Source organism: Cynocephalus volans, chromosome 10 (assembly GCF_027409185.1).
Source record: "Cynocephalus volans isolate mCynVol1 chromosome 10, mCynVol1.pri, whole genome shotgun sequence".
In the NCBI taxonomy this organism is placed as follows: domain Eukaryota; kingdom Metazoa; phylum Chordata; class Mammalia; order Dermoptera; family Cynocephalidae; genus Cynocephalus; species Cynocephalus volans.
The window spans coordinates 15,551,068-15,616,087 of NC_084469.1; the positions used below are offsets into that span (position 1 = coordinate 15,551,068).

At 41.9% G+C, this 65,020-nt stretch overlaps 2 protein-coding genes and 1 pseudogene across 2 annotated transcripts; all 3 read left to right on the forward strand.

Moving 5' to 3' along the window:
- Window positions 1-27,728: 27,728 nt before the first annotated feature.
- Window positions 27,729-28,658, forward strand: LOC134387283 (olfactory receptor 4D1). The gene has a single exon (XM_063109769.1). The coding sequence runs from the start codon at window positions 27,729-27,731 to the stop codon at window positions 28,656-28,658; it is 930 nt and encodes a 309-aa protein (XP_062965839.1).
- Window positions 28,659-41,102: 12,444 nt separating this feature from the next.
- LOC134387284 (olfactory receptor 4D1-like) lies at window positions 41,103-41,839 on the forward strand (annotated as a pseudogene).
- Window positions 41,840-53,330: 11,491 nt separating this feature from the next.
- LOC134387285 (olfactory receptor 4D2-like) lies at window positions 53,331-55,040 on the forward strand. The gene is made up of 2 exons (XM_063109770.1): window positions 53,331-54,272; window positions 54,897-55,040. Exons 1-2 carry the CDS (start codon window positions 53,331-53,333, stop codon window positions 55,038-55,040), a joined length of 1,086 nt encoding a protein of 361 aa, XP_062965840.1.
- Window positions 55,041-65,020: the final 9,980 nt, after the last annotated feature.

A 65,020-nucleotide genomic window follows, 5' to 3' on the forward strand; every position in this document is an offset into this window, starting at 1 on the left:
AACGCCCAATATCTCCAAGGTATGCTTGCATATGCAATTTCATTTACTTCTCCCAATCCTACAAGGACCATTTATTTTTTCATTTTGCAGAGGCAGACACTGAATGTTGGAGATTACTAGTAAGTTTTCCAGAGTTACAGAGTCGTTAGGTATGAGAATCAAATTCAGCTCCAATAACTCCACATACAATACTTTTTTCCCTTTTTCAGTGCCTTTCATTACACCTGTTCACTGGGCTTACTTTATTTCTGACTCATTGTAACCCTAATCACACTGCAGTGTACTTATTCCTTTACAGGCTTTTCTTACCCACTAGATGGTGTCCTCTTCAAGGTCAGATGCCAGGCCCTCTGCTGAGTAGCTAGACAGGGTACACATGCATTCTGTTAATCAACTGAATAAATGATGCACTGAACAAACTGAATAAATGCAAGCCTAAAATAAAACGAACAAAACAAAACAACAAAAACAGCTCTACATAGTTGAATCTATGTGTGTTGGACACTGTATAACTGAGGTCTTCAAATTAACTTTCATGTAAAATAAAAAAATTTTTAAAGGACATGTAATAAAAATGTGTTAATTTGGAGCTTGTAAATATCTTATTAAAGCTCATCAGTAACGTTAGAAATTATTTAATTAGACAAACAAGAGATTTTGGTGAGGAAGGAGTATTTTATCATAGACATTATTTACAATTCCTGGTGCACAAGATAGTAAAACTAGACTGACTTTTAGAAAGTTTTGTTATTGTTTTTAAAATATCCACAGTAATGCATCTTTTATCCCTGCACTCGGGGCAGACTACTTTCACCATTCTGTCTTTGGTGAGACAGTGTTTATGTTACCAAGATAATGCAGTTAATATTAATAACTGAGCCACTTACTGTACTTTAATTACATTCCAACTTTTTTATTTCCTGGAGTTAATAACTGCCTCTTTTCAGTTTACATAGTTTTCTATATTCTAATTCATTCTGAAATTTTCCATTAGAACTGAAAGTCTTCTTTGAATTTATGTTCAGTCACACCAAATGTCCATTCCACTTTTCTTTTGATATCAGTCCTCCAGGAGCTCTAAGTCTTCCTGTTACTAACTGGACAGATTGCTTTTCAGGCCTACCTTAGCAAACTAAGCCCAGACCTAGCAAAGGAAGTAAATAATAAAAATTATAGTATAGATAAAAGAAATAGAAAAAAAATAGGGAAAATTAATGAAACCAAAAGTTGGACATATTTGTTTTCCTAGGGTGAAAACTTAGGAATTGCTGAATCATAAGTGAACTTTTAACTTTATAAGAATGCCAGTCTGTTTTCCAGAATGGCAGTATCATTTCATAGTCTAACCAGCAATATCTGAGTGTTCCAGTTGCTCCACATCTTTGTCAGCACTTGGTATTGTCAGTTTTTAAAAATTTTATCCTTTTTAATAGGTGTGTAGTAATATCTCATTGTGATTTAATTTACATTTCCTTAATGGATAATGATGTTGAACATTTTTTCATGTGCTTATTGTCCATCTGTATACTCTCTTTGGTAAAATGTCTGTTTAAATCTTTTGCCTATTTTTAAATTGGATTGTTTCTTTTCTTTGTGGAGTTTTGAAAGTTATGTATGTGCTCCTTATGCAAATCCTTTGTTAGATATATGATTTACAGGTTTTTTTTCTAGTCTGAGATTGTCTTTTCATTTTCAGCAGTGTTTTTCACAGAGCACATTTATTTATTTATTTATTTATTAATATCGTTATTTATTTATTTTTTTTACATTCTATGATGTTGTTGCAGAGCAGTTGGTGGGGAGAGGGAGTGGGGGAAAGGAGAAGGAAATAGGGTGGGAGAAAGAGAAAGGAGGAGGGGCATGGTTGAGGCCTGTGGCACCACCCTCATTCCTGCATGGGAGACCAGGGGGCTTCCAGAGGTGGCTTGGCCATCGATGGGCTGGGTGCAGATATCAGAGGGGTGTGGCTGAAGCCCTCACACCCCCACCGCCCCAGCTTGGGAGCTTGGGGCACTTCCTGCAGCAGCTCAGTGGTCATTGCTGGACTTGTTGCGGTGTCAGGGGGGCTGTGGCCAATACCTGTGGGCCCCCACCACCCCAGGTCAGGAGAGCCCAGGGCACTTCCTGTGGCAGCTTGGTGGTCATCATTGGGCTCTGTTGTGGGTATCAGGGGGGCATGGCTGAGGCCCTCAGACCCCCATCACTCTGGCTTGGGAGAGCCCAGAGCACTTCCTATGGCAGCTGGGTGGTCCTCGCTGGCTGGTTGCTGGTGTCAGTGGTGCATGGCTGAGGCCCTCTGCCTCCCACCCTCAGAACTGGTTGTGGGTGTTAGGAGGCATGGCTGAGGCCCCAGCCCTCCCCACATCCTGGCTTGTTAGCCCAGGTGACTTCCAGTCCTTCTAGGTTTTATAGGTGTTCTTTGGTGATGTGAGACATTTACTAGTTAATATCAAACTTTGTCTCTGGTCTGTGGGTATTTTGTTTTTTCTTTCAGTTCTGTGTTGGATTATTTGCTGTTCCTATCACTTAAATTCTGCACTGGAACTAATTTTTTTTCCTTTGCTTACTTCTAAAATGAGGAAACTTCCTGTGGGGACCAGTACTTGAGCTCTGTGGTTGAGCTAAATTGTTGCGTTGCTGCTGATTCCCTGGGGAAGGCTTTTTGTGCAGCTCAGGTTTTAATGGTTGACTTTATAGGTACTTCCAGATCTCGTGAGATCCAGTACACCTGGGATGTGTAGAAACTCTGGTCTGGGCCTGAGTCTTTTCAACAAACTGCACCCTCTGAGGTTCTATATTCCTGACCAGTCTCCACTGAGTGGTTGTATGCTGATTGGGGGGGCAGATCAGCTGTCCTTGCTGTGCCCCAGTGTTCTCCTGGTGGGCCCATCTCCCCCACCACCTGTGCTCCAAACACTTCTCATGTGCTGGTTCCTTGTGATGATTCACTGGCCTCTCAGTGGCTCCTTTTTTTCAGTTGTTGTGGCTCCTCAGTCCTGTGTGGGTCCATGGGAACCATATTAGTAGTCTTGCTGTCCTGGGGGTCACCAAGGCCCTCTTCTCCCCTGCATCCTCCAAGCAACTTCATCCGAAGGGCACAGCTGCAGCTTTTGCCAGCTCTTGCTCTGTGTGCTCACCAGCTCCAGCCTTGAAGCAGTCAGGGCTCAGAATAGTCAGAGTGGTTCTTTCTTTCCCCCATCATTGCTTCTCCCACCTTCATGAACTCTGTAGGTCTCTCCTCCTCTTCCTCTGATCTCTAGTGGCCTCAGTTTGGCTGTTGTTGCTTTTTAATAGTTGTAAATTGGTTGATTTGTGGGAGAGAGTGATGCTGGGGACCATCTACTCCACCATCTTACTGTAAGCTGAGTTTTAAATCTTGATGAAGTTCAATTTGTCAGTTTTTTTCTTTTGCGGATCATGATTTTGGTGTCATATCCAAAAACTCCTTGCTTAAATTCAGGTCACAAAGTTTTACATTTAGATTTATTATTAATTTAGAATATATTTTTGTATAAGGTGTGAGGTTTAGGTCAATGCTCATCTATTGTATGAATGTCTAATTGTTCCAACATTATTTGTTGAAAATACTACCTTTTTTTCATTGAATTGCTTTTGTACTTTTGTCAAGAACCAGTTGGACATATTTATGGGGGGTTTAATTCTAGATTATTCTATTCCATTGATCTATTTGTCTATCCCTTTACTAATACCATACTGTCTTGATTACTATGGCTTTATATTGTCTTAAAATTAGATAATGTAATTCCTCCAACTTTATTCTTTACAAAATTGTTTTGGCTATTCTAGCTCTTTTGTCTTTCCACATACATTTTAGAATCATTTTGTAAATATTTACCAAAAAACCTGCTGTGGTTTTGACTGAGAGTGCATTGAGTCTATACACCAATTAGGGGATAAATGATATCTTAACAATATTGAATCTTCTGGTCCATGAACATGGTATAACTTCCCATTTATTTAGGTCTTCTTTCATTTTTTTTTGATCAACATTTTGTAGTTTTCAGCATCATACATATCCTGTATGCATTGTGTTAAGTGTGTACCTAAGCTCTCCATTTTTAGAACTCCTTTAAATGTTTTTCTTTACATTTTGGTTTTCAATTGTTTATTGCTAGTATCCTGCTATCTTGCTAAAACCCCTTATTACTTTTAGGAGTATTTTTATAGATTCCTTGGGGATTCCTACATAGACAATCATGTTGTCTGAGAATAGGGATAGTTGGTATATATTTTATTTCTTTTTACTGCCTTTATTCACTGGCGGGGTATCACAGCATGAGGCTGAATAGGAGTGGTGAGACTGGCTATCCTTGTGTTTTAAAATTCTTACAGCTTCTTACACATGGATGCTTAGCCAAGGGTTTTTAGATATGTGAGGAAACCATCTAAGAAAGAAGGCAGTGGGCATTCTTTCATTATTCCCTCACACTTAATTGATGTTTTGGCTGAGGTTAGAATTATAGATCAAAAATAAATTTTCTCCAGAATGTTGAAGATATTTCTTGATTTTCCTCTAGCATCCTGTTTGCTCTTGAGTTGTATGACACTGCTCTGCTTCTTACTCTTTTGTGGGTGGCCTGTCCCTTACCTGTGGAGGCTTTTAAGACCTCATTTTTATTCTTCATGTTTTGAAATTTCGGGATGAAGTGCTTAGTGTGGGTTTTATTTCTTCTGATGATGTTTGGTGGGCCCTTTCAATCTGGAAAAATTCTTTCATTATTTCTTTGATAATTTTTTCACCTCTGTATTTGCCATTCTTTTGGAAATTCCTACTAAAATAATTTCTAAGCCTCTTATATATTCTCTCCAGTTGTTTACCACTTCTTAATTTTTTATTCTACCTTCAGAGGTGATTTCGTCAATTGATCTTCTAACCACTCTGTTGAACTTTTAAGAGTTCTTTTCTGTTCTCTAGTTTTTTCATACAATCCTAATCTTATTTTACAGATATTGTATCATCTTGCCTCTCTCTAAAGATGCTAATTATGCAAACTAGAGTGTTTTTAAAACAAGGTTTCTTATGTTCCCTGCGTTTTTGTTTTCTTCCCATTCATTTCTCTATTTGTTTTGTTTTTGCTTTTTCATGTTGAAAACCTTCCTTAAATGCCTGGGGATTTTCAATTGCCTGTATCCATTAGGAAGATGGTGCTAAAATGTTGAGTAGAACCTTTGTGTATAGGCAGGGCTTTTTTGCTGATGGACTTCACTTTAGGGGATCAAGTGGGAAATCAGTAATTCACTGGAGGATCCCCAAGTGCCAATATGTTGAGACCTATTTTTCTGGGGTTGTTGTTTCTCCAAAGGAAAAAAAATTCTTGGCTTCCTGCCTTTAAGTTAGATGCTAAAGTTTTTCCCTGGGTTAATAAAGGGGAGGAAACTCAGTCCTCTTTTAATCAGTGAAGTTCCCACTTTATGTACTTCTATCATTCACATTACTTGCATTTGAGTTTGTGAACCTAATATTACAAGATCTTTTCTGTACAGGATAGACTGTGCATTACTCTCAAGATTCTGTTGCTTTTGGTCCAATGTGTCCGTTCTTGTCAGATGCTTTACAGCAACATATCAAACACTGCAAGTTTTCTATTCAACAACCATTCCCAGCCCCTTCTCCCTTGCTCTATTCTTACCAAAGTACCTGAAAAATCCAGGTATTTATGTCCCCAGAAATAAATACCATTTAGCAGCTAGGAGTAATCATGTGATAAATCCAGTAAAGATCAGTAAGACAAAAGGGTATTCTCTGGGGAGTTTTGGGGAAAGACTCCTCCATGATTAAAGGCAAGAGATGAGGGAGGAGAAAGAAACTACCCATATATACACGTTTCCTCACTTCCAGCCTTTGAATGAGACGGGGGGAGGACATAGACGATGACTGAAGCCGAGGAACCCATCTCGTTTCATGAGGGAAAGGCCATGGGCATCACGGATTCACTGAACCAGTGTCTTGGTATCACTGAGCTACTGAGTCACAGCTGGTCCATTGGCTTCGATCCTCTGATTTTTCTTAGTTACCTTTTTATGCTCCTCCCTCCTTTTTTAAACCTCCTTTTCTATTTCTCCCCTTCTCTCCTCTCACCACTTCATATCTTTAAAGGGTCTGAAGCTGGGATGGGATGAGTCAGGGACACAGGCAGTTACAGGTCCTTATCGGCCCTCATTAGCTCTTTTCTGAAATGAGACGGGATATGAATAGACAGACGAGCTGCTCCCTCTGTGTCAAGTGTCACCTCTCCCATGTCTCCTCCTCCTTGTTGCCAGGGTGGCTCTTGTCAGCGGGTCATTCTCCTGTGTGATGTCTTCACTGGTTTCTCATGTCCTGTAGGATAAAATGTAATGGGATTAGCCTGATCTCTAGCAGTCGTCGGTCTGCTCGCTGCCTCCTGTCCTCCCTCATCTCCGCCACCTCCCCTGTGCTCCAGCCTTGCCAAGGCACTCAGGCTTTCTGGAGTGTGGGCTGTGCCATTTCCCCTCTGGGCCTCTGTTGTTCCTGCCAGAAACACACCTCTCTCTCCCTCCTTTGCCTAACACACCTGAACTTCCCCTTTGTTCAAAGTCACCTCCCCTGGGAAGCCTTCCCCTCTCTCCCAGGCGTGGCTAGTTGCTCAGCCCTGTAGACTTTAAGCATTCCTCTAGAAGAGCCATTTTCTCTCTTCAGTGCATTTATGTGTTTTGGGGTCTCTGTCCTCAACTAAACTATGAGTTCCTTGAGAGCAGGATGTATGTCTTGTCTTTGTACCCCCAGCATTGAGCATAGGGTTGTACCCAAACATGCTCCTTGCTGCTCTCCTACTCTTCAAGAAATTTTATTTTAAATAATTAATTCAATCTTTAACAAGTTTGCTAAATATCCACCATAGACCAGGTAAGATACACCAAAGCAATAAATTACTTTGTAATCAATTTGTAAAATAGAGAAAGGAAGAAGATAAACCATCCATAATCCCACATTAACACATTTGTTGTGAAGATCTGGGTATTTGCTGCCAGTATTTTTAAGCAGAACAACTTTTAAAGTGGTTCCAGTGAGCCTTATTAGACTCAGCAGCCATAACTCTCTGCTCAGTGTTGCCATTAAAAGTTTGCAGGCCCCAGGAGAGGTGGTCGAGCCAACTTAGACCTCCCTTGGGCTCTGACCTTCCACTGGGGATCTGCAGTGAGTCAGTTTCCAGTGGAGATTCTCAGTAAAGTTAAAAACCTCTTGTTTGAATAATATTTTCTTTCTTTTTTTTTTTTTTTTAAAGATGACCGGTAAGGGGATCTTAACCCTTGACTTGGTGTTGTCAGCACCAAGCTCACCCAGTGAGCTAACCAGCCATCCCTATATGGGATCTGAACCCATGGCCTTGGTGTTATCAGCACCATGCTCTCCCAAGTGAGCCATGGGCCAGCCCTGAATAATATTTTCTATTTTCTAAATTCCTCCATCAGCATTAGCACATTTGATCTCATTAATAATCCTCACTGTGCTCATTGTGCAGATGAGGAAATGGTGGGACTTGTCATGGGGTGATGGAAAGAGCATTGGTGTGATAGTCCTGTGTATAAAACCAGCTATGCCACTGACCAATTGCATGACTTGGAGCAAGTTATGTTATGTCTCCAGGCCTTGTTTCTGCATACATAAAAGTGGAAAGTTGGATTACATGACCTCTTAAGTCTCTGTAGAGCTTCAAAATTCTATGATTTTATGTCCCTCTCAATTTTATATCCCTCTCAATTTTATATCCAATTGAGATCTTTCTTTCATTTTTTGGCAGCTGGCTGGTAAGGGGATATGAATCAATCTGAATCAATTTTATATCCTGCTCAATGTTACATGGCTTGTTTGTGGCAGAACCATGGCAAGAATCTGGGCTTTTTGGCCCCTGGTCCGGTGCTTATCCCATCACACCTCAAATAACCTGTGAACCCTCCATGAGAACTCTTTTCCTCCAGAATAAGTGGATGCTGTGGCTTCTACCTCCTTCCCTCTTGTTCATGGGATACGAAGTCTTGGCTTAAGAGAAAGAATAGGGCAAGAGGGGGCTTGCTGGCATGTGAGAGTGGATGAAAAAACAATCAAGCAAACATGGTTGAAAATTTTGCATTTAAATTCAGGCCATAAGAAAGAATGATTCAGGGTATAAGTGATGAAAATCTTGGGAGAAGTGGCCAAGTCACTTTTTGGACCACTTGTCTTTCAGGGAGGGGGGATAAAACTCTGTCCCGATCCCTTAACCTTGAGTAAAACAGCTCTTAAAAAACAAGATAAAAGTAAGTCTAATTTCATAAGTAGAGACAAACTCTGAAAGATAATGTATGACAAGGAGACAGGAGAGACACCTGACCAAGGGCAGATGTGAAAGCTTTGTGAATCTGTAAAATAGCCTCAAGGATAAAGTTTGAATAAGCTGAGCCTTTGGATAAGGAAAAATAATCCAGGGCAATTGTCCAGGAAAGCTGAGACCACAGAGCTCTTGAGTTCCTGTTAACTGCATTTACACCAGCAATGGGATGATGCTTAAAGCTGAAAAGAGAAGGGTACACACATGTGCATGCACACACACACACACACACACACACACACACACAAACATACACAGGGAAGGGAGACCCTGGAGAGGTGGAAAGGTAGAGTCCAGAACATCTTTGAGGTGAACTTCGACCATGTGTAAACTCAGTCATGATTGTAATCTTTTATCTCTTTGTTTCAGATTGGATCATTTCTACTGATCTATCTTTAAGTTCACTGATTCTTTCCTCTATCACCTCCATTCTTCCATTGAACCTGTTCTGTGAACTTTTAATTTCCATTATTGCACTTTTCAGTTTTAAAATTTCTTTTTTTTTATAGCTTTTATGTCTTTGCTGAGAACTGCTATGTTTCCATATGTTTCAAGAGTGTTTGCTTTTACCTCATAGAGCATAGTTATAATAGCTACTGTTAAGTTGTTCATAATTTCAACATCAGCATCGTGTCAGGGATGGTGTTTGCTGTTTCCTTGCAAGTCGTTGTTTTCCTTTTTTAAAAAATGTTGAATAATTTTGGATTGTATCCTGGAAATATTATATTGTAAGAGTTTGAATCCTGTCTACATTCCCTGGAGCATATTGATTTTGTTTGTTTGTTTGTTTTAGTGGTCAACTAACCTTGTTAAGTCCTAACCTGCCTTGTTTGAGGTGTGGTTCCAATGTTTGTACATTTCAAAGCCTATACAGTGCCATTTGGGTCTGCACTATGTGTGTGCCACTAAGGGCCAGTATGGGACCTGGGTGGTAGTCTATATCATATCTCAGTTCCTAAAACCTTTCATATGTTGCTTCAAGTCAGTTCTATCTATGCACAGAATGAAAAATTCCTTTCACCAGCTGCCTCTTCTCTATGATTTACTCCATAAAGTTTGGTTCCTAGGGCCCACTTTTCCCAGTGTTCTGGCTACAAAGTTGGGTTTTTAGCTTCCCTGTGTTGTCACAAACTTCTCATGACTATGTCTGTCTCAGGGAAAGTGGTAAAAGTAAGGAGAGAGAAAAAATATCATAGGGATACCTCCCCCCACTCTAAGGTCTAAGCCAGTAGTTATGGAAGGAAAAACAAAAATCAGGAAACTAACCACCTTATTGGTTATTATTCAAGTTTTGACTTCTCTCCCCAAACTATCTGCTATTTACTGTCCAGAGTCCTCAGATTTGAATTTTTATTTGTAATGAGTGGGTGAAATGGTTGTGTGTAGTCTTAGAACCCTTAGGTTATAGCTTTGATTTGTTTGGCAGGCATACCTTTCTGGTGTGATCTCATTGCCCTTGTGTCTAGGTTCATTCAGGCTGCTATGAAAATGCCTTAAACTGAGTAACTTATTAAAACATAAATTTATTGCTTGCAGTTCTGGAGGCTGGAAAGTCCAAGACTGTGGCACCAGTGAATTCAGTGTGTGGTGAGAGCTCTTTGTTCATAGGTGGCACCTTCTATGTGTCCTTACATGGCAGAAGGGCAAGAATACTCTCTGGCACTTCTTCTGTAAGGGCATTGCTATGGTTTCAATGTGTGTTCTCCAGGATTCAGGTGTTGTCAATGTGATAATATTAAGAGGTGGGGTCTTTAAGAGGTGGTTAGGCTATGAAGTCTCCTTCATGAATAGAATTAAGCACCCTTATAAAGGAGCTTGATGAAGGGAATTGGTTTTTCTCTTGCCCTTCCACCTTCCACCATGTAAGAATGTGGTAAGAAGGCCCTCAAAAGATTCTGGTGCCTTGATCCTGGACTCCCAGCCTCCAGAACTGTGAGAAATAATTTTCTGTGTGTTTTTTTTCTTTCTTTTCCTTTTCTTCTGCTTCTTCTTTTTTTTTTTTTTTCAAAATTACCCAGCCTCAAGCATTCTCTTATAGCAGCACAAAATGTACTAAGACAGGCATTAATCCCATTCATAAAGGTGGAGCCCTTGAGACCTAATCACCTTCCAAGGGCTTCACCTTCTAATACCATCACCTTGGTGATTAAGTTTCAACATACAAATTTTGGAGGGACAGAAACATTCAGACAATAGCATTTTGGGGTATTATTCTGCTCCCTAGTCTTTCATTCCTTATAACAGCTTTGTATGGGATTTTCCCTTGATATTTTTCTGTGGCTCGTTTTTATGTGAAAGAAGTTTTGCTGAACTTTTAGAAGGGGGCGTGATTCATGTTATCTTCCTCTTCTGTTGTTTTTATGTAGTCTTTAAAAATATGGTGACTTGCTTTCTGAGAATTACTGGCACTGTCCTCCTCATCACTTTTATCTGTACCTTCTATTTGTATCTTCTTTGTCTTGATTGTCCCCATCTCAGTCAATTTTGATAATTCCTCCGAACAGTTTCTCTTCAGTGTCAGATTTGTGCTGGAAGGAGGTGCTGGCTTGACAGTTTTGAGAGTTTCTTTGACTTAAACTGCTCCAGTCCCATCAGTTTTAACTCCAGGTTTCTTGCATTCATTGTCCACTGAATTGGGAAGAACCACTCTCAGTTGCAGCTATTGTTTTTAAATTGGCCCATCATGCTTTCCAGCGAATACTTGTTGGCTATTTTTCATTTTCTTTTTAGGTCCAGGAGGCACCCATTACTTCCCTGCTTCCTTCTTCATACATGTTAACACTGAGTAGGATTTTATGTATGGATTTTCCTCGCTTGCTTATTGGGATCCATGGGGATACCTTGTTATTTAGTTTTATTATAAACATTGCTTATTGTCTTCCAGTTTATGCTACTATAAAAGAATACACAGATTGCATAATTCATAGAGAACAGAGGTTTATTTGGCTCACAGTTCTGGAGGCTGGGAAGTCCAAGAGCATGTTGCCAAAATCTGGTGAGGGTCATCCCATGGTGGAAGACAGAAGGTGGAAGTATGCATGTGAGGCAGAGAAGAAAAGGGGATCAAACTCCCATGATAACTAACCCACTCCTGAGATAATGGCATTACCCTATTCATGAGAGCAGAGACCTCATGACCTAATCACCTCTTAAAGGTTCCACCTCTCAACACTTTTGCATTGGGGATTAAGTTTCCAACACATGAGCTTTGGGAGACACATTCAAAATACAGCACACATGAATTTTAACTTTGCTATCTATTTCTTTGCTGTTTTTTTTCTAGTTTAATTATTTTATTCTAGAGGTTGTGGAATAGATGTTGAGAAAGCTTAAATGGCTTTCCAAAGGTCAAACAGTTGACTTGTAGTAGAGTTGACACTAGTACACATGTCTTCTAAATCTGGTCCAGTGTTTTGGGTTTTGTCGTTCTTGTTGTTAATAAAAATTTCACTGAAATAATTATAGATTGATATGCTGCTGTTGTAAGAAATAATAAAGAGAGATCTTTGTATACTTTGCGCAGTTTCCTCCAGTGGTAACATTTTGTAAAATTGTAGTGTAAGATCACATCCAGTATATTACTGCTTTGCTGTTTTAATATAGGAATTCTGGAATAATAAAAGACTACACTGATGCCACCATTGTGATTTCACCAAAATCGTCCCAGGGAAATTTAATGCAGATGGATCAATAATGAAACAAATCTTAGTAACGTAAGAGAACTTTAAAGATGATAACAGACTTTTATGATATGCAGGAAAAAGAATCAAATCACCCATAAGGACAGCAACAAGACTGGCTTTAGGCTTTTCCATAACAATATTTAATTTTATAAGACAATGAGGCAATATCTCTACAGTCCTCAGGAAAAGAGCATGTTATGATACAGTTATATCCAGACAAACTGCCATTTAAATACAAAGGAAACATTTTCAAACACACAAGAATGTAGAGAATATATTCCCATTTAACTCTTAAAGAAAATACAGGTGACAAACTTCATTCAATCAAAATATAAATGAGAGACAATGATAAAGGTATTAATGATGAGCATGAAACCTATTTACAGTAAATTTAAAGTTAAATGCTTGAGGGAATTATGGTTTCAAAATATAATGTAAATATTAGAAACCACAAAAAAGTGGAAATAGTAACATCATTAGCAAAAGTTGGAAGATAGAAAATAAAATAATAGAAGTAATCTAAGCATGCTAATTTCTTTTTCTTTTTTCATTGTTTAAAGCTGATAAATCAAGTAATAGAAGTATGAGTTTAACTTATATTTTGTAAAGAATTAGTGGTACTACTAGACCAACTAAGAATATAAACAACTAAGATTGGGACATAAAACAGAGAAGAGGCAAGGGAGCTGAGAAAAGGGGACTTACCAATTTCCTTAAATTTTAATATGGACAGTCAATAGATACTGTCTCATTTGACAAGAATTATATATAAAAGACATAAAAAATAAGGAAATCATTTCATAAAAAATAAAATATAAAAGTCATTAAAAATAGAAAATTTATCATTAAAAAAGGTGATAAGAGTAAAACCAAATGTAAAGGAGAAAAACACAAACCAACAATCAGTGGGAAATTTAAAGATACTTTTGCTAGTTACTGATAGGACAAGAGAAAAAAACTTATAAAAGATTTGAGCAACACAATCAACATATTTGACTTAATTAACATTTATAGAACACTGCACTCAACAACTGTAAAAATTATTTTCAGACGCACCTGGAACATTTACCAAAATAGACCATATACTAGGCCAGAAATCAAGTTTCAAAAAATTACAAATGACTGAAATTATACCAAATATGTTCTCTGGCCACAATGGAATTAAGTTAGAAATCTATAACTTAAAGATAACTTGTGGGGTGACATTACAAAAAATGGCTGAAGCAACTATTTTGGAACTGTAGAATCTAGTAAAACAATTGCAGCATTCTGGAGAGTGCTTGAGGGAGAAAGAGGCAGGTACATTTTAGTAAATTTAGAAGCTCAGACATTGGACTTACTAGGCAAAGACTTCAAATTAATTGTTTTAATGATGCTTAGATAAGCGGAAGGAAATGATGGACTAAGAACTACATGAAATCAGGGCAATAATATCTGAACAAGTAGGAAATATCAATAAAGAGGTAGAAATTATAAAAAGGAGCCACATAGAAGTTCTGGAGCTGAGAAGTGTAATAGATGAAATAAAAAATTTAGTAGAGGGGTTCATCAGGAGATTTAATCAGGCAGGAAAAAGAATTAGTGAACTTAAAGATAGGACAAATGAAATTACCCAGTCTATGGAGCAGAAAGAAAAATGAATAAAGAAAAATAAACAGAGCCTAAAGGACCTATGGGAAAACCATCAACCAGACTAACATACACATTCTCGGAATTCCAAAAGAAGAGAGGAAAAAAAAGAGGAAGGAAAAAATATTTGAAGAAATAATGGCCAAAAATTTCCAAATCTGATAAAAGACATGAATCCATACATGTGAAAAGATCAATGAACTCCAAACAGGATAAACTTAACGAGATCTACCCCAAGACTCATTATGATAAAATTGTCAAAAGACACAGAGAATCTTGAAAGCAGAGAGAAGCAATGTGTCACATTCAAGGGACTCTCAAGAGAATTAAGAGCCAGTTTGTCAGCAGAAATCGCAGAGGACAGAAAGCAGTAGAATGATATATTTAAAGTGCTGACAGAAAAAACAAACTGTCAACCAAGAATTCTATCTTTCAAAAACAAAGATAATTTCCAGATGATAAAGATATTCCCAAATAGACAAAAGCTAAGGGAGTTTACTGCTAGTAGACCTGCACTACAAGAAATGCTAAAGGGAGCCTACAGGCTAAAACAAAAGGACACTAGATGGTAACTCAAAGCCATACAAGGAAATAAAGATCACTGGTAAAGGTAACTACATAAGTAAATATGAAAATTAGTATTATTGTATTTGGATAGGTAAGTTCTCTTTTTGTTTCCTATATGGTTTCAAAGACAAATGCATAGAATAATAATTATAAATCTATCTTAACAGAAACATATGTGTAAAGACGTAATTTGCAAAAATAACATAAATGTGGAGGGGAGTAGTGGGAGATGAGAAGTGCTTTATTTTTAGTTTTAGTTTTTACATGTTATTGTTTATTTTTATTGTAACATAAGTGACTGTGCTTATCTGTGGGGTACAGAGCTGAATATCATTACCTGTGTGCAATGTGTGATGCTCAAATCAGGATAATTAGTAAACTAAACATTATACAATGTAATCGTTGTTCATGGCCTTTTATGAATTCCTCCCTTACTCCCTCCCCTCCTTCCCCCTTTCCCACTTCTGGTAACCTCAGTTCTGTTCTCACCTTTTGAAAGTTCAATGTATTGATGTGATAGTTGAATCTTTCTTTCACTTTTTTTTTTTTTTTTTTTACTTATTTGTTTATTTTTTAGCTCCCACTTATGAGTGAGGACATGCAGTATTTCTCTTTCTGTGCCTGGCTTATTTCACTTAACATGATTTTTTCTATGTTCATCCATCTTGCAGTGAATGGCAGAGTCGTATTTCCTTTTATATATATACATATATATATATACACACACATTTTCCTTTTCCAGTCATCTGTTGATGGACATTTAGGTTGGTTCTAACTCTTGGCTGTTGTAAATAGAGCGCCAATAAACAAGGGAGTGCAGGTATCCCTCCCATATGATGATTTCTATTCCTCTGGATATATGCCCAGCAGGGGAATTGCTGGATCATACGGCAGTTCTATTTGTAATTGAGGAAACTTCCTACCATTTTCCGTAATGGCTGCACCAATGTGCAGTCCAACCAATAGCCCAGGAGCGTTCTCCTTTCTCTGCATCCTTGCCAGCATTTGTTATTCTCTTTTTGGTAACAGCCAGTCTAACTGGGGTGAGAGTACATCTCACTGCAGTTTTGGTTTACATTTCCCTGATTCTGAGTGATGTTGAGCATTTTTTCATGTCTGTTAGCCATTTGTATATCTTACTTTGAGAAATGTCTATTCAGCTTCTTTGCCCATTTTTTAATTGGGTTACTTGTTTTTTTTACTGTTAAATTTGAGTTACTTGTGTATTCTGGATATTAATCCTTTCTTGGATGCATAGTTTTCAAATATTTTTCCCCCTCTGTAGGTTATCTTTTTGCACTGTTAATTGTTTCTTTTGCTGTGCAGAAGCTTTTTAGTTTGACATAATCCCATTTGTTTATTTTTTCTTTTGTTGCCTGTGCTTTGGGGGTCATATTCATAAAGTCTTTGCCCAGTCCTACTTCCTGAAGTGTTTCCCTTATGTTTCTTTTAGGAGTTTTATCATTTCAGGTCTTACATTTAAGTCTCTAATCCATTTTGAGTTGATTTTGATATATTGCGAGAGGTACAGGTCTAGTTTCATCCTTCTGCGTATGTCCGGTTTTCCCAGCACCGTTTATTGAAGTGACAGTCTTTTCCCCAGTGGATATTCTTGGTGCCTTTGTTGAAGATCAGTTGGCTGTATGTTTGTGGGTTGGTTGATTTCTGGGCTCTCTATTCTGTTCCATTGGTCTGAGTATCTGTTTTTATGCCAGTGCCATGCTGTTTTGGTATATAGCATATAAGCAGTGTCAATATGTATTATTGAAGCTAAGTTGTTTTCAAACTAGATTTGGACTAGATTTGGACTAGATTGTCATATATTTTGGATGTTATCTGTAATCCTCAAAGAAACCAATAAGAAAATAACTTCAACATATATAGAAAAGGAAATAAAGAAGAAATCAAAATAGTACACTTGAAAAAAAGAAAAACCAAAACACCTCAAACAAACACAAAAGAAGGCAGTATTTGGAGAAACTGAGGGGGGTGAGAAACACAAGGAGTAAAGCCAGACTGGACCATTGCAAGAATTGAACACTCAAAGTTATTAGAATAACCTTTCTTGGAAAAATGATCTTGTGGACATTTAGCAATTGCTGTGACAAAGTATGGAAGAAAAATTTTTGGATCATTTAACCTTCACTTAATTAAGTCTGTAGATTACTTTTGTATTCTTATGAAATACTACTTTCAGCATATTGACATGATACAATAAAGCATTTTCCACACACAAAAAATAGAAAACAAATAGCACAATGGCTTCTAGAAGTTAAGTCCTTCATTATTAGCAATCACTCACTTTAAATATAAATGGATTAAGCTCATAAATTAAAAGACAGTGCTTCTTACAAGAGACTCACTTTAGATCCAAACACAAAAATAGGTTTTAAGTAAAAGGATGGAAAAAGATATTTCATGCAAATAGTAACTAAAAGAGTGCTGGAGTGGGATCAATAAGGAAATAGGGGATTTGAACAATACTATAAACAAACTAGACCTAAAAGACATCTACAGAACATCCAAGAACAGCAGAATGTACATCCTTCTAAAGAGCACATGGAACAATCTCTAAGATAAACCATATGTTAGCCATAAAACAATTCTCAATAAATATTAAAAGCTTAAAATCATACAAAGTATCTTTTCTGACCACAATGAAGTGAAGCTAAAAATAAATAACAGAAAGAAAACTGGACATTTCACAAATACGTGGAAATTAAACAGCATATTCTTCAACAACAAATTGGTCTAAGAAGAAATCACTAGTGAAATTAGAAAATACTTTAAAGTGAATGCGAACAAAAACACAACACACCAACATTTACAGGATGCAGTGAAAACGGTACTTAGAGGGAAACGGATAGCTGTAAAATTCTACGTTAAAAAAGAAAGATCTCAAATCAACTATCTAATTTTACACTTAAAGACACTAGAAAAAGAAGAGCAAACTAAAACCAAAGCCGGAAGAAGGAAAAAAATAATAAAGATTACATCAGAGATAAATGAACTAGAGAATAGAAAGACAATATAAACAACCAATGTATCCAAAAGTTGGTTCTTTGAAAAAATCGACAAAATTTACACACCTTTAGCTAAACTAAGAAAAAAAAGAGAAAAGGCAAATTTTAAAAAAAATCAGAAATGAAAGCAGAGACATCACTACCAATCTTACAACAATTCAAAGGACTTTGAGAGTACTATGAGCAATATATGCCAAAAATTGCATAATTTAGATTAAATAGACAAATTCCTAGCAACAAATTATCAAAACTGATTTTAGAAGAAATAGAAAATCTCAACAGACCTAAATAAGTAAATATTAAATCAGTATTCAAAAACCTCCCAAGAAAAGTCCAGAACCAGATAGCTTTCTGGTGAATTCTACCAAATATTTAAAGGAGAATTAACACAAAATACTAATCAAACTCTTTCAAAAAAGTAGAAGTAAAAGGAACACTTTCTAACACATTCTATGAAGCCAACATCACCTGGTACAAAAGTCAGACAAAGATACCACAAGAAAAAAACTACAGACCATATTCTTTATAAATATAAATACAAAAATTTTCAACAAGATGCTAGCAAACCAAATCCAACAGTGCATTAAACAGTACATGATTATACACCAGGACCAAGTGGAATTTCTCTCAGAAATGCTGAGGTGATTCAACATAAGATAATCAATCAATGTAATACACCACATTAATAAAACAAAGGAAAAAACCGCATAATCATCTAAATAGAAGCAAAAGAAGCATTTGAAAAATTTAACATCATTTTATGATAAAAACTCTCAGCAAATCAGGAATAGAAGGAAGGCATTTGTGAAAAACCCACAGCTGACATCATATCAGTGGTGAAGGACTGAAAGCTTCTCATCCCTAAGATCAGGAACAAGACAAAGATGCCTACTTTAACCACTGCTCTTCAACATTGTACTGAAAGTCTTAGCCGGAGCTACTAAGCAAGAAAAAGAAATAAAAGGCATCTATGTTAGAAAGGAAGAAGTAAATCTCTATTTGTAGTGGACATGTTTCTCTATATAGAAAATACCATAGAATCCACATGAAAAATTATTAGAGCTAATAAAAAAATTCAGCAAAGTTGCAGGGTCAGAGACCAACACACAAAAATCAGTTGTGTTTCTATAGACTAGTCAAAACAATTGGAGAGGGAAGTTAAGTAAATAATTTCATTTACAATAATGTTGAAAAGAATAAAATACCTAGGGAAAAAAAATTTTTTTTTTGACCAATAAGGGGATCGCAACCCTTGATTTGGTGTCGTCCGCACCACACTCAGCCAGTGAGCGCACCGGCCATCCCTATATAAGATCCGAACCTGCAGCCTCAGTGCTACCAGCGCTGCACTCTCCTGAATGAGCCATGGGGCCGGCCCCCTAGGAAAAATTTTAACCAAAGAAATGAAAGACTTGCACACTCAAAACTACAGAACACTGCTGAAATAAATTAATGAAGATCTAAATAAATAAAAAGGCATCCCATGTTTATGGATTGAAAGTCTTAATATTGTTAAGATGGCAATACTCCCCAAAGTAATCTACAGATTCAGTAGAATCTCTATCAAAATTCCGATGGCATTTTTATTGCAGGAATGAAAAAGCCAATTTGCAGATTCACATACAACTACAAAAGGCCCTGAACAGCCAAAACAACATTGAAAAAGTAAAACAAAGTAGGAGGATTTATACTTTCCAATTTCAAATTTTTCTACAAAGCTACAGTAATCAAAACAGGGTGGTACTGGTATAAGGACAGATATATAGACCAACAGAATAGAATAGAGTATCCAGAAATAAGCCAAAACATATATGGTCACTTGATTTTTGACAATGGTACCCAGGCCATTCAATAGAAGTAGAATACTCTCTTCAACAAATGGCACAGGGACAACTGGATAACCACATGCAGAACAATGAAGTTGGACACTACCTCACTCTGTATTTTAAAAAAAAACCCTCAAAATGAATCAATGACCTAAATACAAGATCTAACATTATAAAACTCTTGAAAGAGTAGATTTTCATGACTTCAGATTTTGCAATGGATTTTTATGCTTTTAATTATTTTTAAATTTTAATTTGTCAATATACAATGTAATGGATTTTTGTGTCTCTTTAACAACTTTCAATGGGTTTTTAAAAATTTTTATTGAATCACAATTGATTATACATATTTTGGGGGTTCAGTGTTGACATATGTTGATAAAATTAATATTACTAGTATGCATATTGTTACAAATCATACTTATTATTTATATCCCTTGTCCAATCTCTCCCCATTCCTCTCTCCCTCCCCCCTCCCCCCTCTAATTACCATAGATTTCTTCTCTCCTTCTGAAAGAGTAGTGGTTACTCTGTTGATTCATTGCCTAGATGATCTGTCCAATGCTGAGAGGTGTGTTTAGGTCCCCCAATATTATCATAGAGCAGATGCTTCTTCTGTCATTCTGGAATGGGCTTTGTGGAGAGAGACATCCTCTTCTTTTCTTTGGTCTCTGCTGGTGACTCTCCTTGTGTCAATGCACTCCAGTGGCTGGTAGACCATCTGTGTGGTTGTTGTGGCATCTAGCTGTTTTTGTGGCAGCTGTGGTTATTGTGGTGGCTGTGGTGGGCCACTCACATGGAGGTGATGTTTTTGGCATGCTCCTTGGTGCTGGCAGTGTGCCTGGTTGTGTGTGGGCAGGTCTAGTCCTTGACTCCACATCTCAGGACCCCAGGTGGGCCCTGAGGCACTGGTGGTGTGCCTGGTTGTGGGCAGGGGTCCGGTCACCACTCCCTGCCTCACGTCCCCTGGCAGGCCCTGAGGTGCTGGTGGTGTGCCTGGTTGTGTGAGGGGAGGGTCTGGTCCCCAGATCCATACCTCAGGACCCCAGGTGGGCCCCAAGGTGCTGGTGGTGTGCCTGGTTGTGGGAGAGTGGTCCAGTCCCCACTCCAAGCCTCAGGACCCTGGGCAGGCCCCATTTAAAGGATTTTAAAATTTGACACCAAAAGTATGAGCAACAACAACAAAATAAATATATTGGACTTAATAAAAATCAAGATCTTCTTCACCTGACGTGTCCAACAAAAAGGACAAAAAAGAAAAGAAAGAGTTTAAAAATTAAGATCTTCTGGGCTGGTCAATTAGCTCAGCTCAGTTAGTTAGAGTACAGTGTTGTAACACCAAGGTCAAGGAATCAGATCTCTGTACTGGCCAGCCACCAAAAATTAAAAAATTTAAAAAATTTAAAAAAGATCTGTGCATCAAAGCACACTAAGAATGTGAAAAAATAATGTACAGAATGAGAGAAAATATTCATAAATCTTATTTTTTATAAGAGCTTAATATCCAGAATATAAAAAGAACTCTTGCAACTCAACAACAAAAAATGGACAAAATATTTAAATATACATTTCTCCAAAGATATACAAATGGCCATGAAACGATATCCATCATCACTGATCATTAAGAAAATGTTAATCAAAATCATGAGATACCTCTTCACTTCCACTAGGATGGTTATAATAAAAAAACAAATAATACGAAGTGTTGGTGGTGATGTAGAGAAATTGGAACCCTCAAACACTTCTGGTAAGAATGTAAAATGATGTATCTTCTTTGGAAACAGTCTGGCCATTCCCCAAAAGGTTAAGCATACAGTTGCCATAAAACCCAACAATTTCATACCTAGGCATATACCCAGGAGAAATGAAAGCATACATTCACACAAAACCTTGTACCTGAATGTTCCTAGCTGCTTTATCCATAACAGCTAAAAAGTAGAAACAACTCAAATGCCCAAGAACTGATTATTGGACAAATGAAAGCGGTATATACACACAACAGAATATTATACAGTCATAAAAAGGAAGTCCTGATAGATGCCAGAACATGGATGAAACTTGAAAACATAAGTGAAGGAAACAAGACACAAAAAGTCATTTGATACACACACACACACGTATGCACACACACACACATGATTCCATTTATAGGGTATGTCCAGAACAGGCAAATCCACAGAGACAAAAAGTAGATTAGTGGTTGCCAGGCGCTGGGGAGAGAAAAGAACGGGTAGTAACTACTAAAGTATATGAGATTTCTTTTTGGAGCAATGACAATGTTCTGGAGTTAGAGAGTGGTGATGGTTATACAAGCTTGTGAATGTACTGAATTGTATGCTTTAAAAGGGTGAATTTTTGGTTTGTGAATTATATTTCAAGGGTGAACTTAGCCAGCTTATTTTGAGAAGGTCACTCTGGCTTTGAGAAGAGCTGATCAGAGGTTGGGATGATTGTGCATGTGAATAAGGCTTCAGAGTATACTCTATAGAGCAGGTGACCTAGGACATAGCCCACTTTTCCAGCTACGGTGGTGATAGGAGAGGGTGGAGCCTTGCACTGCTCATGGTGCTGACCTCAAGGGATTTGGTTCTTGTAAGCCTCCCTGGGAATTCATTTCCCTTACAGGCCCTTATCCTCCTTCATCTTGGTTCAATGATCACTAACTCTGAAGTGTTGGCCCAAGATAGTCTCCCAGTGATTATATACATCTGATGCAACAGCTTGCATACTTTTTAATAACTCCCTTTGCTCCTCAGCAGCCTTATTCCAGCTTCACTTCATGAATTAAGCTTAAGTTTTGTCCCCTGAGGAGTGTTCCTTCCCTTAAGGCTAATTCTGTGTGTGTTCCTGGTCTGAGAAAGGCCAGGAGAAGAATGGAACTGCAGGAGGAGGCCGGCCTGGAAGATGGGAGGTTCTAAGTCCCTTTCGGGCTCTGGGCCAGAGGTGGGTGATGGCCCCAGGGTCCTTCCCATGGACAAGTCAGCACTGAGAAGGCTCCTGCCAAAGCCTATTGTGAGACAAGTGTGGAGAAGAGGGAAGGTATGGGGAAGTCATCGGGCAAGAATGCTAGGGGAGTGGGATTTGGGGGACACTTGATTTTATCCAGAACTAGGACTTTTGTCTGTGCTAGCTTATGTGTTACAGGGTGACATTTAGGACAGAGGGTGGGAGGGAGAGCAGAACGTAGACACACACTGTTCTCTCCCCCACCTCCCATAAACATACTACAGCTTCTTCCCACATCTAGGGAGGAAACACAACCGGGTCTTGCTCTCACACTTGCCATCCTCTGATGTCCCTTTTGGACCCTCTTCTCTTCCTCCCCTTTCTTCCTCTTCCTGCCTGTTGCCTCTCACACTCGCTCCAGGTCTTCATTTCTTCTCTATTGCTTTCTCCATCTTATCCTCCCGGCCTGTCAAATCCTGTATTTAATAGAACCTGTTAATGCTCTCAGGATGACCACAGACTAGGTTCACCCCATTTTTGGAGCCCACTTATTCCTCCTCCCCACCTCTCACTTAGTCCGTCTGGTGTGGACTGATTTCCTAAGAGCAAAGACAGGTGGGAGACAGACTGAGTAACAACAGAAAGTGGTCTGGAATCTTCCCCCTTACATATCCGTGTCCCTCCCTATGTCTCTTTATTTTTTTCCTGTCTTAAATCCCTGTTAATCTATTCTCTAAGCATGTAGGTGGAGGACACATTTCCAAAGATTCTTATGAGTTTGTGGAAAGAATGCAGGCCTTGCTAAGATGACGCTTCTAGGTTCATGAATCTGGCAATGTTGGGAATCAGGATCCTTGGGATTCCCTGAAAGATCCCTTAAGCTCTCCTTCATCCAGTCCCTACCCTCTCTCTTCTCAGCTCTCACAGTTGTCTGGCACGTCCCACCACCAAGCAATCAAGCATTCTTTTGGGAACCATCTATGAGAAAGGCTCTGTGTACACTAGGCACTGTGTACTATACAAAGTATTGGACTTGAATTAAAATTACAACACACATGAGGAGATAGAGCCATCCTCATGGAAAAATACCAATACATGGCAATGTTGTGGGAGAGTCAATTACTCTTGAAGCTTCAAGGAGGGTAGAATTCAGATAGGTGAACAGGACAGAAAGGTAACCCAGGCACTGATCAGAGGAAAGGCACTGAGACCTGAAGAACTGAGGAAGAGATAAGTTTGACTGAAGCCAAAGATTCTCAGAGCGGAGCAAGTAAGAAGGCAGTAGGTGTCAGGAGCGCACACTGCAGGCTCCATCAGACCTGGGTCCGGATCCCAGCTCTGCTTGTCATTCTCCATGTGATCTGTGGCAAATTATTTAACCTTTTTAGCTTCACTTTACTCATCAGTAGAGTTGGGATAATTCATAGTACTTACTATGCTTTATAAGCATGAGAATAATATATGAGATTTAAACAGAGTAATGCTTATAAAATGTTTACTCGCCACATAGTGAATAAATGTTTATTATGACATAAAATACAAATGTTCATTCAATAAATATTTGCTACAATGATGATAATTACTACTGCTGCTATAATGCTTTCAATCTACAGCGGGTGTTTACTACTACTGCTTCTAAATGCCAGGTGAGCCCGGCAAGAAAGGTAGCAGCCAGTTTGTGTGGAAGCCCCTGAAAACCCATCTAAATGTGAATTCTCTCCTGTGGAAATTTTTGAAAACATTTTGAACTGCAGGGGGAAAATGTCTTCTAGGAAGTTGACATATGTACTATGGTGCACAGTCTGGATTAAAAGGAAGCGGCATCTGCAGGCAGGAACCCACTTGGAAGCCCACAGCAATAAGCCGGGTAGGAGGAATAATTTGCACCAATTTCAAAGGAAGAATTAATGTGCCTCGGTGGCAATACACCTGGAGGACAGGAGAAGTGAAGTCTAGCTGGGTGAGGGGATAATAGACAGAAATAGGAGAGCCAGAGAGAAATTTGGGTCTGGAGTAAAGAAGGAATAAGAATGATCACAGAATGATAATGACAGGCAGCTCGCTGTGCACATGGAGCAGGGACCTGGAGGAGAAAGGACCCACGATTGCTGACTGGACTTCACCATTAAAGTGCCACTCAGGACTGTGAGGGACAGCTGATATCAGTGGGGGGGGGGGGGAATCGAGCAGCTCTGCAGCGGTCCTGCTGTCTCCTTCTCTCCTCTGTTCACAGGAGAAACATTCCCCCTTCCCACCACTGGCATGGCTCCTCTTCTCTCCTCTTCTCTCCTCTCCCCACTTCCCTCAATGTCCTTCTCTGACACTGAGCTTCCTCCTTCTCTGAACTCTTCCCCTTGCACACCCAGGCTCATCTTTAGCCCTTGACAGTGCTGGTGTTGAGCAACACAGAAGATTTTAGCTTTTCTCTTTTCTCTTTTTTGGTCTCATTATAATACTTCTTTGGATTAAATTTTTATGACCATTTATAAAATATGAGAAATACAAAAATTTGAAAGAAAAAAATGTATATATTCACTCAATTGCATCTATCAGAGAGAACACTGTTAACATTGCTAACACTGTGGTCATTCATTTCTATCTTTTTCCTTTGCCTTTATCACATACTTTAACAAAAGTTTTTGTAATTCTCTCTTTAAAACAACAACACTACATGGCAAATAAAATCCCATATAATTAAACATCCTTTTAGGGTGTACTTATTACTAACTAGCATTTCTTCACGTGAAGGTATCATATTTTGTGTAGCCAATGTCTCATAGCTGTGCATTTACATTGTTTCTAGTTTATCATTATGATAATACTGTGATGAATATCCATATACGTGTATTTTTAAAAATCAATTTTTATTGTCTTCTTAAAACAAACACCTAAAAAAGGAATTATTGGATCAGAGAATACAAATAATTTATGGATATGGTACATATTTTCAAATTTTCTTCTAGAATGTTTATACTACCAGTGAGTTATCTATTTCCCAAAACTTTCAATAGTGCTGAGCATTACAAGTTTTTAAAAAATTTGTCAGTGTGATAATTTTAAAAACAAATTGCTCCTTATCATATTTTAATTTTAACTTCTTGGATGATTGGCGAATTCTAGGTAAGTTTGAATTATTTTTTCATAGACAATAAGAATCCATGAACATTTTTAAAAACTAAGTCTTGAATCATTCAATGTTTTATGAGTTTTGGGCATCTTCTTCCATCAGGGCTTGGTGCATATCAGATCTCCCATAATCATAATTGACTCTGAGGAAAAGACAGAAATACATTGACACTGACAAGTAAATTGTTGACAGCAGCTAAGAATGCTACTTTGTCCCTGGGAGTGGGGTGATAAAAATGATGGCATGCTTTTTCATTTGTGAATAATTTTCTTTGTGAGATTTTATATTTGGTATATTGTAAATAAATTTTATATACAGTAGTAAGAATTACAAAATAACTGCCTGTGTTTCTAGATAATAAGATTTCATCACATGTTATTTTAGTTTCAAATCCATTCCTTCCATCATGATTGATGCATAGTTTATTCATAGTAAAAATGCCCAAGTAACAAGGACATCAGGATCAAAACTAGAGTATCTCTGAGACTTTTCATCTTACATTTTATCATGGGAATTTTTATATATCCACAAAGCTGAGTGGATACTGTAATGAACTTTAATGTACCTATCACCATTTTGCAGAAATTACCCACAGGTTGCCAATCTTGCTTCATACATTCCTTCCTGCTTTGGTAGAGGATGCTAAGGCAAGGGCAAGATCTCTTTTCATACATGAAAACCTCAGTGTGCATCTCTGACTGACAAAGCACATAAATGTGTGTGGTGGTTGAAATCTTAATAGGGATAAAATTCTTAAGATACAATAATAAAATATGCTGTTGGTATTTCAAGAATCAGTGATCAGGTGGGAGAGTTGGGGTTGAGGATGAAGGGTCAGGGGTCAGGGGCTTTCTGAGAGAGGCCAAACCATGCCGTTTAAGTCGGTGCCCACCCAGTCTAACTTTGACACTGTGGTAGATCAAAGACACAAAGCTAGAGACAAAATTGTATCGCCCTCTGCTGGGGACGCTCCACAGTGCCCCAGGAAGTGACTGTTCCACTCCTGCCTGTCTCAGCACTGCCTGCCCTGGTGTGCTGGGAAAAGCCCATCCTAACCCTGTTTCATCACATCATTTCCCAATGAAGAGCTTGCAGGTGTTCTCAATTGCGCATGGGGACATTTTTCAATGGGTCCTATGCTAGGACTTGGTGAAGGCAGAGAATAAACAGAGTGCATCAACCTGGAGTATCACTTTTACACAAATATTTGACAGTAAATGTGAGTTTTACATGAAGATAAACATGGCAATATTTTGAGTAGTAATCCCTCCTAGATAATTTTAGAGAGAATTCTGTTTTATATGTGTCTACAGAGGTTGATAGAGACCTTTTTACATATATTCATTCAGTTCCCTTGTGGGAAAATTGGTGCAGTTGCTGCTGCCCCTCTCATGTGGGAGGGGCACCCTTAGGTGGGAATCAGGAAAGAGAGAGCTGCTTGTTTTCTATTGTCTTTACAGGGCGGGGTCCAGGACAAATTTTCCCGCACAATTAGAGAAAACAGTTCTGAAAAAAGCAATCCAAGGGAATGGTTTTTTAACACCAAACACCTGTTTATTTTTCAAGGGAATGTCTTCTAGAACTTTTACTCATTGAGCTAAAGAAACATGTTTCTCTCCATCTCCTCTATTTTCTCTTTCTCATCTTTTTTTCATTTGCTTTTTTTTTTTTCTTTCTTGCAGCTGACCAGTACAGAGACTTTGGTGTTATATCAGCACCAAACTGACTGCACTCTGACTGACTGAGCTACTGGCCAGCCCTCTTCTATTTTCTACACAGGAATTTATAGATAAGTCTTTTTCCCTTTGGACCATGCTTTTCTTGTCTACAGGTTTCATGTCTGATTCCTTTTCATCTCAGCCGTGCCCAACATAGTGCCTTGTGAACCACAGGTTCCACAAATCTAGTTAAATCAATGAATGAAGAAACATGTGAGCAAGTACCAGTGACCACAAATATCATCAAACTATATGCATAAATCTTGGCAGGATGTAAAGTGGAGGCTAATGATTTGAGATAAACATGTAGATGCTTCATGGCAGAAGATGGAGAGGCTGCATATAGCTCAGTGCTGAAGGCAGGGATGTGTGTGTTAGGAGAAATTGTCACGTACAAACTCCAAGGAAATGTAAGGAAAAACAAGCAGATGATCTTGGTTACAATGCAGCTGGGATGACTAGAGCTTCTCAAACTTTTCCATGTAAATAGGTCTCTGATGGCATTTGTTGCCATGGGCCATCTGTGAGGACAACTCAAAGAAGCTCAGGACAAATGCAAAATTTCCTTGAACTATCATATTTTATTTTAAAAATTTTATGTGAATTTTCTGCTAGATGCATATTCCTAAACAATCTTTGGAAGGCTTCCCAAATATAGTGTAGGGCACAGTTAGGGAGAAAAGTGTGGGAGCCTTGAAAATGTATTTATTCCTGTGAAAGTCTCTCCTAAGCTACATCTTCGAATAATAATCAACAATGACTTTGATCAACTCAATCTTGACCCCCCAAATGAAAATGATTGACTTTTCTTGATTTTTTTTGTTTTCTATGGTTTCTCTCTAGACATGTGGAGAAGGTCCCATGGAACTCCAGAACATCTCACAGGTGTCAGAGTTTGTCCTCTTAGGGTTCTCGCAAACCCAGGAACTCCAGAAATTCCTGTTCCTGGTGTTCCTATTTGTCTATGTCACCACCATTGTGGGAAACCTTCTTATCATGGTCACAGTGACTTTTGACTCCCAGCTCGACATGCCCATGTACTTTCTGCTCCGAAACCTGGCTGTCATAGACCTCGGCTATTCTACAGTCACCTCCCCAAAGATGCTGGTCGACTTCTTTCATGAGACCAAGACTATTTCCTACCAAGGCTGCATGGCCCAGATCTTTTTCTTCCACCTCTTGGGAGGTGGGACTGTCTTCTTTCTCTCAGTGATGGCCTATGACCGCTACATAGCCATCTCCCGGCCCCTCCACTACTTCACCATCATGAACACTCGACTGTGTGTGGGGCTGGTGGTGGCTGCCTGGGTAGGAGGCTTCGTCCACTCCATTGTCCAGGTGGCTCTGATGCTCCCACTGCCTTTCTGTGGCCCCAACGTCCTGGATAACTTCTACTGTGACGTCCCACAAGTGCTGAGACTTGCCTGCACTGACACCTCCGTCCTGGAGTTCCTCATGATCTCCAACAGTGGGGTGCTGGTTCTCATCTGGTTCCTCCTGCTTCTCATCTCCTACAGCGCCATCCTGGTGATGCTGAGGTCCCACTCAGGGCAGGCGAGGAGGAAGGCAGCTTCCACCTGCACCACCCACATCATCGTGGTGTCTATGATCTTCATTCCCTGTATTTATATCTATGCCCGGCCCTTTACTCCATTCCCCATGGACAAAGCTGTGTCCATCAGCTACACTGTCATGACCCCCATGCTCAACCCCATGATCTACACCTTGAGGAACCAGGAGATGCAGGCGGCCATGAAGAGATTAGGCAAGCACCTAGTGATTTGCAACTGAGAGTGAACTTAAATAAATTGACTTTATTCATGTATTTTTAGGTCTTTAAAAATATTTATTGACAAATAAAGTAAAGCATCATCCAGAAAACTGAGCTCAGTTCTTGGCTGCATGAGTACAGCCCAGTCTCAAGGTCAACCACTGAATTCTAAGAAGGTTTGTAGGGTCGGCTGGGCAGATAATTAAAACAATCTCTGGGGCAGTTGCGGATTCACAGCAGACATCCGGAACCAGCTGGGCAACTGCAATGCTGCTCATGAAATCCAGTGGAAAACTATTGCTAGGTCTCTGGAAATAGCCAGGCAGTTGTAGCTGCGTCTATGGAAACAGCCAAATGGCTGTAGCTGGGTTTCTGGAAACAGCCAGAAATAGGTTGACTTTAAATGACAAATCTTCTCTCTGAAATTTTGTTTTCCCATGTTAAAAATGGAGAAAATCCTCATAAAGTGCGACAAATCGGATTACACTAATATTTCTTGAGAATCTACTCCTGTGTCAGGTACTGTGTTAGGCACTTCTATACTTTTATTTCATTACTTCTCATAAAACTGACAGAGGATATATTATCATTAAACAGTTTTGCAAATGAGAAAACTCAGAGAGAAGTGACTTGCTGAAAGGTAAACAGCAAGTGAGTGGAAGAACTTGATCTGAAACCTGGTTTCTCTAAGTTTAGAGGCAGGAGATAAGGATGGGATTTGAAATTCAGAGTTTCCCATAACAGCAAAGGAAACTTAGAGAGTTCCTCATGGATAGGTGAGTATCTGTGAGGAATGGTCAACTATCTCACCTTAACTCTGTGTCCATCACATTCTTGTCTGCTCCCTGCCTCCCCGCCCCATTCCACACTGCGATATTTAGGAAGTGGACGCACTTTTAACATTGTCTAAATATTTTCCATAATGGTGTTTGCCCGTTTATGTTTTTGCAGGGTTTTTGTTGTTGTTGTTTGTTTGTTTATAATTGACTCATAACAATCGTACATGTTTATGGGGTACAGTGTGATGTTTCAATACATGTATACATTGTATAATGATCGATGCCCTTTGTTTTTGTTCCTTCTCTACCAAATACTCCTTGGATAATCTTCAAACTATGCTACTTGTCTGCTATGGTTTGAGTGTATCCCCTCTACAGTTCAGGTATTGAAACTTAATGGCCAATGTGATTGTATTAAGAGGTGGAGGTTTTAAGAGGTGGTCAGGCCATGAGGGCTCCTCTCTTGTGAAGGAGCTAAAGGGATCATATAAAAGAGGCTTCATGCAGTTAGGCTCGCTTGCCCTGTGGCCTTCCACCACGTAAGGACACAGCATTCCTGCCCTCCAGCGGACACAGCAACAAGGTGCCGTCTTGGAAGCAGAGAGCAGCCCTCACCAAACAACCAAAGCTGCCAACACCTTGCTCTCGACTTCCCAGCCTCCAGAACTGTGAGAAAATAAATTCCTATTCTTTTAAAATTACTCAGTCTCAGGTATTTTGTTATAGCAGCAACAATGGACTAAGACATTACCCAACACAATCTTTTCATCGTTCGGACCATATGGCTCAGAGGAAGATGGCATAATATGGTTGGGGAACCAATGCCAGGGAGGGCAGGTCCCTGCCTGCTGGTGCTCCAAATTTGGGGGAGTGAGTTCAGTTCTAAGACTACCACCTCATGTGTGTGTCTGCCCTTCTCTTTGACTTCCCACCCTGGAACGAAAGCTCCTCAAAGGCAGAGCCATGTGCTATTCATCTTCAAAACTTCCCAGCACCTTGAACAATACCTGACACAGAGAGGCATTTCTGCTTTTTCCTGCTTCCTGTTCGTTCCCTCTGTCAGTTTTAGATTCTATTTTTAGTTTCTGTCCCTATCTCTGTATATTTACTCCTTCCATTTCCATAGGGTATGCATCATTTTGTAAAAGTCTCAGGCAATGTATAATATTGATCCAAAGTCAAGAGGATAATGCAGAAGTGTTTTGTTCCGCCTTCCCTCCCAGCAACCATCTCATCCAAGAAGTACAAGTCATAGAACTTCTTCTTATAGTACTCTTCTTACCATGGCAGCTCTAAGTTTATCCTTTCTCTACTTCCATCTCCCTGTTTCTATTTTGCACATTTCTTTGTATTTACAGTCGACCTTTGGAAATAAAGGAGGGGAAAATGGACTTAGTGTCTTATTCGAGCTGTGTGGTTCCTCAGAACAGCTTTTCTCCCTTTGCTTTAAAGTTCTTTAGATATCTGTTGATACTTTTCACATCCTCCAATTTGTCTTTTCTCCAGATCTGCATTCCTTCTATTGTTCCCATTGTGGTAAGTTTCCTGATTCTAGCATCCTGGTTATCTCTTCTGTATTTACCCTTATATGGCAACATCCCTCTTAAAATGTGATGCTTACCATGTGTCACTGCTGCAGTGGGGGTGTGAATTCTTTAGAAAACAATGATGATCTTTTTTGAAACACGCATTCATAAGGATGCTTTTGGCTGCAAGTAGCAGGATAACCAAATGACAGTATCTCAATTAAATTGGAGACTAGAGCACAAGCAATTCTAAAGTTGGTTAATTCAGTAGCTCCAACATTTCGGCTTTCTTGGTTGGCTGCTCTGCGGTGGCAATACAGCTGCAAAGCTCCAGGCATTATATCTTCATATTCAAATAATTCAGCAAGAAGAAAGAAGAGAGGCATTCATGTGCTTTTTTTTTTTTTTTTTTTTTTTTCATTTTACTGGAGGAGAACACTTTTCCTAGAACCACCCTAGCAGAATTCTCATAAGATGCAGTTGGCCAGAACTGGGTCATACGGTCACCTAAGTCCGCAAAGGGGAACGGAAAGGTGAATGTCTGGCTTTTTCAGCCAGGAAAAAGAGAATTGGAAATGGCAATCAGCAGTGTCTGCCAAATAAGTATAAGCTCCTAGCAGCAGGAAGAGACATGTCTGACGGAGTAAAACATATTGACAATAAGAGAATGCTGTCATGGGTGGGGTCATAAAATCAAATACCTAGAGAAGCTGATAAGTAATATGAATAAGATAAGTGGGCCTAGTGAAACCTAAGGTGAACTTGAGAGTGCTTATCCAGGTAGAAGGAGAAATCACTCTCCTAGTCCTCCCCCTGACCCTAATGCAGAACTCCAATATCTAAGTCCTTATAGAAGAATCAGAAGGATTTTATTTATCAATATTAAACAGCCCCAGATAAACGGTCCCAGGCTGCCTTCCCTAACTGGCATTCAGAGATCTTCTGACAAAACAACTGACCTGATCATCCTAGGGGGCCTACAAGTTCTCAACCTCTGCTCATGCACAGTGCCTCCAGTGTGCCCTTTGGTGATTCGATTTTAAGTGCTAATGTTTAGCTAAAGATCATCAGAAAGTTGAAAAAAAATGTCCAATATGGAAGACAGACACTAAAACAAAGCAAAACAAAAAACTGGAAAAAAGAAACTCCAAGAAAACAGAAACAATAAAAGAAATAGAACAAAACTTTAAAATTTTTTTTTAAATTAAACTTTTTATTTTGAGGTAATTGTAAATTCACCTGAAATTTTAAGAAATAATAAAAAGAGATCTCATGTACCCCTTACCCAGTTTCTCCCAAGGCAAACTGTTACAGACTGAATGTTTATATCCCTTCAAAATTCACATGCTGAGGGGCTGGCTCCTTGGCTCACTCGGGAGAGTGCAGCACTGGCATTGCTGAGGCCGCGGGTTCGGATCCTATATAGGGATGGCCGGTGCACTCACTGGCTGAGCTTGGTGCAGACCACACCGTGCCAAGGGTTGCGATCCCCTTACCGGTCCAAAAAGAAAAATTCATGTGTTGAATCCTAGTACCTAATGTGATGGTATTTGGAGGTGGGGACTTCAGTAGGTGATTAGGTCATGAGGGTGGAGCCCTCGTGAATGGGATCAGTGCCCTTATAAAAGAGATCCTGGTGGGCTCTCTCACTGCTTCCACCATGTGAGGACACAATGAGAAGACAACAGTCTACAACCAGGAAGTGAGCCTTCATGGGACACCAAATCTGCCAGCGCCTTGATCTTGGACTTCCCAGCCTTCAGAACTGTGAGAAATAAATTTCTGTTATTTATAAACCACCTAGTCTATGGTGTGCTGTTATAGCAGCCCAAACAGACAAAGATAAAAATAGCTTGCAAAACTACAGTATAATAGCACCACCAAGATATTAACACTGGTACAGTCAAGACACAGACCCAGAAACTTAGGGGGGGGAACCCTGTAATTAATATCTACAAAAAGATAAGAGAGGTCACTGCATTCATGAAACAAGATTAGAATGCCATTTTTGAAAGATACAATCAGAGAATGAGAAAAAATTCTTAGAAATTAAAAATTTGGTTTGTAGAATACTGGCTGCATCAGTATTTTCCATTCCACATGCTCTTCCTCACAGTGTAACTTTCACATTATTTATTCTCATTGAGGGGTGGAATCTTTGTTTCCTCCCCTTGAATCTAAAAGGGCTATGACCGTGGTGGAAGTTATATCATGTGATCTCTGAGAGTAGGCTATAGAAGGCGATACAGACTTCAATTAATTCTCTTTGGAATGCCCACTTTTGGAAACCAGCTACCATATTGTGAGAAAGCCCAAAAAGCCACATGGAGAGGTCATTTGCATTTCCATTAGTATTTTCGATGACCGGAGTTTATCCTTAGGTGGGTTTTTCAAGAAAAATTCATGAGAACTACATTTTATGAGCTACACGTTTGAAAATATCTGTTGCCTTTTTATGTAAGTGACAATTTGACTGGAAAACATCTTTGGATCACAGTATTATTTTCCTTAGGTCTTTGCAAATGTCATTCTTCTGTTTTGTAGGGCAATTGAGAAGTTTAAAGCCAGCCTGATATTTCTCCTTAAAAATAACTTTTTCTTTTATCATCGTAGCCTGTAGGATTCTTTCTTTATCTTTGGAGTTCTGTAAATTTACTCAGTTATGTCTTAACATTCGTTGAATATTTATCAATTTTTTCTGGCACACAATGTGTCCTTTCAATCTATTGATTTAATTTATCGTATTTTCAGGAAATTTTCTTAAATTACATCTTTGGATATTTTTCTGCCCCAATTATTTATATGTCTTCTTCAGTGACACCCAATTATTAATTAAATTGATTGTCTATATTTTATACATGTATGCAAACATTACTTAATCATCCTTTCAAATCTTTTTTTTTTTCATTTCATTTTGTTCAGTTCTGTGAACACTGCCTTCCCGATCTCTTAACTCTATTTTAAGCAGTGGCTATTCTCATTTTCACTGCCACCATTTTTTGGTGATAATCCTATTTTTTTCCTATTATTTTTTCCCAATCTCTGCCAGTTCAGTTTTCCATCTTGGTTTTTATATTTATTCCTTAGGTTCTTGCTATTCTACTCTAAACTCTTTATATATAGATGCTTGATTCACTTTTTCTGAGTTACCTACATTTCTTAGAAAACTCTTTAATCAAAAATTTCTTCTCTATACCCTCTGTGCTCTTTACCTGCTTTCTTTCCTCCTTTTTGATTTTTTTTTTATAAACTCTGGTAGTTAATTTAAAATTATTATACATTCTTGAAGGGACAATTTCTTTTACTACCGGCTACCTGTTTTAAAAAACATGAGGGTGATTGTTAGTGAGGAAGGGCCAGGGAGTGCTCTGGGTTAATAGGAATTCTCCTAGGTTCACCGTGCAGCTTTGAAAGATATAGATATGTGTGTATAAATTTAGCCTTTCCATCTTTTCCACTGGTAAAGATCAGCAGCTGCCCCCAGCCCCCAGTTTTTCTACTGTCTTCCTGGATAGTGCAGTTATAAATGTGGCAGGAGGCCAGCCTCACAAGCCCTTTTTTGGTGTTAAATATGGTTTAGGGAAGCTCTTGAATCCAATTTGTGTGCTCTGATTTTATCCATTCAAACAAAGGTGGTTGTTTTATCCTTCATCATGTACCACCTACTTTGGAACCAACTCTGCCAGCATTGTCCCAGAGTTGTCATGGGCAGCAGCCTCTCTCTCTCCCTTCCCAGCTCTTGACAGTCTTTCTTTATGATTTTTTGTGGTTTGGATTATAGCATCTCTTAGCTTCATTGAAAATGGAATTTCTGTTTCCAGTGAGGAGGAGAAAAAGAAAAACCTTTGCTTTCTTATAACCAGAAGTCATTTATTAGTTCAATTTTTTAAAAAGTTGTCTTGAATCATTTTTTTTTAATTATGAAAATTTTACTTTTGTATGATCCAGAATATCAACTCTAAGCATAACACAAAGCATAGAAAGGCTAATGATAATCTATAATGTTGACCCAAAGGGGAGAAATGCAAGTAAAATTTCCCCAGATTTAACCTACATGCGATCATTCCACAACACAAGGTGCTTAATTATTAACTCAGTTTTTTGAGAAATATCACATTTAAGGGAATACGTCTCTATCTATGAAAATTTATACCTTGAAGATATCTCTTATGAAACTATGCTGTGTTTATGACATTAATTTCCTCAGGTGTACATTTATTAACCCTCAATGGGTTAATGCAATATTTTCCAGCATAGAGACTTTAGAGAAAAATTAAAAATAACCATTCATAAAATGGCTCAAATTTAAAACCTTACCCGTGTTCTGATGCTGTCTTGAATAGTATGGTGGGACAATAATAGGCTTTGAAGCCATGGGATTCAAATCTAGGCTCTAACTCATGTTGATTGTGTTTCTTTAAGACAATTAGTTGTATCATTGAGCCAAAGACAATTAGTTCTGTCATTGAGCCTCTACTTCTTGATCTGTAACGTTTACATAATATTCACCTTACAGAGCTACTTGGTTCAACGAGGTAAATGTAAAGCATCTAGTACAGTACTTGGCAAATAGTAGGTGCTCAATTAAGGTTGTTTCCTTCACACATTCCCCTTTTACCATTATTTTTTGACTTCCTATCAATGTTTTTTAATTAAACCAAAATGGTTATTCATCTGGTTTCTCAAGATCTGAACAACCAAGTTGCTGAGAGAGGACTGTAAATTATTTCAGTGATAGTAGATTAATTCAAATGCTTCATTTCTTTTCAGCCTTATTAATCCCTAGATCTTGCCTTTCCATTTCAAGCTCAGGGATGATTAATTGTAAAGAGGGAAAAAAAAGACCAACGTTACCAAAGATATTTACTTCAAATATGATCCATAAAAAGTGGTGTGGATCGGTCAGGGTTCCACCAGAGAAACAGGACCAATAGGACGTATGGAGAGAGAGAGAGAGAGAATTATTGCAAGAAATTGGCTTACATAATTATGAGACTGGCTAGGCAAGTATGCAATCTATAGGGCAGATCATCGGGAAGTGCAGACTGAAATTCTCAGGCATGAGGTGAAGCTGTTGTTCACATGCAGAATTTCTCCTTCAAGGAAATTTCAGTTCTGCTCTTAAGGCCTTTTAACTGATTGAATCAGGCACACTCATATCATCTAGGATAATCTCTTTTACTTAAAGTCAACTGATTACAGACTTGTGTGTGTGTGTGTGTGTGTGTGTGTGTGTGTGTGTGTGTGTGTGGCTGGCCGGCATGGGGATCTGAATCCTTGACATTGGTGTACAATGCCACACCCTAACCAACCAAGCTAACTGGCCAGCCCAGTGATTATAGACAAAAATCACATCTATAAGATAGATGTTGATTTACATCAATACCTAGATTAGAGCTTGGTAGAATAACTGGGAACTATATCCTAGTCAACTCAACATATAAAACTTACCATCACAAGAGGAGAATGCCTAATTATCAGTGATGCTGGGCTTCCTCAATTAGAATGTAAATAAAGTTTCTTCTATATGTGTCTTGCACTCATTTAACAGTTTGAAATTATAACAATAGTTAAGTCTGACAAATACTTATTTTCTTAGGAAGGTGATACAGAAGGGAATAATTTTCTCAGCTCAGTTTTCCATGACTATTTAGCATAATGACTTCTTTCCTGCTGTTCATGTCTTTGGCAATCATTATGTTGGCTGGTGTGTGCAGTGAACAGATGAGGTTTAGTGAATATTTTACAGACCCTCACGTAACTTGACAGGGGTAATAAATAAACTGGTACATACTAATCTCTCTTAATGAAACCTGAGTCAAAATAATAAGGGTAACTCAACATCACTGCTGTGATTTGAATGTTTGTTCCCTGCAAAACTCATGTTGAAGCTCAATCCCCAATGTGGCAGTATTGAGAGGTGGGGCTTTTGGGAGGTGATTGGGACATGACAGCTCTGCTCTCATGAATGAATGAATCCATTCATGGGTTAATGAATTAGTGGGTTATCATGGGAGTGCAACTGGTGGCTTTATCAGAAGAGGAAAAGAGAGCTGAGCAAGCACCCACAGCCCTCTCACCACAGGATGCCCTGCACCACCTTGGGACGCTGCAGAGAGTCCCCACCAGCAATAAGGTCCTCACCAGATGTGGCCCCTCCACACTGGACTTCCCAGCCTCCAGAACTGTAAGAAATAAATTTAGTTTTTTATAAATTTCCCAGTTTCAGGTATTCTGTTATAAGCAACAGGAAACAAACTAAGACAATCACCCATCTATTTAACAAGGCCTGTTTCCTTTCCTAGCATCATTCTAGGTTACTTTCCCAAGTGGCTCAATTTTAAAATGAACTAAAGCTCTAAATATTAGGAAGAATTAGTGTTTTTTTAAAAAAAATTTAGATCTTTTGTATGTGTATTCTTATCTGACCAAGGTGGATACTTTATTTAGCCAAGTATGAACATTTCCAATGAAAGAACTCAGACCAATCTGGAAACCCCAAGTAGATAACTGTCACACAGTTTTTACAGCACATCAACGTTAAAATGTCAGCTAATTCCAGTTTTGTTTTGTTTTGGTGGCTGGCTGGTATGGGGATCCAAACCCCCCATGACCTCAGTGTTATCAGGCTGGGCTCTAACCAACTGAGCTAATCGGCCATCCCTAATTCCAGTTTTGATCAGTTCTTCATAATGGGAAAATCTATGGGTTTCCTGTACCAATACTAGTGTTAAAGGAAGTAATAATTCACATGTAAAGAATTCTAGCACTTTATAGATTCTGTGAGTAGAATTGGATATGTAGTGAATCTACCTTGGGGGCATCTAGTTGGCAAAATGAAGGGCAAGGTTTACAGGACATTGTTTCCATTGTAGTATACAAACATTTTCCCACCTATGACTTTGCCTAAGTAGAGATGAATTCAGTTTAAAAGGAGAAGAAGAAAGAAAGAAATCAAATCAGTTATCTTGATGACATCACGGGAACAAGAGAACTTTTCTTGTGCTGGTGAGCAAGTCAGTGGTTCTCAATGTCTGGTCACCGGAACAGGTGCATCAGCATTATCTGAGAACCTGTTAACAAATGCAGATTTTGGGTCTTACCATTGACCTACTGAATGAGAAAGTCTGGGCTGGGCACACAAATCTGTCTTTTGACAAGCCTTCCAGGTGATTCTCTCAAGGGTAAAAATCACTGATCTAAGAAATAGATTCTTCTAAAACTTCCAGAGAGACTCTTTTGAGGACCCTCTTGTCCTTTTGGATCTTGGCCTGAAAATCCTATATTCCACAAATCTCTAATATTTTCAATGTTCTTGGTACTTTGGGACCCAGATAAGACCTCTAAAAGAGTATGTGTTTTTGAGGCACTTAGAAACTTTTTAACAACCCCCATTGCTCCCTTGGTCCCATTGGTAATCAGCCCAGCTCTGTTTCCTGAGTCTTGTCCCGTAGTTTCTCCCCAAGGACATTCCCTCTTCCCCTATGGTCCCACCCATAGATGAGGTTTGGGCAGGGGCTGGGACTGTGAGGTTGCAGCAAAGGATCTTCAGGAAGATGTGAGGCTGAAGCTCTGTTCTGGGCTGAAGGAAGGTAAGAGACCAGGGTTTTCTCACCTGCACATAGGTCAGCTGTAATAAAAATCTTGCAAAACCTGCTGGAGGGTGGGAGTAATAAATAAATGACATAGACTTGATGGTGGTAAGTCTAAAGTGTGAGGAGAATCTCAGGAAGTACTGCAGTGGGAGTGTGATGTTGAAAACAGATGCCTCAGGTTACCTGTGAAAACCCAGGCTTTTAACAACCAAGTGTAGAGTTGGCTCTGTGAATTAAAGGGAGGATGAAAGGATGAGGAAATCACCACAAAATTCTCTACATAGTCACACAAAAGACCGTCACATAATTACCTGCTAATGCATTAAGTTGGCATACATTTTTAGCAACTGGTAAATGAGTTGCTCTCTTAGACACTGAGCATGACTAGGTTACTGAATTTACTATCTAATTAAGATGGGATGCAGAAAACAATGAAAAATGTTATAACGGAGGTAATTTTAAAGAGCTATTGGAACCCAGAGAAATGAGGAATTAATTCTGCATGGGAGAAATGAGGGAAGGAGTCAGAGAGAAGGTGATATCTCTCTAACTGCTTCTAGGCAACAAAAGGTATTTCAGGAAATAAGATTTATTACCGAAAGTATGGAATAACGAAATGTATGGCATATGTAAAAGCTATGAAATCTTTGAACAGCAGTTGGTTCCTGGGTGGCAGGGATACTGATTAGAAAGTTACACGGAGGCTACATTTTATAGCCTTGTATGGAATGCTGAGAGGGAGTTGCATGCACATGTGTACGTTTGTTTTCCTGAGTTTATCCATAAAACATTTTAGGTGGTTGCTAAGAGTTTAGGTTTTAAGCTGTGGGCACTAGAGACTCATTAAAGCTTATCACGAGGGAGGAGCATGATCAGATCTGAGTTCGGAAAGGTCTCATGCGCAGCTGTGGAGAAGGTGGACTAGAGTGGACACAACTGGAAGCAGCAGGGCAGGGTTAGAATGACCTTAAATAGGTAGCTGATTGCAATAGGCCAGAGGACAGAGGACAAGGGAGGTTGAGCCAGGCAGGGGGATTGGAGAGGCCACTTACCCTGTCACCCGCTGTCTCTGATCCTCCATCGGCTTCTCCGCTGGTAGTCCCACTTCCTCCCCCACCCAGCACCTTCCATTTCCTCTCCTTCACTCGCTTTATGTCTTCATCTCTCTTCCTTTCTTTTTTTTTTTTATGTGACTGGTAAGGGGATCGCAACCCTTGGCTTGGTGTGACCCGCACCACGCTCAGCCAGTGAGCGCACTGGCCATCCTTATATAGGATCCGAACCCGTGGCCTCGGCGCTCCCAGCGCCGCACTCTCCCGAGTGAGCCACGGGGTCAGCCCCATCTCTCTTCCTCTTAATCTCTCTTTATTCCTTTGTCTACTTCTGTGTCTCTTCTTTCAACATTTTCCTTTAGTCTTCTACCCTTGGACTCAGTAACATCTTCTACAATTCCTGTTTCATTCAGAAAAGCTCTCAGAGGCCCCTTCAATACATTATTCATCTTCTATTTCTTTCTCTTTTTTTTCATTGTCTTTTTCTTACACCAATGAATCTCCTCCCCTTCTTGTCTCAGCATGAACACCACAGGTCTCACCCAGTAAGGAGCCACATACAATGGAGAGCAGGGGAGCAGCTGGATGTCTCAAGTGTCCAGCTGTGTCCAGTGTCTTCCTTGCACTGACCTGCACACCTGATCCATATTAAATACTGACTGTGACAAGGATGGTCACTGCTAGGCACAAACGCATTGTGAAATCCAAGCATACGTCTCTGGGCTTAAAGCTGAATTGTGGAGAAAAATATACATGCATGAAAAATCCATTATATGATGATGTATTAAATGTTGTGTGAAAATCGATTGGTATAAAAACTTATTAGAGATTGGAAGAAGAGAGTATGTCTTCATCTAGGAGACTTCACAGAGGAGAGCAGTTTCCACTGATTATTCCAGGCACTGTTCTAAGAACTTTGTATGTGTCATTCTACTTAAGTCCTCAGAAAATTCTACCAAGAAGTTATTTTTATTCCCTCCTTACAGATGTAGAAACTGAGACCCAGAAAGATTAAATAAATTACTCATGGTCGAATCTCAAGTAAATGGAAAACCTGAAATTTTACTCCAGATCTGTCTGACTCCAAATGTCTTCCCATTACTGCTCATGTATAAATCTTTGAGAGGCAGGTTGCATGTACTTCTGGATGGTTTAAGATAGCTCACAAATGTATGTTTCAGCACCCACTTGTAAACTCTCCAGAGACAAGGCAGCACTTGGTATTATGTCTGCACATGAGGAGGCCAAACGTATAGACCTGGACAACTTGGTTCTGAGCTCCTGAGCACTAAATGGGCAAGTAGCAACTTCATGCATTTATGGCTGTGGTCTGTTTTCTTTAGGTGTATGGAGACGACACTGTGGAACCAGGGAACCTTCGCTGAGTCTCAGACCCCTGTTGAGTCTGAGATTTTTCTTCCTGAGGTTCTCATGAACTGGGGAGCTCCAGATTTTGCTGTTTTGGGTGTTCCTGTTTGTCTATACCACACTATCTTGGGAAACCTCCTCATCATGGTCACAGTAACTTCCGATTCTCAGCTCCTCGTATCCTTGTACTTTCTGCTCTGACATCCATCTACGTCAGTCCTCTGTTTCTCTTTAGTCACCTCCCCGAAGATGCCGGTTAGCTTCTCTCTGACAAAAAGATGATCTCCTACCAGGGCTGCATTGCCCAGATCTTCTTCAACTTTCTCAAGTGCACCATGGACGTCTGCCTCTCAGCGATGGCCTGTGACCAGTATGGAGCCGTATCCCGGCCCTTTCACTATGTCACCATCATGAACACTTGACTGTGTGTGGGGCTGTTGGTGAACTCCTAGGTAGGGGGCTTCATCCACTCCATTGTCCAGGTGGCTCTGATGCTCCCACTGCCTTTCTGTGGCCCCAGCGTCCTGGATAACTTCTACTGTGACGTCCCACAAGTGCTGAGACTTGCCTGCACTGACACCTCCGTCCTGGAGTTCCTCATGATCTCCAACAGTGGGATGCTGGTTCTCATCTGGTTCCTCCTGCTTCTCATCTCCTACAGCGCCATCCTGGTGATGCTGAGGTCCCACTCAGGGCAGGCGAGGAGGAAGGCAGCTTCCACCTGCACCACCCACATCATCGTGGTGTCTATGATCTTCATTCCCTGTATTTATATCTATGCCCGGCCCTTTACTCCATTCCCCATGGACAAAGCTGTGTCCATCAGCCACACAGTCATGACGCCCAGGCTCAACCCCATGATCTACATCCTAAGAAACTAGGAGATGCAGGCGGCAGTGAAGAGATTAGGGCTGCACCAGCCGGTTTGTAAAAAAGTAGCAGCAATGGTAGGTCACCTCTTTTTTGCTCTGTTTCCCCTTTGCAACATGAAGAGAGAACTGCTACATCTGCTCTTTTCACAGTTTGTAGATACGTTGTGAGGATTGTCATAGAAGTGTATGAGTTTTGAAACTAAGTAACTAAGTTTTTTAGGAAAAGGAAAGTATCCTCTTTTTGTTGGCTCAGATTTGTGATAAAGTGTTCTAACACTCCTGAAATAATTAATAAGAAGTGCTCCTATGGCTCCTGGAAAGCCACCCCCATCTTTCTCCTTTTTTGGTGGACTATTCCCTCCTAGGATAACAGCATTTCCCCAGTAAGAGTATTCCTATATTCTGTATTTTAACATCTCTTCTCAATACCCCCTTTTGTTGTGAGTCTGACTTGCAGGAAAGAGCACAGGATTTGTAGTCTTAAGCTCTAAATTAACGGCCCTGAGCCACCACCAACCTAACTGTTGACCTTGGATGAGCCACCTGGCCTCTCCTGGCTTCCTGGCTTCTTCCACACCAATCTTGCTTAAATTAATATCTGCCCCCAAAACCTCCCACGTTTGCTATAAGAATAAAATCAAAAAATCGTATGAGAAAAAAATAGGTAAGTGAATGTTCCCTTCCAGTCTTTTAAAAGTGATTTTATTTTATTTTCAAATGTGGAATTATTATGAATGTTCATATTTTTCTTTACATTTTTAGTGTAATATAATGATTGCTACAAACAAAATATTATGCATAAAATACATGTGCATTATAAAACATTATATTATTGTGTGTGAATTCTCATGTACACACTACTCAATTCAAGAACCAGAAGTTGGAAGATGGCAGTCTAGAGGAACCCAGGACATGTCCTTCCACAGAAAAAGACCAGAACGGGCCAACCGCTAGCACCACTGCACTCACTGGTGACATTGTCGGGAACCAGGACTGTTGCCTGCCTTTCCACAGTGAGTTCCACACTGCCCCACACTGCTGCTACCTGTAATATGGTGCCAGCTGCTGCCACTGCTGCTGCCATGGCCATCAACACCGGCGCTGTAGTGCCGACCAGACCAGTCACGCACAGGATCCCTGCCCACACTGCTGCACCAGTCAGCCCAGCTGTGCACGAGACTTCTGCTGCAGCCTTCTATGGTCTGGTGGCCATTGCTAGCATCCAGCCATGCCAACCAGACCAGTCATGTGCAGGACCCCTGCCCAAGCTGCCTCACAGACAGCCAAGCTATGCGTGGGACTCTCTGCTGTAATCACATGCAGTGCAGCTGCCACAACTGTTTCCATCACACCAGCTGAACCAGGTGGGCACAGGACTCCCTGCCAACACTGAAGCAGTAGCCAGCCCAGCTGGATACAGGACCCCAGCTGCTACTGCCTGCACCACTGCTCCCGTCACTGCCACTGCTGGCAGCCATACCCACCACTACCACTGCCGCTGTGCCAGACTGGCAGTGGGCAGGACCCACCACTGCCACCACGCATTGATGCAAGAAGGGTCACAAATGGAGCCACCAGAAAGAGGAAAGCCAGTGCAGACCCACATCCCAGTGTCCCAAACCACAGGGGAATTACACCCTGTGTGCAGTGAGCACAACTGCCTTGACCCAAGGAGACACACATGGAGAGAAGTTGGAGAGTACAGAAACCCAGTATCACAAAAGTAAACCCAGTGTACAGAAGAAAATTCCCAGCCGCCACCAACCCATCCCCCAACCAAGGGAAGCAAGGACCCAGGAGAAGCCTTGGTGTATAAGAATGAGGAAAGAGAAATCTCACCTAGGGTCATCCATTCAAGCCAAGGAGACCCACTATATCCCAATGTACCCATCAGGGTCACGGGACACTAGCTGGGGAGACACTAGTCTGCCTAGCGTCACTCACCCCAGCCAAAGAGTGTCAAGAAACCTAGGCACTTCACCCAAGTCCTCAAGAGCTTTTCCATGTCCTGAACATCCCAACATAATGTCAGTAAACTGAGCAAGAAATCACTAAGTGCCCCAGTGCTATACCACAGAGGCACTCACACACAACTCTGACATTGAATATGGCAGAAGTCTCCACATTGAGACTACACTACTGTGTCTACCTGGAACCAATACTAAAACACCCTATTCAATGTCAACATAAAACACATCTGCAGGGGGAAATCTCTATCTTCAAAGCACACTCCAGAGTAACAGAAGAAGCAACTGCTCTACCAGATGACTAGACATCGATGTAGAGACTAGAAATATGGAAAAACAAGGAAATATGACACCACCGAAGGAATACAATACTTCTCAAGTACCAGACCCCATAGAGCAGGAAACCCTTGAAATGTCTGAAGAGAAATTCCAAATAACAATTTTAAACAAACTCAGTGACATACGAGGAGACTCAGTTAGACAAGACAACGAAACAAGAAAAACAATCCAGAACTCAAAAGAGGAAATTTACAAAGAGATAAATACCATAAAAAAGAATGTAGCAGAACTCCTGGAACTGAAAGACTCATTCAATGAAATAAAAACTACAATTGAGAACATAAGCAGCAGGCTAGAGCAAACAGAAGAAAGAATTTCTGATCTTAAAGATAGTCTTTCAAAATAACACAAGCAGGCAAAAAAAAAAGAAGAATTTTAAAAATTGATGAAAATCTAAGACAGCTAGCAGATCATCTTAAGCACAGAAACATTTGAATCATGGGTGTTCCAGAGGAGGACAAGAAAGAGAAAGGCATTGAAATAATATTCAATGAAATAATAGTGGAAAACTTCCCGGGCATTGGTAGAGATACAGACTTCCAGATCCAAGAGGCTCAAATGTCCCCAAACAGATTCAGTCTCAAAAGGTCCTCTCTGAGGGCCGACCCCGTGGCTCACTCGGGAGAGTGCGGCGCTGGGAGCGCAGCAGTGCTCCGGCCGCGGGTTCGGATCCTATATAGGGATGGCCGGTGTGCTCACTGGCTGAGCGCGGTGCGGGCGACACTAAGCCAAGGGTTGCAATCCCCTTACCGGTCACAAAAAGGACAAAAAAAAAAAAAAAAAAAAAAAGGTCCTCTCTGAGACACATTGTAGTCAAACTGTCAAAAATAAAAGATAAGGAGAGAATCCTATAAAAAGCAAGAGAAAAGCATCAAGTCACCTCTAAGGAAGTCCCAATCAGACTGACAGCAGACTTCTTAACAGAAACTCCACATGCCAGAAGAGACTGGGATGATATATTCAAAGTACTAAAAGAAAAAACCTGTCTGCCAAGAATACTATACCCAGCAAGTCTATCCATCAGAAATGAAGAGGAAATAATTTATTTCCCAGACAAACAAAAGCTATAGGAATTCACCACCACACAACCAGCTCTACAAGAAACCCTTAAAGGAGTTCTGCACCTGGAATCCAAAAAATGATAATCACCACTGAATACACAAGGAAGAGCAATCACTACTGGTAGAGCAGACATGCAAACAAGAAAGACAAAGAAACTATACCATACCCCCTCAAAAAAACCAACAAACATCAAAGAAAAACAATAAAAGGGCAAGAAAGGAACAACAGATATCTAAATCAACCATACAAAAAGCAATTAATTGTCAAGAGTAAGACAATACATTTCAATAACAACCCTAAATGTAAATGGATTAAGTTCCCCACTCAAAGACACAGATTGACTGATTGAATTAAAAAGCTAGATCCAACTATATGCAGTCTACAAGAGACTCACCTCAAGACACAACAGACTAATAGTGAAGGGATGGGAAAAGATATACCACACAAATGGAAACCAGAAATGAGCAGGAATAGCTATTCTTACATCAGATAAAATAGACTTCAAACCAAAATCCATACAAAGAGACAAAGAAGGCCATTATGTAATGATAAAGGGATCTATTCAGCAAGAAGACGTAACAATCATAAATATATATGTACCCAACACCAGAGCATCAAGATATATAAAGCAAACATGATTAGACCTTAAAAAGAGATAGACCCCAATACTATAATACTTGGGGACCTGAACACTCCTCTCTCAACATTAGACAGATCTTCTAAGCAACAAATCAACAGAAAAACAGAGGATTTGAACTATATTTTAGATGAATTGGACTTGGCAGATATCTATAGAATATTCCATCCAACAACTACAGAATATACTTTCTTCTAATCAGCACATGGAAAATTCTTCAGGATAGACCACATGTTAGGTCACAAACCAAGTCTCGACAAATTTTTAAAAATTTAAATCATTTCAAGTATCTTTTCAGATCACAATGGATTAAAACTAGAAATCAATAACAAGCAAAACTATGGAAGCTATATAAACACATGTTAATTGAACAACATGCTCCTGAACGACCCATGGGTCCAAGAAGAAATTAAACAGGAAATCAAAAAATTTCTTGAAACTAATGAAAGTAAAGACACATCACACCAAAACCTGTGGGATACAGCAAAAGCAGTACTAAAAGGAAAGTTTATTGCAATAAATGCTTACATCAAAAGAATAGAAAGATTTCAAATAAACAACCTAATGCTACACCTCTAAGTACTATAAAAACAAGAACAATCCAACCCCCAAATTAGTAGCCAGAGAGAAATAATTAAGATCAGAGCAGAACTAAGTGAAATAGAGACCCCAAAAATGGCACAAAAGACCAATGAAATGAAAAGTTGTTTTATTGAGAAGATAAAAAAAATAGACAAACCATTAGCACAGCTAACTAAAAAAAAAGAAAAGAGAAGACCCAAATAACAAAAATCAGAAATAAAAGAGGAGACATTACAACTGGTACCACAGAAATATAAAGAATCATTACAGACTATTATAAACAACTATACACCAACAAATTTGAAAATCGGGAGAAAATGGACACACTTCTGGACACATACAAATTACTAAAACTGAACCAAGAAGAATAGAAAACCCGAACAGACCAATAACAAACAACAAGATTGAAGCAGTAATCAGCAGTCTCCCAACAAAGAAAAGCCCAGGACCGGATGGCTTTACTGCTGAATTCTGCCAAACCTTTAAAGAGGAATTAATTAATACAAATTCTCTTCAAACTATTCCAAAAAGTTGAAACAGAGGCCATTGTCCCAAACTCATTCTATGGGGCCAGCATCACCCCAATACCCAAACCGGACAAAGATACAACCAAAAAAGAAAACTATAGGCCAATATCTTTGATGAACATAGACGCAAAAATCCTCAATAAAATGTTAGCAATCAGAATACAGTAATACATCAAAAAATTTGTACACCATTTTCAAGTGGGATCCATCCCAGAGATTCAAGGGTGATTCATCATACACAAGTCAATAAATGTGATACACCTCGTCAGCAAAATCAAGGACAAAATCTGTATGATTATCTCAATAGATGCAGAAAAAGCATTTGACAAAATCCAACATCCTTCATAATAAAGACTCTTAGCAAATTAGGTATAGAAGGAAAGTATCTCAACACAATAAAAGCTACATAGGACAAACCCTCTGACAATATCATCCTGGAGACAGGGATGCCTACTCTCACCACTCTTATATAACGTAGTATTGGAAGTACTAGCCAGAGCAATCAGGCAAGGGAAAGAAATAAAGGGCATTCATATTGGAAAAGATAAAGTCAAACTGTCCCTGTTTGCAGATGAAATGACCCTGTATACAGAAAAATATCAAGATTCTACAAAAAAACTCTTATAACTGATAAACGATTTCAGTAAAGATGCAGGATACAAAATCAACTCATAGAAATTAGTAGCGTTTCTGTTCTAGTAATGAGCTTACAAAAAAGAAATTAAGAAAGCAAGCCCATTTACAATAGTTACCCAAAACAATGAAATACCTAGGAATCAATTTAACCATTTTTGCTGATGTCACTTTATATCAAGCATATTACCTTATTTAATCTGTGTCTCTCTATGCAGCCAGTCTCCCATGGCAGCTCCATATCTGTTTCCACTCCTTCTCCTGATACTTTCTTCACTCCACTTGGGCTTTGATATCCTGCTACAAGCTAGACCTCTCCTCAGTCACCTTTCTTATCCTATCCATGCTCCAATATCCCACATCAGAACAAACACCTCCCATCCTACTACTTACCCTGCTTGCTCTCCAACACCTGCTGTCCAACTGCAGCTCTGTGTGGATGTGCTTCTCACCCCTCTAGAGCTCTGACTTCCCGTACTGAGCCACCCCCATGTGGGGATACTCTCTTCACCATGATTTAACACCCACAGTGGGCAGCTCCCAGGAGGGGACACCCAGCCTCTGATGACCCATGCTGGGCCACACATCCTGTGGACACCCTATACACACTGTGTTTTTATTCTATATTCAGAGGGGACTTCCCCAACTCTAACATCCAATCCCTCTATTCAAGTTTTCATTTTTCAAAATATATTTTAATTTCCAAGAGCTCTTTTGTGTTCTCTGATTTTTTTATACTGTCTTTATCTTATTTTGTGCATATAAATATCTTCTTGCTTCTCTCAAAAGATACTAATTATATGAACTGGAAAGTTTTTTAAAGTTTTCTTCTGTTTCCTATGTTATTTCTGTTTTCTTCTCATTTATTTTTCTGTTTATTTTGGTGTTTTGCTCTTCATGTTGGAGGTCTTCCTTAAATGTCTGATGATCTTTGGTTATCTACATCTAACAGTAAGGCAATAAAATACTGATTGGAATCTCCATATATGGGCAAAGCCTGTAGACTTCACTTTTGGACTTTGTTTTAGGGTATTGGGTAGAAATCAGCTGTTTACTGAAGGATCCCCAACTGCCAATATATGGAGGTTTATTTTTCTGGAGACATTGCTTCTCCAAAGAAAAATGTTTATTTTCTGTTTTAGATTAGCTGCTAGAATTTTGCACCAGGGTGAGGAGGGTTGTGAGACTCCGTCCCTCTTTAGATAGGGAAATTCCTACCTAACCTCACACTCTCATTTGCATTACCCACATTTGAGTTTGTGACCTCGGCTATCACAAGTTTTGTCAAGTTCGTGACCTCTGCTATCACAAGAGTTTGTCATCACTGTCAAGGTTCTCTTGCCTCTGGCCCATCCTGTCATCCCCATTGCCAGGTGCTTTACAGGAACATCGCACACATTGATGGGTGCCCCCCCTGCCACCATGGCCATTCCCAGCCCTTACTTGCCCTGTCACAGGTGTGCACTTTCCCAGAACACTTGGAAGCTAGGAGTGCTCGTGTGGTCCTGTGATCCGGGAATGTAATACAACAAAGTGTGTTTGCCAGGAAGCTTCTGGGAAAGACTTCTCCTCCACTACCAAAGGCAAGAGATGAGGGAGGAGAAAGAAACTACCCACATATACACTTTTCCTCGCTTCCAGCCTTTGAATGAGACTGGGGGGAGGACATAGACGATGACTGAAGCCGAGGAACCCATCTCGTTTCATGAGGGAAAGGCCATGGGCATCACGGATTCACTGAACCAGTGTCTTGGTATCACTGAGCTACTGAGTCACAGCTGGTCCATTGGCTTCGATCCTCTGATTTTTCTTAGTTACCTTTTTATGCTCCTCCCTCCTTTTTTAAACCTCCTTTTCTATTTCTCCCCTTCTCTCCTCTCACCACTTCATATCTTTAAAGGGTCTGAAGCTGGGATGGGATGAGTCAGGGACACAGGCAGTTACAGGTCCTTATCGGCCCTCATTAGTTCTTTTCTGAAATGAGACGGGATATGAATAGACAGACGAGCTGCTCCCTCTGTGTCAAGTGTCACCTCTCCCATGTCTCCTCCTCCTTGTTGCCAGGGTGGCTCTTGTCAGCGGGTCATTCTCCTGTGTGATGTCTTCACTGGTTTCTCATGTCCTGTAGGATAAAATGTAATGGGATTAGCCTGATCTCTAGCAGTCGTCGGTCTGCTCGCTGCCTCCTGTCCTCCCTCATCTCCGCCACCTCCCCTGTGCTCCAGCCTTGCCAAGGCACTCAGGCTTTCTGGAGTGTGTGCTGTGCCATTTCCCCTCTGGGCCTCTGTTGTTCCTGCCAGAAACACACCTCTCTCTCCCTCCTTTGCCTAACACACCTGAACTTCCCCTTTGTTCAAAGTCACCTCCCCTGGGAAGCCTTCCCCTCTCTCCCAGGCGTGGCTAGTTGCTCAGCCCTGTAGCCTTTAAGCATTCCTCTAGAAGAGCCATTTTCTCTCTTCCATGCATTTAAGTGTTTCTGAGTCTGTCTCTCCCACCAGACTGAGAGTTCCCTGAGAGCACGATGTGTGTCTTGTTTTTGTACCCCCAGCATTGAGCATAGGGTTGTACCCAGACGCACCTCTCACTATTCTTCTCTTAAAAAAGGATAACTTTCATTTATTCTAAGAAATATTTATGAACTTTGAAAATGGGGTACATAAAAAATTCCAAAACAATAAACCATATTGTAATAAGTGGTTGAAACAGAGAAAGAATCCACAGCCCCACATGCCTTAATATGTCTGTAGTTAAGGTCTGAGGAACCAATCTTGGGATTGAGATGAGGTTCAATAGACATTTTATAGCTTACATGTGCTGTGAGAGGGGAAATATATAAACTAGAACATAAAAGGCTCTGTATGAGAGCTAAAAATGTTTCTTATTGAGAGCTAAATCAGAATCATAAGGAATTAATCCAGGTAGCTTAAAATTGCCCGTCTGATATAGTCAATGAGATTAGTAAGACCTATTCCCCTTCCTCAGCATAAACACAGGCTATTTTAACAAAAGAATGGATTTTAAAGTGCACCAAAACTCTAAATATTGGGAAGAGTTAGTGCTTCTTAAATCTCTGTCTCTTGTATGTGGAAGAAACCAGAGCTTCACATACTGTTTTTATATGCCAGAAGGACTTTGTTTTGCTAAGTATAAATATTTTCAATGAAAGTAATCAAACCAACTTGTAAATACCATGTAGATCAGAGAGCTCTGTACCTAAAAATCCGTTTTTATAACACCTCGAGATTATAAAGCCAGTTAGTTCCAGTTCTGACCCGTTCCTCATACGAGGAATTCTGTGAGAAAACATATGCACTTCTTGTTCCAGTCCTTATATGAAAGGAAGGATCTTAATAAGTAATAATTGATCCATAAAGAGAGCTAGAATTTTATAGATGTTGCTGTAGAATTGCCTATCGATGAGGAATCAACTTTGGGGTCTAATCGGCCAAGTAAAAGACAGAGTTTACAGGATTTGGGTTTTCAGTGTAGTGCACGGAAGACTTTTTACCCCCTCTGATGTTGTCCAAGTTGAGATCAATTAAATAAAAAGCAAAAGAAGGAAAGAAATCAAACCTGTGTCTTGATGAGTCTGTGAGAGAGAACTGTCCGTTGTGCTGAAGAGCAGAGAACAACAAAACTTGGTCTGTTACTCTCAAACTGGCCCCTAGATAAGCAGCATCGGCAGCACCTGACAGCTTGCTAGAAATGCATATTCTCAGGCCCACCCAAGATCTGCTAAATTAGAAACTCCGTGTTGGGTGTCTGAGCTTTAGCAAGTGCTCCAGGCTGGTTCTGATGCACACTCAATCCTGTGAACCACTGTTCTATGAAGTGGATCTTTCCCAAACACCCAAGAAATGTGTTTCTTTCGAAGAGACTCTTGTCCTTCCTGATCTTGACCTGCTAATTTTACATTTTGTGAGTCTCTATAATTTTCAATGCCCTTGGAATTTTTTGCCTCCAAGGAAGACCTCTCTAACAGTAAGTGGTTGTGAGAGATTTAGAAACTTTTAACAACTCCCATTGCTACTTTGCCCCAGCAGAAATCATCCCAGCTCTGCTTCCTGAGCTGAGTACAATAATTTCTCCCTGGGGATATTCTCTCTTCTCCAGGGTCACACCCATGAGAAGTGAACATGAGGTACAGGCAAGGACCAGGAAGCTGTGAAGCTGCTTGGAGAGGACCCTCAGAAAGATGTAAGACCTGAACTCTGCTCTCCCATTCAGGGCTGAAGGAAGGTGAGAGACTGAGGGTTTCCTCACCTGTGGATAGGTCTTCTGTAATTAGGTTCTTGAGAATAACTGTTGGAGGGTGGGGAGGATAAACTAGCAACGCAGACTTGATGGTTGTCAGACCAAAGTGTGAGGAGAGCCTCAGGAAGTAATTCAAGGGGCATGTGCTGTTGGAAACAATGGCTTCAGGTTGCACGTGAAATCCAATCATTTTAGCAACCAAGCATAGAATTGACCTTAGGGTACAGAGGACAGGAGATAAAATTACTCGAAAATTCTCCAGATAGTGAAGGCCACATAATCATTTACCTACGTAATGCATTAGTTTGACAACATTTATTGAGCATGGGCTATGTCAGAGTTGCTGTTCCAGGCTCTGTGGTTACTAAGATACTGAAATGACAAGGTAGGTGGCTGAGGAAAGAAGGTGGAACAAATGAATGATGATATAACATGATAAATCCTATGACAGGTAATTTTAATTAACTTTCATTTTAATAGTATAAGAAACCAAGGAAATAGGTATTTTGTTCTGAGTGGAGACATGGTGAAAGGAGTCACAGAGAGGGTGACAATTGAGTCACTTCTAGGTAGAGAAGGTAATGAACAGCATCCCAGGAAAAAAATTGAAATAAAAGGATACATGGCATCATTCATTAAAGAGCCAATGGTTCTTTTTTATTTTTATTTTTTTTGTCTTTTTGTGACCAGCCGCACCACGCTCAGCCAGTGAGCGCACCGGCCATCCTTATATAGGATCCGAACCCGCGGCGGGAGCATCGCTGCGCTCCCAGCGCCGCACCCTCCTGAGTGTGCCACGGGCTCGGCCCAGAGCCAATGGTTCTTAAGAAGCAGAGATACTGTGCTCTGGGCACAAATAAATTGTGAAATCGAGATCTACGCGTCTAGGATCTTACTGTTGAATTGCGGAGGAAAAATATAGATGTGAAAAGTCTGTCAACATTTTGATGTGTTAAATGCTGCATGAAAATGACTGGTAAAAATGTAAAGACTGAAAGAAGAGATTGTCTTTAGGAGACTTCACAGAGGAGGCTGATTACTACTTATTATTTGAGGCACTATTCTAGGAACTTTAATTTGTCTTTCTAGTTAAGCCCTCAGAAAATTCTAAATAGATAGCATTTTTATTCCCACCTTACAGATGTAGAAACTGAGACCCAGAGAGATAAAGTTACTCATGATAAATTCTCCTGGAAATGGAATACCTGAAATTTGACCTAGATCTGTCTGACTCCAAGTGTCTAGCCACCACTATAAGTGAAGTGGGTTGCGTATACTTCTGGGTGGGTTTAAGATATTTCATAAATGTATATTTTAGCACCCACTTGTAAACTCCTTAGAGACAATGCAGCATCTGGATTCATGGTCTGCACATGAAGAAGCTAACCATATAGACCTGGACAACACAGTTCTGCGTCCCTGAGCACTGAACGGGCAAGCAGTGACTTCACGCATCTACGTCTGTGGTTTGTTTTCCTTAGATATATGGAGAAGACACCATGGAACCAGGGAACCTCACGTGGGTATCAGATTTTGTCTTGCTGGGGCTCTCACAGTCTTGGGAGCTCCAGATGTTCCTCTTTTTGGTGTTCCTGTTTGTCTACATCACGACTGTGCTGGGAAACCTCTTCATTATGGTCACAGTGACCTCTGACTCCCAGCTCCACACACCCATGTACTTTCTGCTCCGAAACCTGGCTGTCATAGACCTCGGCTGTGCCACAGTCACTGCCCCAAAGATGCTGATAGACCTTCTCTCTGAGAAAAAGACTATCTCCTACCAGGGCTGCATGGCCCAGATCTTTTTCTTCCACCTCTTGGGAGGTGGGACTGTCTTCTTTCTCTCAGTGATGGCCTATGACCGCTACATAGCCATCTCCCGGCCCCTCCACTATGTCACCATCATGAACACTCGACTGTGTGTGGGGCTGGTGGTGGCTGCCTGGGTAGGGGGCTTCGTCCACTCCATTGTCCAGGTGGCTCTGATGCTCCCACTGCCTTTCTGTGGCCCCAACGTCCTGGATAACTTCTACTGTGACGTCCCACAAGTGCTGAGACTTGCCTGCACTGACACCTCCGTCCTGGAGTTCCTCATGATCTCCAACAGTGGGATGCTGGTTCTCATCTGGTTCCTCCTGCTTCTCATCTCCTACAGCGCCATCCTGGTGATGCTGAGGTCCCACTCAGGGCAGGCGAGGAGGAAGGCAGCCTCCACCTGCACCACCCACATCATCGTGGTGTCTATGATCTTCATTCCAAGCATTTACCTCTATGCCCGTCCCTTCACCCCATTCCCCATGGACAAGGCTGTGTCCATCAGCCACACAGTCATGACCCCCATGCTCAACCCCATAATCTATACCCTGAGGAACCAGGAGATGCAGGTGGCAGTGAAGAGATTGGGGCGGCATTGGCTGGTTTGTAAAAAAGGAGCGACAATGGTAGGTCACCTCTCTTTGGCCTTGTTTCCCTTTTGCAATGTGGAGAGAGAGCTGCTACAACTGCTCTCATCGTAGTTTGTGGATACGTGTGAGACTCATCTTGGCAGTGAATGAGTTTTGAAACTAAGCAACTTACCCAGTTTTTTAGGAAAAAGGAGAGCACTCTCCTTGGTGGCTGAGCTTTGTGACAAAGGGTTCCAACATGCCTTCAACAATGAGAAATGTCCACATGGCCCCTAGAAAGCCGCATGCCCCTTTTCCCCTTCCTGGTGGATAGTTTTTTCTTATGATGACAGCATTTCCCCAGTAAAAGAATTTCTATTTTTTATATTTTGACTCTCTTCTCGGCACCCTCTTTTGGTCTGAGTCCAGAGTATTGACAAGAGCAAAAGATATATGTAGTCTTAGTCCTAAAATGGGAGTCGTGACCTTGGATGAGCCGTCTAACCTCTCTTGGTCTCATGGCTTCCTCCTTGCCAAACTGTCATAAAACAGTATCTGTCTTAATAATCAAAACATTTGCTGTAAGATTCAAATAAAAAAATGTGAGAAAATATTTTGTAAGCCATAGACCCTGTTAAGAATTATTGTTATGAAAAACCCTGACATGTGTCCTCCCGTCAGCGGGATCACGTTTTGGAGGAAGGGCAGAAATTCTCATGCGAAGTGAGGGAGGCGCCGAGCAGCAGCAGGCCATGCAGCCCGCCCAGCATGAAGCAGACGACAGAGCCTGAGAGTGGATTCGAGGCCCTGCCCGTGACTCTCTAGATACTTACTCGTCTCCCCACCCACCCCATTTTCAGACTCAACCCTTGCTGCAAATAGGAATCAGAACAGCCATTCCTTTGCTCTTTCATTCATTCATTCCCAGTCTTCCCTCTGTCCTCCCTCCCTTGATTTCAGTCTTGCACGTCCACGCGGGCCTATTTTTTTCCATTCACTGGTGTGCCTTGCTTCCTCTCTGCCTGGACCTGTGCCACACACCCACCATATCTTTCTTCCACTGTCCGATTGTGGGTGGGGTCAGCTTGTCAGGCACGGTTGAAAGGAAGAAACGGGTTATGCTTTCAGATGCAAGAAGCTACACCCCTGAACAAGTTTAAATGAAAAGGGGGGACTTATTTTAAGTATCTGAAAGTCTCCCGGAAGTGAGGTGGAGTCAGGTATTTGGGCATTAGCAGCTGTCAGGATTGACATCGCTGGTCTCTCTTTTTTCCTTCCCTGCCTATGCAGTCATCTTGCATGGGGACCACGTGGGAACCTCAGCCCCAAAACTCTATGCTTGCATTCTGCTTTCTGCAGCCTACTAGCTCAGTCTGCCAGGGTTCGAATTCCAAAGTCCTGCGAAAAGAATCTGATTGGCTGAGGTTGGGCCCTGTGCCCCATGTGGCTGAGGGATGTGCAGGTCATGTGACATAAGCGTGACCATCCAGGCCCCTTCAGCAGGGACTGTGGGTGAGGTTGTTCCCAGAGAAGGAGGGTGCGGGAGGACAGATTCCCCCCCAACAATGTCTTTAGTTATGTCTGGACATTCAGGCTTTTATTCATTCATTAAACCAGTATCTATTGACTATCTACAGTTTACTCTTTCTCTCCTGTTTTGTCCTCTTTACTCATAGGTTCATAGAGAAAGTTTCTGATCTCGACTTGGCTGGTCCAAGGGAAGAAAGGACACATCTGCCCTTGGTCAGGAGCCTGATGACACAGGGAAGCTGAGAGGACACCGTGGTGGTGGCCATGGCTGACCCAGGAGGAACCATCAGCAAGAGCTGAGGGAAATGGACGCAGAGAGGCCTGAGGCAGGAGAGGCAACTGGGGCAGCCAAGCACAGCGATGCCACCCTGTGTGTTCCCATATCTCACAGAGGCAGGGGCACACCGCAGACAGGGCGGGGTCCCTGTGCAGGCCTAAAGGGCTTCTTTTTCTGTGGAGGATTTAAAAACAACAATAAAACTACTAAAAATGACTTTTTATTATTGCCATGCCTGGGCAATTCTAAACGATGTCAGAGATAATAATCCTTCCTGCCCAGAGGATTTGTTTCCGCTGCCCTGCCCTGCATAAGCTGTGTGTGCACATGTGCTGGTGTGTGCAGGTGTGTGTGTGCATGCGTGCATGTGTGCATGTGTGTGGCACAGAGGGGAAAGAATCAGAATTGGAGCGGGGAGAAGACCAGAGGCCTCATGAGGGAGGGAGTGTGAGCACTGGAGAGGGGCTTCGTGCGCTCCCTGGACAGGTGCCAATTAAGCAGCAAGCCTGCAGGTGACCACGAAGTGAAGGCCAAGGGGGAGGAGGAGGTTGAACTGGAGCCCAGTCTCTCATGACAGGGAACATACCTGGGAAGCCCCTCTGTACAGCCCTCCCAAGAACTAGGAATTGGGGCTCTGGGGTCCCTGGGCCTGCAACACAGTGTGAACTGACAGAGAAGCCATGAAGCCCAGCAGGCAGGTGCTTTGCAGTGGAGCTTGCAGAAGGAAGGCCTATGTCATGTTCTTTTTCTTCCTCTGCACGCCAACACCAGGCGAGAGGTGCTGGAAAGAAAGAGGGAGACATGTAAGACAGCAGACAATACTCCCCACCCCAATTCCCTCCTGTGACACCTGGGACACAAGCTTCTCCTAGCCCAAGGAACGGGAGGATTTGGAATAATCAAATGTGAGGACATTTTAAATAGAACAGTCTTAAAAAACCAGAATGAGACCGTTGACTGTTGTAATAAACAAAAGTGATGAAACGTTGTAGAACTGGACTGAGATGTTGTTAGAGAGAAAGTCGCCCGGCAGGGAAGGGGTTGGCAAGGCCCGGCTGGGAGCAGTTTGGGGGAAACAAAAGCCTTTTCTTGTTTACTCCTCAAGGAGTAGTGGCACCTTGCTCAATAGGTTGTCTGTTGTTTCTCAAACCTGAGTAAGATGGGAAGAGGAAAAGAAAGAAAAAATGTCTTGTGGATCTCCACTGCTGACAGAACCTCTTGTGATGTCGTGTAAGTATGTTCAAACACACAGTGAGGCACCAGCTCCTTACTCTTCTCTCTTCCAGAACCACTAAAGCAAATAAAATGTACACATCAAATTAAAGAAATCAAGTCATTACTACTAGCAATGGATTTGTACAGGGTGCTCTGGTACAGGTCTTCTGAATGTAGCATGCCCATTCTGCCATGTGTCCTGCATTTTGACTCAGTTTCCCCACCACTTTTCTGCATTTGATCCTTCATTCAAACAGTGCTGGGAAGGCACCAAAGCATTATTATGTGTAGTATTTTTTTAAAAGACAGGACTGCTTGAGACCAGCTCCTGTGTAAACCCAACGATCAACCTGGATGCTGAAATCATGACAATACTTGGCTATTTTTAAAAAACAGAATTACTTGGATTTTTCTATACTTACTTGAACATATAATTGCGGACATGAGGTTGAACACTGTCTTCAGGCTAACACTCTTACTAAGGGTCTCTTTTCTTGCAGATCTTAGTCCTTCATTCTAGATCTCCTCAGAAGTGGTGTGATTGATCATATACTTGGTACTGTTGGCCTCCAGCTTGTCACCGAAAGGGTGTGGGGTGGTTTTATGCAACACTGTTTCATAACTCCCAGCATTCCTTTACCCCATTCTCAGTCCTAAAGCCTGAATTTATTCCTATATCACTTTTTCTGGGGATATTTCTCCCTTTCCCAAGGCCCAGCCTATGGAAATTAGAAAAAGGCACCCCCTTCACTCTGCTGATACAATGCAATCCCAGGACACACAGCCTGGGTAGCGTAGTGTGGCCTGGGCTTCAGCCCCCACACCCACTCTTGGTCAAGTGACTTGGAGCAGGGCATAATTTGCAAAAACAATATGCTCAAACAAGTACAGGAAGAAGGCCACTATGGCTGGAATGTAGGCAGGTAGCCTTTTATTTCATAGCTTTGAGATATCCGTAAGCTTGACAAACATTCCCTGGCCTTCTCTCTCCATTTTCCTATAAGCTTAACCCGAAGTCCTGGTTTCCCCTGAAGGAGAAGATTTTTCATTCATTCCTTCACCCAACAAACTTTGCGGAAGTGCTACTGTGTGCAAATTCCTTCATTGAGGCCTGGTGGGAAAGAGGCAGGCATGGTAGAAACACACAAAGAGAGACCAAGACTGAAATTCCAGCTCTGCTTCTTACTAGCCCTTGGCTAGTTATTTCTCTCTTTAAGTCTCATTTGCAAAGTGAGGACGATGACCCCCTTGTCACGGGGTCCTTGTAAGGATTAATGGGGTTGATGTACACAGTTTCTGGCGCACCGCAGTGGCCTAACATGTACGGCTACACCTGTGTACATAGAGATACTCTTAGGCCTGGGGTGCTACAGAGAAGGGCCCTCCTGGTTTGGATTGGAAAGTTACCAGCCAGAGAAGGGAGCTTCTCTGTTTCCCTCCCCCCACCCTGCGGCAGGCATGGAGGGCGCCGCTCCAGAAAAGCAGTGCAGCTGGCAGCCAGCCTCTCCCTGCGGGTGACTTTGGGATCTGCCCCTGCTTTCAAGCTGAGGCCATGCACTTTCCAGGAAGCCCCGGTCGATGGCCGAGAATGGCAGTGGGTCAAGGACTCGCCATTTCTGGCCATCCTTGTGCTAGAGCTCCCCACTGGGTGGGCTGAAACTTTCCCGGAGCCTCAGCACGGTCTAAGTGTCCTGTCCTCTGTCCTCCCCCGCTTCACGGGAGTCAGGCTTGTTCTGCATCTGCTCCCTCTCCTCTGCCTCTCACGGGCATTACCCTCTTCTCTGTCTTGGCATCTAGATGGACACAACCCTAATTTCTCCCATGGCCACATTTCCTTTTTTTTTTTTTTTTTTTAATTGAAACATAGTTGATTGTACATATCTACGGGCTACAGCGCTGAATATCAATACCTGTGTGCACTATGTGATGCTCACATCAGGATAATTAGTAAATTCAACCTTACACGATGTAGTCATTTTTGTGGCCATTTACATTTTCTCACTAACTCCCCTCCTCCTTTCACTTTCCCACTAGTGGCGGCCTCAGTTCTGTTGCCTTCTTTTGAAAGTTCAACAAATCATTATGATCATTGCATCTTTCTTTCTTTACTTTTTAATTTAACTTTATTTTATTTTAGCTCCAACTTATGAGTGAGGCCATGTGGTATTTCTCTTTCTGTGCCATGGCCACATTTCTGACGTCAAGGCCCTGTTCAACATTCTCATAAGTGGCCTCCCCGGCCAGCCCCTTGGGTGACTGACCGAGCTGCAATGGTCACCGCTGCCTCCCCTGCTGCACATGTCTGTGTTCATTCTACCTACCTTATTTGTGCTCTTTCCCAGTGCCAGGCACTGCTCTAAATACTGAGGCTACAACATTGAACAGAGCAGATAAGGGCTCAGCCTTCACAAAGAGGGGAAGACGAACAAGTAACAAATGGACAAATAAATAAATAAAGTAATTTTCTATAGTAAGAGCTGTGAAGGAAATGCATGGAGTGATGTGACTGGTGAAGTGGGCAGCATTACAGAAGGTGGGCGGGGAGGCAATCTCTCAGGAGGGGATGACTGAATGAAGACGTGGACAATGACAGGGAGCCCATGGGGCAGAGATGTGAAGAGCAAGCGTTCCAGATGGAGGGGACAGCAAGTGCAGAGGTCCTGAGGCAAGAGCGAGCTTGGTGGCCAATGGAAAAAGAAAAGAGGCCCGTGTAACTGGAGTGTGATAGACAGAGATCTCGGAAGGAGGTGAGATCTAATGTCATATTAGTTATCTACTACTGTGTACAAATCTAGCAGCTTAAAACAAAGTAATCATTATTATCTCTCATGGATTCCATGGGCAGGAATCCTGACAGGGTCCAGCAGACACAGCTTATTTCTGCTTCACTGTGTCGGGGGCATGTGGCTGTTAATGTGGGTGCTGGCTGGGTGCCCAGGTTGGGCCGTTGACTGGTCTCTCCACGTGGCCTGGGCTTCCTTGCAGCATGGAAGCTGGGTCCTAAGGACAAGCATCCAGAGAGAAAGCACCACGTGGCAGCTGTCTCTTTCTGCCACCTAGTCTTAGAAGTCCCATAGCATCACTTCCACCGCATTCTACGAGTTAGAAGTGTGTCACCAAGTCCAGCCCCCATTCCAGGGAGGGAAGTTAGGCTCCACTTTTTAAGTGAGACATGTCAAAGAACTCATGGACATATTTTTAAATTACCACCGATATATACAGGATCCAAGTCATTAAAGAGTCTGAATTTTATTCTAAGTGCAATGGAAAATCATTGACGGGTTGGGTGGGGGTGGTGAGTGGTGGCGTAAGCTAATTAATGCTTTTAAAAGGTCACATTGGCTGCTGGGCTGAGAGCGGGTTATAGAGGTCAAGCCGGGTGGAGCAGGGTAAGAATCTGCCTTGGAGCAAGGAGACCTGGATTCAAGTTCAAGTTCCTGCACCAACTAGCTATGTTACCTTGGGCCCGTCTTCTAACACTGGAGGTGTAGGAGTGCCCTCTTGCATTCATGTGAGGGTCTACCTAAGAGCTGCAGGGAGTGTTTGTTCCTGTTTCTCCTCCACTAGATGCCTGGTTTTGCTCACCACGGTACTGGGGCCCAGCACGAGCTCTGGGCGCTATGCAGACTCTCCGTAAGTATTTGTTGAAAAAATAAACAAATAGATAATATTGTAAACCCCACATCAGTTCTTGAGGACAGACATCTCTGACCTTCCAGGTCTGAAGTGTACCCACCAACCCAGTAAGCCTTCAGTAATTGGGCACTTGGGGGAGGAGCATTGTGCAGGCTCCTGGCTTCATCTCTTCTGGAATAATCCTGGGCCCCATTCTGGATTCAAGTCCAAGAGGTCTGATTCCATTCAGAACCATCACCACTGCCCAGACAGAAAGCTGAGACCCATACTTGCCCAAAGCCCAGCATGGGTGGCAGGCCCAGGACAGCCTGCTGTGGGGTGACAGGTGACATCAAGGAGTGAAGCATCTATGGCTGGCTATGTTCCCTCCAGGGACAGTGAGGAGGAGCAGAGAGGGCCTCACTCTTTCCCATGACACCTACCACAAGACTACGTTGTGAGGAAGGACAGGAGTGGGAAGGGAGAGCAGCCCTTACCTAGCACCAAGGGCCCTGGCTAGTGGCTCTAACACTGGGCACTGGCACCAGCCACCTTCAGTGTTGCCAAGTGGCTGGGACTACCCAGATCACCACCCCAAGCTCACGACCACCGCCAGAGAGATGCTGGGGAGCTGAGGCTGAGGGTGGGAAGTGGGGGAACCTACACAGACTTTTAAATAGTTGTTTTGCACATTTTAGCCTTCTAGATTGTAAGTGCCCCAGGCAAGAGACAATTTCAATCCAGTATTCCTGCAGGCTTCAGGCGTGCATTCTTTCTAGGTGTGTTGGAATGCCCAGATGCACAAGTGGAGCCGTTTGGGCCCTTTCTTGAGGAGAGACTGTGTTGGGTTTTTATTTAAAGGGGTCAAGGAGGGCTGAGGGAGGGTGGACCCTCCCCCCAAGGCACCTGCCAGCCCCTGCCCCTTTTTGTGCTCCTCTCCCACCTCTCCTGCTCCACAGTGGCTTCTATCTGTCTCCCCCTGCAGCTGGCGCGGCCAGCCCACCAGGAGTGGGTCCAGGGGAGGCCCCTCTAGGCCAGCTGCAGAGTCAGCACAATTGCAGCAGCCAGCATGGCCCATCAGACGCCCCTCAGGGACCCATGCAGGGGACTCCAGCCGTCTCTGCCTGCTCAGGCTCAAGGCAGCTCCCCTGTGTGGGAGGAGGCTTCTCGCCAGGAGGTCACATCTGTGCCCTTGCAATCTTGGTTTGTAGAGTCAGACCCAGACTGAGATCCCTTCCTGGCTATAGCAGGTTATTTTCTCTGTGTCCCTGCAATAAAACAGAAGTCTCAGTCAGCAGCGCCTGCCTCATAGCATTGTCACAAGGATGAGGACAAATACAGTAAAGCAGAGGGCACTGAGATGGCATTCGGCAAGGGCAAGGGCAAGAAACCACCACGCGCCAGCTGCAGCCCTTCTTGCTGGAATCCAGCACTGCTGGGCTCTAGCTGTCCTACCAGTGGCGGTGCCCTGCAGGTCATACGCCCCACTGAGACTTTCACACATTATGTCTTGATTTAAAGCACGGTCTGCCTTGTCTGCAAGCCCACAGTCCACCTCCCATGCCCCCAGTCCCTGCCCTTAAGAGTTCCCAGTCTGATGGAGGAGGCGAGGTACAAGCTCTCACCTAAGGCCAAGACAGGAGGGAGGAGGGAGGGGAGGGGCACTTGTCCTCAGCTGACCCCCAGCCTGGACCTGTGCACCTCTCAAGTGCTCACCAGAGAGCCCTCCTGTCTCCCAAACCATCCTGCCCTCTGGTGACTTTATGAGCACAGCAGAAATGCTAAGTCCTTGCTCAAGGTCACACAGTCACGGTGGTATGAGACTCCCAGGCCTGCTCTCCAAAGCCCCAAACTGAGTTTTCTCCAGCCTCACTAAAGGCAGAAGACTCAGAGCTGACTCAGTTCTACAGCACACATATACACTTGTGTACACACGCACATGCACAAAAGTGTATAGACGCCTGGCCCATCCCGGCCTCTGGCACAGTTTTGAGCCACCGCAGTTTGAGCCAAGCCCCTTCTCCCAGCACACCTCTGTGTTCTCATCAGGAAAACAGGTCTGAAGGCCCCATTCCTAGCATCCCCTGGGAGCGAAGCAGGCCCACCAGGCCCTGAGCCCAGCTCTGCCCCCGCTGTCTCAATGAGGGCCGTTGGAGCGAGCAGATAAAGAGATCTAATCAGGCCTATGGCCGGCAGCTCCACCATGGCCGGTGGATGGTTCTTGTGAAAGTGGTTGCAGAAGCTTGAGGTTTCAAACTGGCCAGGAGAGGGTGAGAGGGAAGGTTCTTGGGTATTGCAGCTGAAAGACGACAGGGTAGGAAGCCTCCCTCATCATCCAGGGTCTGGACCTCAGCCTGTCAGGGCCAGGCATGCAACAGCACCCACTGACTTGGGGCTGTCCAGGCCCAGGGAGAACAATGCCCCTGACCAAAGGCACTGGGTCCCAACAGATGTACAGGCACAGATCCATTCCCCCACCCAAGAGCCACGGCAGGCAAGGTCACAGCAAAGGCATCCAATCCACAAATACGTAAGCCCTCGCTGGGCATTGTGTTAGGTACTGAGGCCATAGTGGGCAACAAAACAAGCCCATGGCTTTTCTGGATGGCACTCATGGAGCTGCAGGGAGCTGGAGCTGAATCAAATCCAACCACAGAACACACATATAATTATAATGATGTTAAGTTCTAGGAAAGGAGCTCCAAGTTCAAGGAATACAAAGACCCAGCCAACCAAGTCATGGCCAGGGGAGGTGGAACAGGCCAGGTTCCCTGTAGACAGGGCCTGGAGGATCAGCAGAAGTCAGCTGGGCAAAAAGGGGGAAGAGCCTTCACGGTTGAGACCCAAAGCAGGAAGGGATAAGGCCATTTCAGGAGCTGAAAGCCAATGGGTTTAGAGGGCAGAGGGGGAGAGAGAGAGAGGGGGGGGGGCTCTGGAGAAAGGAGCTGGGCAGGAGCCAGATTGTGGGAACCTCCCCTCCCCTCCTCGGGGTTCCTTTCCTTAGGACAAGATGAGTCGGCAGAGAGGACTGGACACTTATGGGCTGGCACTGCTGAGTTCCCCAGGGCCTCCTATCCCCAAGGCCACCAGAGAGGGAGGGAGAGCAGTTGAGGGGGGCTGGCTGGTCAGTCCTCTGATCCCCAACGACGTCCCCCACCTGGACGCTTCTTTCCAGTCCCCTCTGTCAGCCCGAGTGTGTTTTCGATGGGTCTCAGAACAAACCTTTTCCTCCTGTGTGGCTCAGTCTTGGACTTTTGCCCCTTTCCCCTTCAGAGGAAGAGGTCTCCCATGCACCTCCCCAACCTCTGAGGTCCTACCAGGCCCCAGGCCTGTTAAGAGCCTGGCCCATCCCCAGCAGTGGATTCTGGACTCTATGTATGGAGGGAAGAGCTCACACAGGCCTTGTAGGGAGCCGAGCTTCCCGAACACCCAGCCCTGTGGAGTGCCCTGACTCTGATATCCCCAGCATGTGGCCTCCATGCTCAGTGGGCTGTCCATCTGCACCTCACTAGGGCAGCACCTGCTCTAACCACCCACGCTTCAAGTTCCTGCCCTCTCAGCCTTGCACTGGGGATGGCCACAAGACCCACTTGATGACCACCTAAGGCCCTCCCATCTCCTCATCACCTCCACGGTGGCCCCCAACCCCTGCCCTACCATCCCCCTGGCCTATAAGGGTCAAGACCCTGGGACTGGCCACCCTGCCACCTGGAGAAGGAAGAGGATTTGGGAAATCCCAACTGGGTAGGGACCTGTGTGGACTCATGGAGCAAAGCTGGGACACCATTCACATATATCCCACAAACACCCCTGAGCGCTGGCCCAGGGCCCATGAACAAGCCCAGGGGTTCCCCCAAAGTGCTTAGTGGCTGGTCCAGGAGATGGACATGGCGACAGAGTGCCTTCAGTATAGCACAGTATGTGCTGCAGGAAGCTCCAGCACAGGGTACCCTGCAGACATAAAGGGTGCATCTAACTCATATCATATCTGGGGGTGAACGGAAAGGCACAAGGGAAGGCTTCCCAGAGGAAATGATGGCTCAGCTCAGTGGGAAGATGACAGAAGACAGTCAGACAAAGGGAATGTGTGCAAGGACCCAGAGGTGAGGGGGAACACGCTCCCCAGAGGGAGCCAGGGGAAGGGAGAGCTTCTTGCAGAAGCAGGAGC

Coding starts and splice junctions, on each gene's coding strand:
- LOC134387283 (XM_063109769.1), top strand. CDS start 27,729: ATGGAACTCCAGAACATCTCACAGGTGTCAGAGTTTGTCCTCTTAGGG.
- LOC134387285 (XM_063109770.1), top strand. CDS start 53,331: ATGGAACCAGGGAACCTCACGTGGGTATCAGATTTTGTCTTGCTGGGG. Junction 54,273..54,896: donor GTAAAAAAGGAGCGACAATG/GTAGGTCACCTC, acceptor TCCTCCCGTCAG/CGGGATCACGTTTTGGAGGA.